The sequence below is a fragment of the Eptesicus fuscus genome, chromosome 4, assembly GCF_027574615.1.
Source record: "Eptesicus fuscus isolate TK198812 chromosome 4, DD_ASM_mEF_20220401, whole genome shotgun sequence".
In the NCBI taxonomy this organism is placed as follows: Eukaryota; Metazoa; Chordata; class Mammalia; order Chiroptera; family Vespertilionidae; genus Eptesicus; species Eptesicus fuscus.
Genome location: NC_072476.1, coordinates 53539771 through 53611859, shown reverse-complemented (window position 1 = coordinate 53611859; position 72089 = coordinate 53539771). Strand labels below are relative to the sequence as shown.

Genomic DNA, 72089 nt, shown 5'->3' with positions numbered 1-72089 from the left:
TGGGTCACCTGCCTCCTGCCCCTGAGGGCTCCTGGACTGTGAGAGGGGGCAAGCCAGGCTGGGGGACCCCCCCCTCCTGTGCATGAATTTTCATGCACCGGGCCTCTAGTTGTATTATAAAACTTGGAAGAATAAGCACAATGTAATTTTTAGCTCTTATTATTAGAAATTAAAGTTCTTTTGCCTGCCTTCCTTTCCTTCTCTGTCTCCCCACCCTACACTCCTGCTTTCTTTTTTCTATGCAAACTAATATTTGAAAATACATTTCCATAATAATTTTTACAGCTGAAATAAGAAAAATGCTCTCAAGTAGCCTCACACAATTAAACCCAAATCCTTACCACAGCTGTTGGTGACACTGGAGTCATTTGAGAATCTAAAAATCAGAGCCTGCAGGCCCTTCTGACTTCAGTTTGCAGCCTTCAGGTTATTGACCTGGTGAGCCTTAGTCAGCACTCGCCACAGCCTAGATGGATTGATCAGCTGTGCCCACATACGTAAATATGTCATTCCTAATGTCTTTTCCAGTTATCATGGAGCAAGTCAGAGCTGAGTAAGATTAACAGACTGAACAGCACCAGCTGTAATGATGCTCGATAAAGCTGTCAGGTTCCAAGTCACGGATTAGTAGCATATCCTGACTCTATAAATGAGACACAATGTAAACCACACATTAAACAGTGCCAGCTCCAGCGGCTCTCGGCAAAGTGCAGTCTCTCCTAAAAAGCTGCTGAGGAAATGCAGCATGCCTCTTGTGTCTGGGGCTTAGATAAACTGCAAAATAAAATAGCAGATGGTTCCATTCCCTTAAGTCCAACGTAAAACAAATCGTTAGTATAAATTTTCATTAAAAACAGAAGTCATCCCAAAGAAAACACAATCATTGTTTTAATCAACATGGTTGTGTTATTTTGGCCTGAAATTTGAATTGGTGCAAGTTATCCAGCTGATTCCAGGGGTTGTTTCAAGTGGGCACTGGCCAATGTTTAACATTAGAGTTCCCAAAAGGAAGATACCAAAGCCCTGATGTGTAGTGCTTTGCCAGTTTCTGTGGCACATACTCCCACCATGGCCCATTTCAAGCTACCAACCCGATGCTACTGAATTGTAGTGTCGGAAAAAAAAAAAAAAAAACCGTGCACAGTTGGCTACCGTGAACCACTGTGGGCTGATTCTTGCACACCTACACTTGTGTCAAGAAATTCAGAACAGTCCTAACTGGTTTGGCTCAGTGGATAGAGCATCGGCCTGCGGACTCAAGGGTCTCGGGTTCGATTCTGGTCAGGGGCATGTACTTTGGTTGCGGGCACATCCCCAGTAGGGGGTGTGCAGGAGGCAGCTGATTAATGTTTCTCTCTCATCAATGTTCCTAACTCCCTCTCCCTTCCTCTCTGTAAAAAAATCAGTAAAATATATTTTTTAAAAAAAGAAATGCAGAACAGACATGAATGTCTAAGAGCACTAGTAGTGGCAGACTTGTCCATGAATCAGAGGATGAAATGGACTTAAAGGGTCCAGAAGGCTGACAGACTCTGTGAACTAGAAAGAACTGGTCCTGTGGGAGGAAGAGCTGAAAGCATGGGAAAATGGCCCTTTTCTCTGTGCCACAAGAGCATCATCCTAGGTTAATCAGACTAAACAAAGCTTCCGTTCAAATCTAACTTTTTAGTTTAGATCAATCATAAACAGTTCCAGGTAATAATGGAAGCTATTGCCATATGCAATAAAAATGTTTACTACATGTAAAATTGTGCTTCTGTTTTTCTTATTTATCATCAAACTGTACTTTCCTCAGATCCTTCCTTCTTAGTTTTTAAGATAGCTTAATTCTGGTTACTATAGGGTTGATTAATTGTTGAACACTTTGATAATTTTGTTTACTTGTGTTTGGAGGTGTGAACTGCGGTTGAATTGTCTGCAGTATACAGGAGAGGAATTTCAAGGGTCCAGGGAAAAACCCAGAAAGGAGAAAATAGAACTCAAGGAACACGGGTATCGTATGAGGAAAGCAGGGCTATGAAAGGGCCCCCTTGGGTGCCTGAAGCGCTGCACAGGGACCTTTGAAGTGTGTGGCATCTAAAGAAGGTTTCAAAGTTGTTTGCTGTGGGGTATGTGATGTATGTCCTCCGGAACCTCTCCTTTGATGTCTTCAGGAGATCTCTGTCTTTCTGACTATTGCTTTTGTGTAACTACATTCTTCAGGGAGGACCCGGAATAGTAGGGCTAGTGGCTATTGTATCTGACTTTCATGCATAACACAAGATTTGTATTCTTCGGTGAAAAGACAGATAATTTCCAGACTGCAAGTTTATCAAACAAAAAGGTCAAGAAACACTCGAATGGCACTTCAAGAATATTGCTGTCTAGGAAATCCAGTTTGGGGAATCCATCTTAGAGAAATTTCCACTGCTTATTCACCTCATGACTGAGGAAGGTTTGAGTACACTGAGAACAAAACCTCTAATTCTCAATAAAATAGACTTTGCCTCCCTCCCTCCGCCCCCCCCTCCCCCACCCCCCGGAGACATTACCAATACTCTGTGGAGGGGGAGTCCTCCCTTATCTCTGAAAGCAATGAACCATTCTGTCTGCACACTGGTGCAGTGTTGGTGATGTCTGGTCATTGCTGTAATATGAAAACAGAGCGCTGGGGTGGCATAGGCTGTGGCACAAAATAGATGGCCCCCTCAAATGAGTAATTTACAGACAATTTAATAAAAATACTGAAGTGTGGAGAAGATGGAAGGAAATCAGGTGTGATATAGTAAAATTAACCTTTTGCACTCGGATGTCGAGTGTGACGGTTATTGAATGTATCAATAATTTGAAATATAAAAAAAATCCAAATAAATAAGTTTGTATGAAAAGAAACTCCAGTTTTTTATTCTACTGCCTTGCTTTGTAAAATCTGGGGTATTTAAAAAATTAAATCCCGAGTAGAATAAAGGAATCAAGAAAAAAGCAAGCGAGTGCAAAGGGTTAAGACTAGTCCATTTAACACCGAAAAGGTACGGGGAGGGAGCAGGTACCAATGAGCAGGACCAGAACCACAGAAGGCAGTGTGGAGGGGGCATCTTACAGCCGTGCGGCTTTAGGGACACAAACAGCCCTTGGCACACCACAGGGAGAGGTCTGAGGCCAAGTCCGGTTTTATTGAGGGTTAGAAATTGGGTTTAAGGCAGTTCTTTCAAAGTGAGACCTTGATTAGGACTGAGTCAGAATCACGAGTTACAGACATGGCTTTTGAGGGTTTCAAAGAGACTACGGAAATAAACTATCTGTTGGTGTTTTCTGTTGCAAATCTGATGGTTGTGGGGGAGGGTGAGTTTCTGTAATGAACAATACAAATATCTGCCTGGTCCAGAGCCTCCTGGAAAGTCAAGTTGTGTTGATAAAAGCTTTGGGATAAGGTCATGCGATGTAGCCTAAGACGTGTGGAAATAGGTGGTTCTGGGCCTCAGTGTCCCAGTCCTCACTCTCCCCGCTCCCTCCAGCTCCTGCTGATCTTCCCTACTGATTAAGCCCAACAGGAAGCCAGAGGACAAATTATCCCCTTGAAATAGTCCATAGAGGTAAGACTCCTGGGGCAGGAAGTGGAAAAGCAAGTTACGTTACAGGGGCAAAGGGAAGCTGTTTGCTAGTGTGGGTTGGAGAGAGTGGAATAAGTACCAACGTCCATTGTGATAGGAATGCTAGACATATATGTGGATAGGTCCTAAGTCCTATAGGTTCAGTAAGTCGTTGCGTTTCTTCTGGTTTTGGAAAAGAAAGTAATTGTCTACTCACTGGATCCTTCCGTGATGTTGCTGGCGAATGAACGTCCCCCTGCTGAGCTGCTTCTTTTGCCATCTTTGAATCGCTGCCTCCTCCTGGCCCACTGGTCTATTGCTTCCTCCTGGGAACCATCACTGGCCCTTGTTCCTCTTGGAGGCAATTCCTGGGGTAACTTGAGGAGGCTATTTATTTGCAAATTCCAATCTAGATTAAACCACATTATATATGAAAAGGTAGAATTTAAAATATTCTAATATTTAAAACAGAATCACTGGAGACTACTAGGATTAGAATAATTTCATTTACCTTCTTCGTGATTCACTTTCTAAACTTGTATTGCTTAAAAAAGAAGAATCACATAATTGAAAAATCGAGTTATATAGAAAGGGGGATCACCACACATTGCCTCAGTTGGATTCAATTCAACAGATATTTCTTGGGTAGCAGGAGTACACACAATACTATATTAATTAGTTACTCCAGAGGAGCAAAGTGCAAATACATTGTTAATTATGTCCTCTGAATTCTCAATAAGAAGACAAGATATTATTACCTGAATTAGTTATATTATAGTCTATGATAAGTTTACTATTGAACTCCAGTCCTTTATGGTTTGACTTCCATGAATCACATGAATAAAAATTTCATGATACTTTTCTTGCTACATGTGTTGGTTCAAAATGAGAAAAAGAGGGAAAAAAGCCAGAGTGCATGAAAGTCTTGACAATTTTATATTTGAATAAATAACTTAATAACTTCTAAATAAATATCAATTATAACTTTAAAACTTTTGCCTTCTGTCCTCAGAAGCTGAGAGGCTGTGTATTAATTAAAAGAAAGAAAATTACAAATAAACTAATTGTAATACAAGCAAATTTTAAGAAAATAACTAAAAGAGTGAAATAAAAGTACTCAAATAGTGGAGCGTGTAATACCTAGAAAGTAATTTGATAGGTTAGGATTGGTTAAGATTTTACTTGCTTTAAGTTTTTGGTACTATATGAAAAGGTAAACTTCAATTAAAAAAAAAAAAGACCAACTCTTAACCTTTACTTTTATTCTATTCCCAGGAGCAGAGGAGTTTTTAAAGCTGGATCTTTATAAATTAAGCTCTAACTTAGCAGTATCAAAGTTTGTTCCCAGAACTATTTAAATAATAAATAGGATATATCCATGAATAAATCATCTTCTTTATTTTAATGTGTAACTATTAGTGATCCATTTGCATAATAATTTAAATTTTACTTGGCAGGGCTAAAGACACAGAAGGGAGGGAAAGTCATTATCCAGTCCTCTAATTTTCCAAAGCTCTGCTGTTGACTCCTACCTCTTCCCTAGAAAGAAATATGGTGACAGAAAAATGACATTCATTCTGTAATAGTTATTACTGTTTCCACTGTAATTGAATACTTCAATCTGATAGTGAATTGAATCTATATCTAGTTTCTACTGTGCTGGTTACTTGGTCTACAGCTATGAACAAGATGACTTTTTATCCTCTGGAACTTTCCAGAGCGGTGGAACTTTAAAAAATGCCACAGAACTGGCCTCTGGCCATTTTTTCCAGTGTCCCTGTAGTTTCGCTATTTGTAGAGATAGAGAGTCCAGGTTGATTCTGAAGGCATCCATGAGAAGAAGAATTTTCTAATGTCAAATATTTTACATTTAAAGTGGATTGTTTTCTGAAATTGCTGGAGAAAAAAGAAGTCTGATGGGCCTAGGAAAGTGTGTGATGGAAATATGACCCTGGGATGTGGTGGAAAAGCTTTTGTTTAGGGTATCTTCTTACCTACTCACTTGCCAAGAAAATATGTGCCCTGCAGTATGTCTCATAGTTTGATTTGAGAACCACTTGTAATGCCCACTGAGTGCAAAGCACTCCCATTGTCCTGCTTGTTCGTTGTAGAATCTCAGGTTTGCAAAAATGTAGAAGGTAATTTGGTCCAAACACCCTTTATATGCTTAAAACTTCTACAAGATTTTGAACAATTAGTCATTCAGTCTAAGCTTGAACACTTCCCAGACTCAGATTTGCTACCTGTTTACTACTTGAATTAGCATAACCCTTGAGTACTTCAAGCTGATAGTGAATTGACTCTGTATCTTAGTGACCTACATTCACATGCAACTCTCTCCCTCATTCCACAAATACCCAATAGATGTTTATTTAGCCATTCTAAGAATCAGGCAGTTTGCTTGGGGCTAGAATGAAGACAATCAAGTTTCTTGAAGGACTCCGTTAAAATACACACTGTCACTTTGTAGACATAATATGCTAATTCATTAAAGAACACACTAATATCATCATGAGTGAGAAAGTAGAAAGCTACCACTTTGAAAGCCGGGGGTAGGCCTGGAAAGTGAGTTGGAAGCCAAGGAGAGGAAAATGCTGATCTGGGAGGAGCCTGACTTGGAAAACAGCACAGGCATTGCAGCTGGACCCTGGGCCTTGGACGCTGGCCTTACTCATCAACTGAGAAATGTTGAAATGAGCATGAGTGTGGAAAGTTCTGTTTCACCAGAAGTCAACATAATGAAAATTATCTCAACAGTTGTATTCTGCTACTGAAAAAGAAATCATTTTTAAATTCATCTTTCTATCCCTAGTGCTTGGTGCAGAATTTGGGACCACAAACTTTCTCAGAGCTGCAATGCTCTACACCTTTTTGCCTTGTTGTGGGTTTTTGGAATCTAAGGGGGCACAGGGAAATAGAATATCTTACACAACACATACAAGTTTTGTGCCATGTTACATCATACAAAGGGCTATTTAATTATAAGTATTTCTATGTCATGTAAAATATCATATAATCCTTCTCGTTATCTGTTATTCTCTCAGAGTAGCCTAGTGTTGGTTTTCTCATTAAAAAATTTTTTTATGACAGAGAATTTCTGGGTTTGGGGGGGGGGGAGGGACAGAGATTTTTAAAGATATATTTCAGTCCATTTAAAGTTGAAGAAATGAGTCCCCGAGAAACCTCTTTTCCTCTGGCCTGACAGAGGAAAACCCAGAATTTAGTTTTGAGGGGTCCAGGCTGGTATCCCTTTCCTTTTGCCACTGGCTTTTCTACCTTCCACCACATGCCCCTCTCTTGTTTATCTAGTTCGGATGTCATAGATTTTTTTTTTAGTCTGCACCGTCTTGTAAGTCATATACTGTAGAGATTTATATATATTAAAAATCCAGATCTCCAGCTATCTTGAAAAAGCAAAAAGCTTGGCTGTACTGGACCTGCATTCTTATTCCCTCAGGACAGTGCTCCCTCTAGTTTACCATCACTTCATTATTTCTCACAGGCAGCCTGCTTCACTCATTTACCTTATGTCCCTGGCCCAGTAGACAAATCCAGATTGGGACCTCTAATCTAGTTAATTTCCAAGGGCACACACATGGGTGGAGGGAATTATGTAAATGTTATAATCAGCACTCATGTCAGGGATTCTTAATCTGAGGTACGCAGCTAGACTTTGAGGAGTTGAAGGACCCCTTTGAAAATACAGGCATAAGTTTGTACCTATATCAAATTTATAATTTTCTGGTGAAACAATACAAAGATGTCCCAGTTTCTCAAAGCAATCTACACCCTGAAAAAATTTGAAAATCTTGGCCTGAGGTATCAATAGTATGATGAAAATAGTATTGATAAAGTATAAAAATACTTATAGCTCTAGGAGAGTCAAAGCCATGAAAGTTTATAGATTCAAATATCTTTTAATACAAATATTTAAGTTTCTCTATCATTTTTCATGCTTTTTTAGTTTTGTATGTGAACAGCATTTTGCACTAAGAAGCCTATGCGACTTCCCTGAATCCATTCTTTTATTCAATCAATATCCATTGACTGTCTCCACTACAGGGCAGGCACTGTTCTGGTGCTGTGGATAAAGCAATAATTAAATCAGAAAATTTCATACCTCCATTCTAGTGGGAGAAGATAGAACAACAACCCCCCTCCCCCACAAAACCAGTAAAATATACATAGCATATTAGAAAGTGAAAAGTTCTATATGTGGAAAAGTGCTAAAACATGGGAAAGAGATAGCGTATGCTTGAGTTGAGATGGAGAGAGCTCAGATTGCAGTTTTAAACTGAGTGGGCTGAGAATGCTTCACTGAGAAGGTACCACATGAGCAAAAATTTGGAGCGATGAAAGTGAACCACGTGGGCATATGGGGGAAAGTGATTCAGTTAGAGGGAGCAGCTCAAGCAAAGGACTGATGAGGGATCTTGTCTGGTAGGTTCTAGCAACTCAAGGAAGTCAGTGTTGCTGGAATGGAATAATGGGGGAAGAGGAGTCACAGAAAAAGCCATTAGATGAATCACAGTAACATAGGGAACCTGTAGCTGAAATGGTTCACCAGTTGAGACAATTTCAAAGCCCATTGAAGTGCAATATCAACTTTGGGAGGATTCTGACTTGAATTATTGATTTTCTTAAGGAAATGTGCCTTGCTGGAAGAGGCAGTCCAAGGGGAGGCATATGGGAAGAATATACATCTAGGTGAGCAAGGTGTCTGCTCTAGAAGACACAGGTGCTCTTATTGCAGGTCTGCTTCTTGAAGACCTAAATAATTGTGGAATGAACCCAGTGCTGGGGTTGATTCAATTCACTTGGTATCTGGAGGTATGTTGGCACTGGGAAGCAGTCATGTAACTGATGGATCTTTGCCTTCGGGTGCTCATCTTAAGCTGGTGACTGTATAGGTTTTGTGTTGTTTTAGGGCATCTATTCTCCATGCAATAAACTTCACATTTTATGCCAACATTTATGTAATTGTCCTTTTTATATTTTTACTTTAACTTCTCAAGTTTTTTAATCCTATTTAAAAATTAGGAATAGAACAACAACAAAGAAAAGATGGCTTCTCAAAGTTTCATCATTCCACATTCCATTTTTGGACAAGTTAGGAATGTTACTGGCAGTATAAAATTTTTATTTGTTCAAGATATAATTTAATATACAATGTGTCATAATGCTAACACTAAATATAAAATATTTTGGACTTACTGAGAAAAACAACCAGGGCTCTTAATGAAGTGACCAAGATGGTATAGCATGGACCCAAGATTGAAAGCAGACAGGCGGGATTATGTACTTAGGAAAGAGCTTCCATCTTAGTCCTCTTGAGGCCTGGAGAGTTTCTGGGTTTTATCAATGGTTTGAGCAGGGCCAACCAATGCACAAGGGAGGTCAGAGGTCTGCTTGAGCTCAGAGGCCCTAGGGACAGCTGGGTCAGGATTAGCCATAGCCATTTCTGGTTTGTGTCCTTTGCTTCAATTACTATTCCACATGGCCTCCTGAGACATGTATACCACACTTCTGCAACACCACAGCAAGGCTTAAAAACACATTTTATCACAAACACATTTTTTCCTGTTCTTCTAAACATGCTTAGCTTGCAAGAAGGAAAGAAATGGTAGATTTTTTAAAGAGTGGCAAAAGGCTAATGCCTCCTACAAAATTGATTTGGCAATACATCAACCTTTTAAAGAGAAATTGATTTTTTTCTTTATATTAATCTGTAGCCTTGGTAATTTTGTTATGCACTTTTATGGGTGGGTTGGTTGATATATGCTTGCCCATATTCATTTAACTCTAAAATGCTCAATATATCTTCAGCAATAAAGAAAAAAAAATATTCAAAGCAATAAAAAAGCCCTCACGTTAAGACGTTCCAAAGCTCAAACATGTAAAAACGAAGGACTCTGTGTAGCACTGTACCTTTCCGAGCCTTCCGCCTCCGAGGGGAGAGCAGTATGCCCATTTGGTGAGAGTAAGTTTCCTTTTTATCTCCTTCAGCATTTGGCCTCACGGATGCAATGCTTTGGCACTCCGCTGCCTCCTGTGTAAAGCTGGTTCGTCCCAGGTTTATTTCATCTTGCGTCCTGTACTGGTCTGCATCACTGGTCAGTGGTTTCTCAATAAGAAACAGATTATCGGCAGCACACACTGCAGAGTTGAACTCAGCAGGGTTCGGTGGAAATTTCATTTGAAAACAGGCTTCATCATGATTCTCATTGGATAGGTCTTCAAATTCTCTGTGGCATGTATTCTTTACCGCTGGCCTTATGAGGAACTTGTCTTTTTCAACATTTCCCCAAAAGCTGGGTGACTCTTTAAGGTGTTTTATTCCCATGGGACAATTAAAATCAACCATGCTTTCTTTATCATTTTGGATAATTAATCTTTGCTCTAACGCATCAGTTATTGAGGTCACGGCTGACATTTCTGTATCGCCGGGGGCTGCCATCTCTGCATGACTAGCCTGGGACCCTGTTTGACTCCATTCCACAGAGCTGTGGCTACTACTGTGGAGTGGGCTCCCAGCAGCAAGCCCGCCAGAGGACGCAGGGCTGAGACTTGGACACTGAGTCCTCTTCATTTCCAGTAGTTGCTGCATGTTTGTATGAGAGTCGCTATGTAAAGTGGCTTTTTTGAAGTCTCTGCCGGTCCCATCAGCGTGCTCTTCCTCATGGTCTATCACACTTTCAGCGCAGTGACCAAAGGGAAATGCATCCCCAGGGGTTTCTGTATGTTGTGAATGTCTGCTGGCCCCATATGATGGACAGAATGGAATGGAAGACATCACAGTATTTTGACTGGGAGGGAGAGATTTGCAACTTGAGTTCTCACCGTAGTCTGCGGGCAGAATTTTGCTGCCTTTGCCATAAATGCTGGCTACCTTTGCTCCTGTGTGCTTCGCATTTAGAGAAGAGGAGGAATAAAAGTCAGAGTCTTGGCCACGTTGGACTGGAGAGATGTTAGTAATGGTACTTGGCAAATAATTTCTTCCTCCTGTGCTTTGCTGCACGTATGAGTCTGCTGCGATATTTTCTGGGATATTGAAGTTGACTTTTCTATCTCCAGCTACATCTTTAGGAACCTCAAAAGGCATTTTCCTTAAGTCTGTGTTACTTAAACTTGGGGTCTTTAGGGCATCATGTGAAGTAGGAAAAATACTTTTGAGAAGAGCCTCAGCTTCAAAGAAATGTTTCTTTTGTGAGGTGTTCCGACTAATTTTAGAGTCCTTCTGCTGAGAGATGGCAGATTCTAACTCGCAGTCATCTAAGACTGAAAATAGCCTGTCAGGCTTATTCTTCCTCTCGGGGGTTGAGCACAGAGAAACCACAACTGTGTCAGGATTCTCCTCCTTTTGGACAGCAGACAGAACAGGAGGAGAGACGTGCAAAGGATCCGGACTCCGATGCCTGTTTCCAAGCCGCCCCTTTTCAGGCAGCCTGACAGCAGGCTGTGCAGAAGACCTGGAAGGTTCTTTAGTGGTGTGATTGGAGGAAACGTTTCTGTATTTAGCTGTCTTCCCCCTTCTTTTAGGATGACAGATATTAATTATTACATTCTGTTTCTTACTCATGTATTTAACTTTTGTTCCTTTCCCTACAATGCTAACTTCCAGGGAGGGGCTCTCAGTTCTGGCGGTTTCTCCTTCATATTTAGATGGAGCCTCCGGTTTTATTTCTTCTATCAATATATTCCTGTACTTATAAGAGCAGCTTCGAGAAGAGTAATATCTTGGAATATGTCTGACAGAGTAACACTGGTGACATTTGGGACATCTCTTTTTTGTTGGGAACTGTATTTCTGTTTTAGAGAAAAATCTGTTGTTTGCAACTTGAACAATGAAACCCCCATATTTTACTTCTGTAGTAATTTTGCCTTTTTCTTTAGAGCCTCCCACTGTGTTTGGGAAATCCTGTAGAGTAATTTTTCCTGATAATGATCCTTCACAGTCATTAAACATGATCACTGGTAAGACTTTCTTTAGTTGATGAGAAATGGATGGAGAAGAATCATCATTTTCCTTTTCCCTACTTCTTTTGCTGTCTGAGGGAGGTTGCTTCTTAGCTTTAGGGGGAAAAGAGGAATTCTGCTTTCCATTCATAGAAGCAGATGTATGTTCATCTCCGTTTCCCTTAGATTTCCCTGATGTCCTAGTTTGATGAGACACAGCCTCTGCGGTGTCTCCTTTGACCTTTTCAAGACATTTTACATTTTTTTGGCATGCTTGATTAGCAGGCTGAGGTTCACCTAAAAATGAAGCAGGGGAAAAAGTTTCTATTCAATGCATATCTTTTGTAAATATTTTGAATAACATTTCATGGTATTCCCCACAACATGCATTTCTAATAAACATCTTATTTTAAATCAATTATCTTAGAACGCAAAATATCACTTGGTAGTTTTAGGAAGTAAGAATCTAACTAAGCTTAACATTAAAGAGACTTCCAAAATGAGTGAAATAAAAAATTCAGAGCACATTTATGCAAATAAATTTTAAAAAGACTTCTTGATAAACAGGAAGTTGTCATGATCAGGTATTTGAATGTACCATTATAATACCAATTATAATCAAGCTGGATCTAATTTGAGATGGTACAACAAACAAACATGTGGGTAAACTGAATGGAAGATACCTAACAATGGTTTCTAGACAGCCTGTTAAACAGGTTTGGTAGCTTCCTTTGCCCAGGTTAGGGGCTTTTTTATAACAGAGTAGGTGTTCGGGTGTTATCAGATCCTCTCATTTTCCAGAAGTAAGCTAGAGTCTGGATTTATTATATGAAACCTCCAATTTCTGGGGATTGGCACACATTTTTTAAAAACGCTCCATAGATGGAGACCAATATATTTAGGCACCAGCTTTGGTACAAGAACTTCCAATTTGCAGCCTTTACTTCTCTGCCTTATAATGTAAAAATATTTTGCTATGAGAAATTAGTGAACTTGAGCATGAACTATCAGACCTTGTGTAAAAAACAGTGGATAAAACATGAAGTCCTCAAATTATATTTTAAAATACATCTGGAAGAGAGTATTTGTGAAGGATGACAAGTAGATAATGATGTCAGCTAAATCTATAAACCAGGTGTCCATAAGGATCTATATATATAAAAGCCTAAGTGATCATTACGACCGAACGACCGGTTGACCGGTCGCTATGACACGCACTGACCACCAGGGGGAAGATGCTCAATGCAGGAGCTGCCCCTTGGTGGTCAGTGTGCTCCCACAGCAGCTGGTGAGTGCAGCTGCAGAGGCAGGAACCTCTCCCACCTCTGTGGCAGTGCTACCCAGTGGTGGCAGCAGGCACAGCAGGGTTGGGATGAGTGGCAGGGGAGCTGTGTCTGGCCCCAGCTGGGGCTCCTCCCTGGCCGCCTGCAGCTTCAGCATTGCTACATCCCTCAGGGGGATGTCTGTCTGCCGGGTTTTGGCCTGATCCCTGTAGGGCCGAAACCTGGCAGTCCAACATCCCCTGAGGGGGTCCCAGATTGCGAGAAGGCGCAGGCCAGGCTGAGGGACCTCATCTGTGCATGAATTCGTGCACTGGGCCTCTAGTAGTCTTAATAAATTGATTAAGCTAAAAATTATAAAGGATTACTTATAAATTTACTTGAAATGTTCTTAATTTAAATGTGATTTTACATATATATATATATACACACACACACATATATTTTAATATAAAATATAAAAACAAACATATAAACACTTCTATAAAGAGTAAATACATAAATTCTCTTCAACAGAAAGAAAAATATTCTACTAAAATTTGACTAGAGGTGACATAGAAGTATGGGCTACAAAAAAATTGCTGTTTCAGAATCAAATGAAGAATCATAGGTTTAGAAATCATAACTTCCCAACTTCAGGAGAGGTATACAGACTTCTGATTTGACATATGTGCTCTCCAAGCATACTGAACTTCCGTGAAGAGTCTAACCGTTCCCATCTGCCGCTCTTCTAGTCTGAGGGAATGGCCTTTTTCACCACAAATACTGAAAGTTTCCAGCAGGTCTGGCTATAACCTGGAGCTATTATGTGGAAGTTCTGGGAGAAAAGACATGGAAACGTATTTCTCTAAAACCCATTTACAATACAGCATGTACATGAGAGCAGTTTATAGACTGATAGAACTGCCTTCCAGACTGTAGATTACAATATATTCTTAAAAAGCACTCTCATGCCAAGAACAGTTCACTTTGTAGTCCTTTACAGTTTTATAATTTACTAGAGGCCTGGTGCACAAAATTTGTGCATGGGGGTGTTGGGGGAGTGTCTCTCAGCCTGGCCTGCACCCTCTCCAATCTGGGACCCCTTGGGGGATGTCCAATTGCTGGTTTAGGCCTGATCCCACAGTCAGACATCCCTCTCACAATCCGGGACCACTGGCTCCTAACGGCTTGCCTGCCTGCCTGCCTGATTGCCCCTAACCATTCTGCCTGCCTGCCTGATCGCCCCTAACCACCTCTGCCTGCTTGCCTGATTGCCCCTAACCACTTCTGCCTCAGCCCCCACCACCGCAGCTTTGTCTAGAAGACACCTGGTCTATCGGGTCTAATTAGCATATTACCCTCTTATTAGTATAGATAGCCTTTTTCAATTGATGACATGTCAATTTTTGCAAGTAAGAAGATAGATAGTTACATAGCAATGTATTAAACACAGATTCTAAGAATAGAGGTCTTAATAGCCTTTGTCTCAAATATTTTATTTACATTTTATTCACAATACTAATAACATTAATAATCAATGCAGAAGTATATACATAATAACAATTGACCAAACTTCTAAATAGTTTTATAACATTTAAAATAGTTTTATAACATTTATATGCATTTATCTTCCTACTTTTATAAACATTCCTGTGATAAAGAAGAAAGTACATAAGTTGGGTAATTCATATTTACATATAAAACCAATGAATTGGACATACATATTGTGGGATTCAAGAGTTTCCATTTTCTATAGGCTTTTCTTCTTTTTCTCCTCATTTTTGGGAGCTGAGGGTCTTCAGCTTTCACTGTCCTTTGAAAGCATAAAATTTGAAATTATTTTCCACTCAAAATTTAGGTTTAGTAAAATTACTAGTTCAACTCATTGCAGCTTGACAGCATTGTCCCTTTCTCTGGTACCCTACAGTGTTCTCCTTTGAATACATTTTATCATAATTATACTTTCCATTTTTGTATCATTCCCCCCAAACTATTTAGTACATTATTTTATACCACATGAACAGTCAAACATGTATTTTCATATGCGTAGACATGTAGGATGCAGATTATAAAATGATATTCTGTTCAATTAATTATTTATATTGCAATTTTTCTTGGCCTAATAGAAATACCTAATTTTTTTATGAAGTTGAACCAAATTTAATATCAAATTTGTGGCCCTGCTAAATTAAGTAAAGCAGGGAGATAGGTTGCCTTAATTACATTATTACCATATACTGTATACTATGTTTAAATATAGGATTAAATGCACATGATTTATTATTTGTAGAAGATCAAATTAATTCTTTATTTTTATTGCAAAATAAAGGATTATTTTCTCTGTTGATGATGTCTTAGCCAACAGAAAGTATTTTGGGGGAGATACTTAGGGGAAAGGCATAACTTTCCAGGTATCACATCAAGTAGGGACCTGCCCACACTTAGAGCTAAGACTGATTCCATTGCTTTACTTTTAGACGATTGAACTGTCTGCAAAGATGCAAAGAATGCTTTCCAGTGAAATAGTTTGTTGTAAGTGCATTTTGGCAGTCTGTGCCTTTACATGCCTCAGCAGAGAAGCTCAACTTTTATCTGTTTTACTATAAATCAAATAAAATGGACTGGTTTGTGGCCAGTTTTTGCAAAAAATATATGTAAATTCTTAACTCATCTCTCCTACATTATAGTAAGTGTTGATTTCACAACCTTTTTCATCCATAAATTCTCATTCTCATAACTTTCTGAAAATTGGTTTTTTTTTCTTTAGGCTACCTTTCTTATTGAGAGCAATTACCACTCTTCTGGCATCTTCCAATTATCCTTTCTATTCACTCCTCCAAAGGCACCATTAAGTTCCTATGGCTGATTAAGCAAGCAATAATCCATTTTCTTAGAAGGCCAACTTGGGGGTTGGGTTGGGGAGAGGATTACAAACATATAATTAATATTTTACTTTTTCTTAAATCCCTGTCTTACACATATTGGATTTTCTAATTTGACATATGGTTCAAAGGCACTTGACTAGGTTATCAATTGCTTCTCCATGGCCCCATATAGTTTGAATAGCAAAATGCAGCCTCTGGCTGTGCTGTGTTTAATGGAGAGTACCCTGGAATTCGACTCAAAAGCTCTGGGTTGTTGTCTGGCTCTGCTGCTTACTGGGCAAGTATTGTAGTTTCTGGTAGGCTGAATTGCCTTTGCCTCTGAGATGGCAATTATGAATTCCACCTTACAGATTCACCTTGAAGAAACACAACTGACAATCCTATATAATAAAAGGCTAATATGAAAATCGACCTGACAGTGGAACAACCGTTTGCTATGATGTGCACTGACCACCAGGGGGAAGATGCTCAATGCAGGAGCTGCCCCCTGGTGGTCAGTGCGCTCCCACAGGGGGAGTACTGTTCAGTCAGAAGCCCAGCTCACGGCTGGTGAGCACAGTGGAGGTGGCGGAGCCTCTCCTGCATCTGCAGCAGCGCTAAGGATGTCTGATGGCACTAAGCTGTTAGTCAGACATCCCCTGAGGGCTTCCGGACTGTGAGAGGGTGCAGGCTGAGCTGAGGGGACCCCTCCCCGGGCACGAATTTCATGCATGGGGCCTCTAGTATATTATAAATGACTCCAGTCAATGACATCTGTTCCTCTTACTTTGGGTTAGAATATAATGTATCTATTAGCATACATGCAAACATAGAGTTGAGCAATGCCTGACTTTGGGAGAATATCCATCATATCAGAGCTGCGAGTGAGTGCTTAGATAAAACTAATCAAACCATAACCTTTTTGACACCCCCTTCCCCCCCCCAAAAAAAAATCTAGACATTTTCAAGATCAGCTCATCCAAAGTTCTCTTTTTTAGAAAAACGGATACTCAGAGAGTCCTAGCTTCCCATATTGCACTAATATTGGCAAATTCGGGGCTAGAATCCATGCTGTTAGGAATTAAGCATACTTACGCTTTGAACCAGCACATCTGATATTGATGCCTCGGGACTGTTTCTGACCACACAGAACAAATTTAAATCAGTTTGCACTTTAGCTACAAAACAGCACTACAGTTTTGTTTTAGGAAATAGAAGGTAGTATGGAATATGTACCTGGTATCTAGCACAGTGTCTGACACCTAGTAGGCATCTCAACTAATAAATATGCACGAATAAATGGCTGGAAGCGCCAATCTCTATCTAATTATGTTTTCAAAAATGTGCCCTCTTGTATTTCTAAATGCATTTTCCCTTTTACTGTGTATTAATTGGTTTATAGTTAATAAGGGCATATAAATATTTCTTGACCCCTCCATCTATTTTCACACGCCTACGATCACCTTTTCAGCAACACATCTTGAAGGAGTTGTCTGTGCATATTGACTCCACCTTCTCTCCTCACATCCTTTTCCCAAACCCACTCCACGGAGTCTGTTATCCTCACCACTCCACTCAGAGCACTCTTGCCCCCAGTCAACAGTGACATCTGTATTGCCAAAGCCAACAGTCACTTCTCTGTGGTCAACTTAGTCACACTTTCAGCAGAATTTGATGCAAGTGATCACTCCATTCCTGCTGACTCTGTTCCTACCTTTAGATTCCCTGATGCTACACTCCCCTGGTCTCTGTCTTGCTCCACTGGCCTTTCCCTCTTAAACGCTTTTGCTGGATCTTCTCTTGCTCAATCTCTAATCTTTGGCATCTTCAGGGTTCCTTTTGCTTCTTGATCAAAACTCTCCAGGAAATCCTAATCATTTCCATGGTTTTAAAATCTATACAAATGATTCTAAATTCATAATTCTATCCCAGACTTCTTCCCCAAAGTCTAGGCTTAAACATCCAACTGCTAAGTTGACATGTCTAATTGTAATTAGATGTCTAATTGTAATTTCCTATTATCATGTCACAGACAGAGCTCTTGAGGTTCCTTGCCTTCTCCAATTCTTTACTCCCCAGAATCTTTCCAATCTCAGTTGACAGTTTCACCATCTATCTCACTCAAATCAAACACCTAGATTTCATTCTTGATGCTTCTCTTTAACCTACTTTCCTCATCAAACCCATCAGCAATTTTTCCGTGTTCTGTTTTTAAATATCTATCCTTAGTATGTGTACTTTTCCCCCCTCCATTACTAATACCCCATTGTAAGCCTCTCCCTCTACATATGTACATATGTGTGTGTACAGGTACATGTACATAGGTAGTCCAGACTTTAAAAATATATATTCATAATATATTTAAATGTTTAAATATATATTAATTTATATTTTAAATCTGGACAACTGCAATGGCTTTCTAACTGACTTTCTACTTTTATATTTACATCCTTTGATTATTTAAAAAGGGGCCAGATTTAAAAATATATAAATTAAATCATGCCATCCCCTTTTTATAACCTTCTCTCTAATGGACTCTCATTACACTTTGACAAACTTCTAAGCACTTTAGCTTTTTTTACACATATGTATAAAGTATAATTTTATCCACCAGTAAAATACATCACCACTAGGCCTTACAATATACATTAAGGTACCAATTTCACCACAGATTCCCTGGATTTATATTTTTCATAAATGTTTATTTGTTCTGTGCAAAATTGGCAATAAAGCTCAGGAGAGTTACCATGATTGCAGTTATATATCAGCCAGATTCTATCACATTTGAGACCTTTATATTGGATTTTATGGATTTTTTTTGTCTAACTGAGCTTTGACTCATTACTATAATTCACAGAAGAATGAGAAAAAAATGTAAACAGGAAATAGTAACAATATCCTTCCACTGCAGAATTACATATTGATAGCATTATTCTGAGAAAATTGTTAGAATGTAAAGGTGTGTTTTTTTTAAGGTATTAGGAAATTTTACTAGTGCCACTTTTTTTTGACAAATTACTTAAAAATGCTCTATTATATTGCTAAGCTGAAATGTTTTTCTTGGAACATTCAAAGGGACTATTCTGTTATCAATAAAAAAAGAAAGACTCATAAAAGTGTAAATAATGATCACTATTAAAATTCTAGAGGAGACCAAATACAAAATTAATTCAGAAGGTTACATGCTTAACTTCCAGGGTAGCATTTAATGCCCATTGGCTCCAGTTTTCTGTAGAATTTGAAAACAACTTTTGCCTATTTTTTATAATTTCACTTTCATGATTTTATCACAAAGCCCTTGTTCTTTGCACTAAATGTTTAAAAGAAATTTGTACACATAAAACAAATTATGAAAAGTTCAAGTTTAAAAAAATTTGAAGAGAAGAAAATTGTAAATTTTCTATTTACTTTTGAAAGTATGTTTTAACTGTACAAACTTATCTATTGTCATTCCTGATTTTGAATAGCATGTATTTTTAAACTACTACTCTTTTTTGTCTAAACATTTTTAAAAGTATGTATAAGCCTAAGAAGAGTTACGTTGAAAAACAGCTGTTTCAATAATACCCATACATCACTTTAGACTTGCACTAAGGGGATGCCAGGATCAAACTTAATGAACTTGGCTGTTAGGTAGTAGTTATTAATAAAAATTTCCCAGTGTCTGGAAACTGAACAGCTTTAGTTAAGATCATTTAAGCAAGTTGTTCCTCACACCTTTACTTCCTTCTGTCTGTTGAAAACATTGAAGACTGTTTTTATATCTATATTTATATACTTTCATACTGGTAAAATATTAGAATCTATTAGGTTAAAATTTTAAAATAGAAACATCCAAATCTCATATCCAATGAAACCAACTTTTCCTCTCCCTGAGCATACAATGGGTAGTTGTTAAATCTCACAGAGAATATTCATGTCTACCTGCAAAAGAGATTCTTGGTAATCACTGTAGCATTAATCTGTTAATGTATAGAGTTCATAAGAATAAATATAAAAGTACTTTATAACAATAATAATATATATCACCTGAGGATATTTTTTTTCCATTGCTTTTCAGAGAGTGGAAGGGAGGGAGGGAGGTGGGGGGGAGAGAGAGAGAGATCATTGTGAGACACATCGACTGGTTGTCTCCCACACCTGCCCTGACTGGGGGCAGGGAGTGAACCTGCAACCCAGGTAAGTGCCCTTGACTGGGAATCTAACCCAACACCTTTTGGTGCACAGGCCTGATGCTCTAACCACTTAGAAACACTGGCCAGGGCCAAAAGAATTATCTTTAAACATAAGCTTTGGTGGAATGCCATCACCCCATTTGACCTATCCTGGATCAAATAGAATTTAGTAGATGAGGGTAATCCTTGAAGAACAAGAAGCCCACCTTATACAAGTTAAACCAGAATCCCTGCAGAAGTAAAATGCAGACAGAAAAGAGCATTGTGCAGTGGGGATTTATTACTGTTATTATTAACATTTTAAACGCTAGGTGAAAGTTTACATTTGTAAACCAGAAAAAAATTAAATTCAGTATTTAATAAAGTTTGATACATTAAGTAATACCAGCAAAGGAAGGGAAGGATGAACTAAAAATGAAAATCTCTTCCACTTCCAAAAGTGTCTACCCTTTGCTGGACAGGATAGGTAGGTGTGAAGTCATCTACCCAACCTCTCACTTCTCATCAGAGGAAGCTGAGAGTGATGTATGGTAGCGACTTGCCCAAGGAAACATACTGCTGAGATATGGCTTCACTTCTTTCTCCATCACAGCAAGCCTCTGAAAGTGAGGAATGTTTTTTTGCTGATGGTTTTTGCAAGGTTTTTATTGCTTTACTGTGTTAAATGCAGAGGCTCTTCCTGACATGCTTCCAGAACTCTCCCTTTCCTCTCTCACTTTCTTATAGAATGAGTCAAGGGAAAGGAGCAAAATTCTAATGGGGAAACCCCCTCACAGAGGGAGCCTTAAGAATTTGCCGCTGTGCTTGCTATGGGCTCAAGATTCTGAGCTGGACTTAACATAAAAATGTAAATATAATACAACCTGAAAGGAATTTACAGGTTAGCACAGGGATTTACTCAAACGTGAGAGTGCTTAAGCGTCACTGAGCAACTTGCTAAAAATGTAGATTCAGATTCTGAGGGGGAGCCCAGGAGTAGGCATTTTAAATAAGCACCCAGCCTCCCGCCCCATGTGATTCTGATTTCAGAAACCTCCAGCCCCGTGTGATTCTGATTCAGAAACACTGTTGAAACAGACACAATTTTGAATAGGTGGAATGAAACCTCACTCAGAACATAATTTAATGGCCTAGGGCAGTGGTCGGCAAACTGCGGCTCGCGAGCCACATGCGGCTCTTTGGCCCCTTGAGTGTGGCTCTTCCTGGGCGAGTCTATTTTGAAGAAGTGGCGTTAGAAGAAGTTTAAGTTTAAAAAAGTTGGCTCTCAAAAGAAATTTCAATCATTGTACTGTTGATATTTGGCTCTGTTGACTAATGAGTTTGCCGACCACTGGCCTAGGGCAGTCTTGAGGAGACCCGCAATGAATTCAGTTTCACTTCTCTCCACTTCATATTCTTCCCCTCCCAGACGGTACCTCTAAGGTTTACATTTTTTACCTTCTTTTTTAAAATTTTATTATTATTATTTTGGTTTAAGCACAAAAGATTCTCTTTCTATATCAGCAAACTTACAGGGAAAAAGCCTTCTTGAGAGATACTCTTTTATTTTTTCTCAGCCCAGTGTAAAAGCTCTACCCAAATTGTGTCCTAAATCAATCTTAGGTGTTAATTCCTCACTATCTTTCTTTCATCTGTCCTAAACATGACTTACTAGTAGGTAAAACCTTAGCAAGCCAGATTAGTAGGCCAGGGCCAATAGAGTAAGAAGATATCATGTCGTATTTTCTTTGCTTGTCTCCCTGTGCTCACTTTGGGCTTCTCAGAGTGAAAAGGTTCCTATGCTGTATTTTGGGTTTGACTTTGTCTGTAAGCTAAAATGGTTGGCAAGTACATGGAGGATTAGTGTAGTGGAAGTGTTCAGAAGGAGGATGTCTGGAGGGGTGAGTGAGGCACCTAAACCATGACCTTCCTATTCATGATGGGGCATCCATCATCTTCTTAGAGCTCCAGTGTTTATAGGGCATTGTTCTTTATGAAGCACCCCCAGTGAGACTATCTTCCTGGGGTTAAACCAGATCCCTGGCTGCTCCTTTGCTAACCTGATTTGAGCCAACAGAACTCCAGAGGAAATTTACTTTGAGGCCCAGCAAAGGAAGAGAAAACACCCCAGTGTATACATCCTCAGACTGGCCTACTCTTCTGAGGAAGCACTAGAGATGTGGACCAAAGTGTAGGATCCACAAGGACGAAGATCTTGTCTTATACTTTGATGTGTTCCTGCTCCATATATGTGGAAGAACACAGTGGTTAATAAACATTTGTTGGATGAAGGAGTGAATGACTGAATGCAACTTGCACTGTTTGTTTCCCAACTTCAGTCATATTTGTACTACTTTCATGAGACTTACTACTCCCATGAAATAGCTGTAATTTGCTTAATAGTTTATTGATTCATTACAATTTTTAGATTAGCTTCATACTAGACAGTACTACATGTGAAAATCTGGGGTGTAGCAAATGCTCATGAAAACAAAAACAAATAAATAAAAAATAACAAAAATATCTTCATTGTGCACCATCCAAAACCATTTTGCAGACCAGCAGTGGTATGTGTCACTCACGTTAGAAGGTACAGTCATACTTTATGTATTATTATCATGACATTGTTGGACTAGGAAACCCTGAAGAAGTGTATTTTGTTTTGCTTAATTTCCTCTTTGGTTTTAGAAGGAGTATTAGAGTGCAATTTTAGCTAATCCCACATGCAGAATGATGCATGAATTAAGTATCAGTATAGAAAGAGAAGTCACCCTATTCAACTGCAATTAGAACGCTAGCTACTCTGAATTTTTTTCAATTTCTATGTCTGAGAAATCTGTAATTATGGTTTTCTCCTACTCTGACCTGACCAGCACAGGGACTTTCAGAAGCGATCTTGGGAAGACCATTTCTAGTCACTCAAATTCCATAGGACACTTTACATTATTCTATTCTTGATATTTTCTGGATTTCCTTTTACATGGTTTGAACTACTGTGCTATATTTTTGTCCATTATCATAAAAAAGTGTGTAAATTGCAGTCTGGCTAATGATGAGAATTATGCTTAGAATGAGAAATTATGCTTAGATTTAATCTGCCAGGTTAATTTAATCACATTAGGATTGGGTTTATATTAGACAGATAATCAGTGCTAACATTTCATCCCATCTCTCAAATTCACTGAGGCCTGGGCAGTCCCATGAAATAAGAGTAACATACCATTGTATTTTGTGTAATTACTGTATGCCTTCACAAGTCAGATCATATTGAGAATTTTTAAAAATATATTTTTATTGATTTTCGAGAGGAAGGCAGAGAGAGAGAGAGAGAGAGAGAGAGAGAGAGAGAGAGAGAGAGAGAGAGAGAGAGAGAGATCAATGATGGGGATTGAGACGGCAACCCAGGCATGTGCCCTTGACCGGAATTGAACCCAGGACCCTTCAGTCCGCGTGCCGACGCTCTATCCTCTGAGCCAAACCAGCTAGGGCCATATTGAGAATTTTTATTGCTATTGCAAAAATAATCTGGAGCCAGTCTATGAAAGAGGTTTCATGGCTGTAGAGAGGGTTGAGAATTTGACCCATTACATCTAAGTTCCTGGTATGTCATTTTAAAGACCTATTTGAAAATTTGGTTATTGGATGATTTTCCTCTTGAAAAGAACACACCAAGACTATTTTATGAGCATGCTGATTTCCTCATTGTAATTTACTCACATGGTTACTACAGATTTGTTTGAGAAGTTAAATGCCTTCATATAAGAAATTGTAAAAAGCGAATAGTTAGTAACTGGGGGAATATGTAAAATAATAAGTAGACAATAAAGATTTATTTTTGTTTTCTTTATAAATAAATAATTTGAGGATACTTATTAACATTAGAGTAATCTGACACTAGAATAAAAAACAACTAATGCTTAAATCCTGGAAGAAGAAAAGGGAGACTAATATCCATCTAATATTTAAATTCTGAGTGAGAATGAGGAAGGCAAGGACTGTCTGAATTCCTGATCATTTTGCAAAGTTTGATTTGAGATTATTTACACAAAAATATTAGCCAGAATATTTGCCTATGAAATTGGTTTAAATCTCAGAGTAATTGCAATTATTGTTATAGGAAAAAGTAATCTTTTATGTCTTCTTTCTTGAGATCAGATTACAATGTTTTGGGTGATTAATATATTTTAAAAATTAAGTAAAAACATTTATATAAGTAAAATTAACGTAAAGTTAATGAAGAAAAATTCTCCTAACTCAACCAGATGAGAAAATCATTTGGTGATTTATTAAAATCAAATTTACATTTGGTAGTAAATTAATGCTGCAATGGAAACAAAGCAGAATATAGGAATTCAAAACAAACATTACTGCTTTGAAATGAAACTGACCGTCCTTGAATTCAGAATGAATTTCAATTATGCTTAGAAGCCTAGCTTGTCAATTGCATTTTCCTTGCTTTCCAAATGCACAATTTATTTCAAATAACCGAATTAGGATATGGCTGGTAGCTATTCAACTGTGCATATGATGTCTTTCTTAGCCTAAATAAAAGAGGCCTAAACACATTGACTATTGAGAACTTTTTAGGATGCATCCATCCTCTCTGATGACAGAGTCAGTTACAAACAGCTGTTGGACTTTCTATGACTGTAAGAAATACATTGTTAAAGTGTCCTCACATATAACATTCAAGTAAGTTTCCCTTTGCTAAGCAACTAATTTAGGAAAACAAGGATTAAAATAGAGACTACTTCATTCAAAACAGAAAAGAAGAAAAAAGTAAAAAGAACATATAATCAGCTCACCTGGGTAAAGCCTTCATAAATTCCTCAGCTCTGAAGGAGACATGAATTAAATGCAAATATGTATTTTGAAAGGCAAGAAAATGAAGTAGAGATTTGAAGACCTCATCTTGTTCTACTTTGGATTTATCTGGGGTTGTCTAAATCCAAAATCTGATTACCATATTTAATCTTATGCAGTGTCAGGAATGATCTAGCATCCTTTAATCAGTCTATTATTATCTGTCTTAACCATTCCTAAAGTCTGTTTATTTTCAAATATATTTTTGGTGCACAATGGTGCTCTTGTGTCTTAGGAGCTTGGATATAGGAGCGTTTATGAAACATAGCTATGATGTTCACGTGGTGCAGATGAAGAGGAAGAAACAAGAAAAAAATGAAAACTTAAATGGTCTAGTTTGGCTCTTCATCAGCTAATTCACTTATCTTTGTGTAGTACATACAGGGGTAGAAGCAGTATGGTGTATGGTATGGTGGAGGTTGTAGGCTTTCATTAGAAAGATTTAAATTTGAGTTCTATTTCCATATCCTAGGTTGTTTGGTGAAGTCATTTGACTTATTAGACTCAAGTGCTTATTTGTTAAAACTGGGATAAATAATAAAGACCTTGACCTAGAATTTTTGAAATACTTTGAAATATGCAAATGAAAATATAGTTTGGAAATTCAGTTTAGAATTTTTTTTTAGTTTTTTTTTATTAATATATTTCATTGATTTTTTTACAGAGAGGAAGGGAGAGGGATAGAGAGTTAGAAACATTGATGAGAGAGAATCATCGATCAGCTGCCTCCTGTACACCCCCAACTGGGGATGTGCCTGCAACCAAGGTACATGCCCTTGACTGCAATCAAACCTGGGACCCTTCAGTCCGCAGGCGCTTGCTCTATCCATTGAGCCAAACCAGTTAGGGCCATTTTAGAATTTTTAAATTAATGAAACACTTCTTTTTTTTTTTTTTTTAACATTTTATCACCACAAATGGAATTCCTATATCCATCAGCAGTAGCTCCCTATTTTTTTAAAATATATTTTATTGATTTTTTACAGAGAGGAAGGGAGAGGGAGAGAGAGTTAGAAACATCGATGAGAGAGAAACATCAATCAGCTGCCTCCCGCACACCCCCCACTGGGGATGCGCCCGCAACCAAGGCACATGCCCCTGACCGGAATCGAACCCTGGGACCCTTCAGTCCGCAGGCCGACACTCTATCCACTGAGCCAAACCGGCTTCAGCAAATTAATGAAACATTTCTATTTAACCTAGTAGCTTATGAAATTGATTATAATTACTCAGATGATCCTTAGTGAATGTTATTAATGCATTATAAAATTTTAGAAGGTTTGTCTGTGGCTTTTCCCCCAAAAAAACACAAATATAAGGGGTTGGAAGAAAGAGAGTTAGAGGTAAATTGCTATGCTAAGGAAATTGGACGTGATCCTTTGTCCACAGAGGAGTTTTTCTGAATAAGAGTAAGTAAAAGACTAGATAAGATTGCCCTTTAGCAAGATCTCCTTGGCTGCAGTGTGAAGATTGGATTGGGAGTAAAGCTTTGAAGTAGGGAGATTCATTTAGGAAGCTGAGCTGAGCTAGAAATCAGGTGAGTAGCCTTGAGTAGGATAGTGACAATGGAGAGAGAGAGAGGGAGAGGGAGAGGCAGAGGGAGAGAGAGGGAGAGAGAGAGAGAGAACATAAAAGGGTTGGCTATAGGGTAGGGTGAGAGACAAAGATTTCAATATCCAAAGTTCCATGATGAACTTGCAAGACCACTGAGATAGGGATGTAGAAACAGGAACATGCTTGGGAGAAAAGATAATTTTACACATGTAGTATATGGGAGGCTCTGAATGTCCAAACAAATATGTCTAACAGACAGTTGGAGATAGAAATTTGGGAACCAAATAAGTAGTTGAAGGTTGTGAAAAACAAACAACAAACAAACAAACAAAAAAAAACACAAAACAAGTCTAATAATAATAGAAGACCCAATCTGAAAAATGACCAGAATTTAAGGAATTGAAAGAGGATATCATGACTGGATGTGCTTTTGCCAATGCAGCATTATTAAGGAACTTCTCTAAAATAGCTGGTAAAGTGTAAGGATTTGGAGTGAAAGACTTGGGTTTAAGTTTTGGCTCTCCTATTTATTAACAATCTGACTTTAAGAAAGTTAATTCCTCTGTGCCAATTGTAAAATGGAGATAATGATACAGTATTAGTAAGTATTTCATAGGACTGTTTAAGGATTAAAAAAGCAATAATGGTCAACATTCTATATATAAAGTCCTGTGTAAATAGTATTAATATTATGCGAATAAGCTAACCAGAATTCTATTTTCTTAGGAGCTTACTCTAAGTAGAGATCTATTAGTTCTTAGAAATACATTGGAAAGAACAAGCAAAAAGTAACTTTAACAAGGTTCAGAAATCTGAAGTTGAATTAAATTTACAATTTATTGTAAATGGCCTATCTCCCACACCACGTTCCCACTGGCTTCCCACTCATGGCTACAATCCTACTGAAGCCCTAAGACGCAGGGCAGATAGGACCACGGCAGCCCCTGGGGTTTGGATTGGCACCCACTGTTAGGGCATCTTATTTGGAGTTCCGAACCATACAGCCTGTTTGGCACTAGAGTTTTCAAACTTCTTTCATAACAAGTAAGCCCAGCAACAAAAGCAAAATAACTCTTAGCAGCAAAGCTGTTGGCTCAATGGCATTTTAAATCGTTTTTACCCCTACTGATAGAGATGACTTTAGCTTGCTGCTATCTGAAAGCAGTAATAAATATTTATGAGGTATTTTATTGAGGTGTTCAAAACCTCACACTGCTCCAATTGACTACAAGTTGGGGCTAGAGTAAAATGGGCTGAGTGAAAAGTAACCAAAAATAAACTTCAGACTGGATCACTTGTCCACTTACTCTGTTCTAAAATAGATATACATTTTCAATTTCTACTCTGGGCTGGAACTTCCACATTACTAAGTAGGAAGCCACCTCGAAAGTGATTAGAGGAATGTTTTTAATCCATCAGGGGTGAGACAGGGAGATGGTCTGGTATAGTTCCCATGAGCCCAGGAATGGAAAGCCAGGATATGCTTTCATTCTTCATGCTGTAGCTTGTTTCTTATCAGACTTTGTTAGAAAGAAAAAATGTTTCCATTAGCAGAAAGGTTTATTTTTTTTTAAACTTAAAATGTGTTTTAAAATTTCATAGCCGCCCCCACTGTTCTGTACAGCATCATTATAATGGGAGTTGTGAAAAGAGACATATCCATTGTCCAATGCTGTGGTGCTGTCTGCCTCACAAGGAAAGAGAAACGTAGTATTCCTGAAGGAATAAAGAAAAGTTAAGTGCACTTCCACCGAGTACAATTATATGTGCATATCCTTTAGTGAAAACAGAATGAGGAGCTTGCCTGCCCCATTAATAGATGCAAATATTCACTTTATAGTTAAATTTTTATTTTCTCGAACAATAACTCAGGCTTCTAATTACCCATTTCCCCCCATGCCATCTTTACTACTTGACTAACTTTCCTTTGACCATTTCTACTTTGGGCAAATAAATTGAATTATTTGAAAATCTAATGTAGGTTATAATAAGCTATACTTCCTCTTTCAGAAGCTATTAGAATTCTGAGTGGGGGGGGGGGGAGGAGACAAGATACAGTATAGGAAAAAAAATCATTTTCAGAATTGAGTTTATTTTCACAAACATTTCCTTTCCAGTTCTCTCCTGACCAGTGAGACCCTTTTTGAAGATGGAGGCTCTTGGCAACATTATTTGTCTCCTCAAAAGAGTTCTCAAAATAAACTGTGTGTCTGTCTCTCATCTACCATTGTGGTGCCAAAGCTCCCAAGCATTTGGCCCCCTCATTGAGCACCCTTTCCCATCCGCACTGAAGTCAAAACTCTCCAACCCCTTTGTCAATGCCTCACAACCTAGACCTTTTACATTTGTAGATAGATACTCTTCATTTTGGACTGTGAATTACTTTGTCCTAGTTTTCTACTTAAGAAAATTGGCCCTTTTAAGTGTAGCACACACACAAATTTCACTCAATGCCCACCCCACTTATGCCTCACATACATGCACATGTATCTATAACTAGAGGCCTGCGCCCTCTCACAGTCCGGGAGCCCTCAGGGGATGCCGTAGGGAGCGTGCCTAAGCTGCAGTCTGGCCTCCCTCTGCGGGAGGCGACAGGGTGACCAGGAGCCCCATCAGAGGACAGTGCCGGCCTGGTGTGCGCCCCCCCCCCCCACTGCCTCTCCACAGCAGCTGGTTACCACCACTTCCTCCCCCACCCCCTCCCGCCACATCACCATCCCCTCCCTCTGCCCGCTGGCACTCGCCTTGGTTGGCCTGATGCTGCCTGCTTGCTGGCCCCACCCTCCGCTGACTGGTCGCCCGCCCCTTCAGTCGATTTGTATATATAGGATAATAAAAGTGTAATATGCTAATTAGACCGGATGACCTCCTGAATGAAGCCAGGGGTTCGAGGGAAGCCTGGGTCCTGGGTGCCAGAGGGAAGCCAGTGCCGGCAGCCAGGGGAGGGAAGGCCTACTCTTGCACAACTTTCATGCATTGGGCCTCTAGTATATATATATATATATATATATATATATATATATATATATATATATATATATCATCTATCTATCTATGTATATATATATATATAATACTCAGAACTTAATAACTGTTTCTCATCCCTAATAAAATTTGCATTGTGGAAATTTTATTCTAAATAATGGATTTATTTTATAGAACATTTCCCCTTAATGTTTTGCTATATACACATTAACAACACAGTTCAAGGATCAGTTCTATCTACTATTTTCATATGATATTTAATTTAGTTTATTAAGAAGTTTATACTTTTTCCTTCCATATCATGGTCTCACCTTGGTTGTTTCATTCTTTTCTGTCTTTACCGATATTCTTTACCTGATCTTTAAAAGAGTTAGTCATTTTTCCAACTAAATAAAATATGTAGGCTTCTAATTCTAGTCCTTCTCTGAACAGTAAACAAATGAGAAATTCAAAATGCAAAGATTGGTAATATTGGACAAGTAATAAAAACAGACATTAGACTGGATACATAACTTTAAATATGAAATAAATTATTGACATGTATATGTAGGTCAGAGTGTGTATATATATACACACACACACAGTATATATATATATATATATATATATATATATATATATACACATATATATATAATACATGTAGACATACATACATATATATGACCCAAAATTATGCAATTAAAAAGACTTAAACAAAAAATTTAAGTCTTCCAACACAATAACTTTTTAAAAGGCTTTTGTGCTTTTTATTTACATATTAAACAGATAATGACTAAAATTTGTTTTATTCCATTTTTTTAGAAGACATTTATCAAAACATTAAAGAACACACATAACACAAAACAGAAAATAGATAAAATTTTTAATGTATTGTTACATTCATTTCCATTAGAATACATTCATGGCACTTGAATCGCTACCATTTTTTGGCTATTCCTTCTACTTAATGTAGCTATTCACCTCTCAGAGGTTAGCAATTTAAGAATAATTCTTAAAACAATAATTTACTTAGATACTGATTTTCCCTGAGTACAGGATTAAATATCAAAACTAAATTTATAACTACATTTTGTTGATACTTTGTATTTTACTTTGCTATCCTAACATTACGGAAACCTGAAATTTTTTATGTAATCTTGGGGTCTATAAGTATTAAAAGTACATTTGAAATAAAACTGAACCTTAAGTCATTATACTTCATAATGATCAAGGCAAGTCATTTTCTAAATATGAACGTAGTTCAGATTTTATTATGTATCTAAATGTCCTGTGTCTTAATTTTGTCTAAAGTCCTGCTATCAGTAAGTCTTCATCAATTACTAAGAAAACCATTGTTCATCAGTAAAATAAAGTTTTATCTAATAAAATTATTTAAGTTAATAAATTTTAGTATCTAAAATGTTAATTAACAATATTTGGTAAACTAAATTTATTGTTATCATCTATTACTTTGATTTATCCTGCAAATACTTTTAGTAATAGTTTCAACTTCCTATTAGAGAATCCTGCACTAGATTACACAGTACAGACTGTTGTAATTAAGTTACTTAATTGTAATTACAATTAATTGTATTAAAAATTATAAAGTGTAATTGTGTAACTTTCATCATAAATTATTTAAATTTACCTTTAATGAATTAAATTCACTTTTTAGGATTTCCTTTACCTTAACTAATCCATAAAAGAAGGGCAATGAACTATATATATTATCCTTAAATGCTCTTCCAGCTCTAACATACTATAGTATAGAGCCAAATTATATAAATTTATATATTTAACCATTAGCTTTTAAGGCAATTTCAAAACAGCCTTGTAAAATATGATAGTTCTTTGTTGCAAAATTGTGAATTACTACAATTTACTTTCTCTAGAATCTTACTGATTCATTTCTAAGATATATTTATTTTACAAAGACTTCTTAGAATGTGATGATTTAAGGCCAAAATCAAATGTTATATTTGAGTTTAATAAAGTGAGTAATGGTTATACAATTTTTTGTTAATGCAAATACAACCTATATCAGAAAATGCCATAAAGCCAGTGTTTTTTAAAAATATGTAAAGCTATCTGGGATTTATATAACATCTGACCTTTGAGGAAAATTCCTTTAAAATATGTTTAATTTCAGTGAAAAAGCATAGAATCCCGATTTGTCTTAAGACTTTGAGTAGAACTAACAGATTGATAGATTAATTTTAGGTTTAAGGAGTAGGTCCTAGATAAAATAGTATGCTCCCACTTATTCTGATCACTAGTAGAGTTATCAAAATAGAAAATTCTTAACACTGATGAAATAGACTAGTAGCAGCACTGTAACTGTACCACTGCTAGGACAATGGAACCAGGAGAAAAAAGTTTATTACAATGGGAAGATGAGAAAAAAAATCAGCTACTGATAACTGAAACTTTATGGTAATGGAAAGATTAAAAAAGCAAGCTCAAAATTCATTAAAATTATTTTGTCTAATTTCTCAAAAAAGATATGACATAGTCATGGTTTTTATTAAATACTAGAGGCCTGGTGCACAAAATTCGTGCACTTGGGGGGGGTCCCCTCAGCCCGGATTGCGAGAGGGCACAGGCCAGGCTGAGGGACCCCACCGGTGCACGATTGGGGCTGGGGAGGGATGTGGGAGGTTGGCCAGCCAGGGAGGGACCACAGGAGGGTTCCAGGGCGTGTCTAGCCTGTCTTGCTCAGTCCTGATAGGCCGGACCCCAGCAGCAAGCTAACCTACCAGTCAGAGTGTCTGCCCCCTGGTGGTCAGTGCACGTCATAGCAAGCAGTTGAGTGGCTTTAGCACATCATTAGCATATTATGCTTTGATTGGTTGAATGGCTGACCAGACACTTAGCATATTAGGCTTTTATTATATAGATTAGGGGCCCAGTGTACAAATTCGTGCATATTGAAAGGAACTGTGGGCCGTGAGGTTGCGGTGGGCACAGGGGCGGGTCTCAGCCCATTCTCTGCACTCCCACCCACCCCTCCCACTGTTGCCCCTGGTCCCATCTACCGGCAGGCCCGCTCCTGCAACCGCCATTCCCATGCACTGAAGGCGCCGGCCTTGCTTGCACCCATTGACAGCGTGGAGCGACTAGGGCCGGTGCCAGCAGCGGGTGCGAGTGGGACTGGTGCCATCAGTGGGTGTGAGTGGCAGCTGCTGTCCTGATCGCCCCTCAGGAGCAGGGGAAGGTGGAGAAGCCCTCAGGGGCAATCGGGGCTGGCAGCTGCCACTTGCATCCACTGACGGCACTGAGTGATCGGGGCTGGTGCCGGGTGCCGGCAGCGGGTGCAAGCAGGACTGGTGCCAGCAGCAAGTGCAAGCACCGGGCAGGACCGCAGTGCATGGGAACAAAGAATTTTCAGTAACCACCATAGGCTCACTCCAATGACAGTGACCAGTGCCCCGCCTTGGTCTGGCGCCCCCGCTCACCTGCTTCACCATCCCACCATGGCCAGGTTCTGCGCTCTGCCACTTGCTGCTGATGCCCACCATGTTCTATGCGCGCCCCCTGCGGGTCAGCTCACTTCATAGCCACCGGTTATTCGGTTGTTCCACCGTTCAGTCTATTTGCATATTAGAGTTTTATATATATAGATGTAAATCTTCTTGAGATTTAAATCTGACATTTGAGAATTCCTTTTGAATATGTTTAATTTCAGTATTGGGTCTTTAATGTCTGGTCTAATGCTTACAAGAGGTGCTGGAATTTAGGTTACTTACATTTTTAAAATATACTTCTTTACAACATGGTTTCTCTTATTAGAAATACTAGTAGCCCGTTTGCACGAAGATTCGTGCAATAGACCTTCATTCACCTGGCTGCCTGCACCAGTTTTCTGCCGGCACCGGGGACCCAGGCCTTGGCTGTGGCCACCGCCTTATACCTTCTTTGAGGGTCCCCGTGCCGGCAGAAAACTGGTGCAGGTGAAAACTGCACCCCAGCCGAAACCGGTTTGGCTCAGTGGATAGAGCGTCGGCCTGCGGACTCAAAGGTCCCAGGTTCGATTCCGGTCAAGGGCATGTACCTTGGTTGCGGGCACATCCCCAGTAGGGGGTGTGCAGGAGGCAGCTGATCGATGTTTCTCTCTCATCAATGTTTCTAACTCTCTATCCCTCTCTATTTCTCTCTGTAAAAAATCAATAAAATATATTAAAAAAAAAAGAAAGAAAGAAAACTGCACCCCAGTGTCCCTGCGATCTGAGCAGGCACCCGGCTGGCGCCCAAGGCCAGGAAAGCCCCGGGGGGCTTCCCGGGCCTTGGGCTCCGCCGCACCCCAGCGTCCCTGCGACCCAATCGCAGGAGCGAGCCGGCTCCTGTGATCGGAGCAGGCACCCTGCTGGCGCCCAAGGCCCGGAAAGCCCCGGGCGGCTTTCCGGGCCTTGGGCTCCGCCCGCACCCCAGCTTCCCTGCGACCCAATCGCAGGAGCGGGTTCGGCTCGCTCCTGTGATCAGAGCAGGCTCTTCCCTGCAACGGTTTCCTGGTGGGCATGGTTGATGGGCGTGACTTGGTTGGTGGGCGTGGCTTGGGCGTAGCGAAGGTGCGGTCAATTTGCATATTTGTCTATTATAAGGTAATATGGTTTTGTGAGATAAAATTATGGAGCACAACCAAAAAAACCCAAAAGACTGTTTACAGAAGGCTGATCCAGACTTAACAAAATCTGAGGCAATGTTGTAATTTATAAAGTTAAGAATTCTGTGGTTAAGATGAAAAGTATACTTGAAAATATTTTAAACACCCAATATTTTGTGTTGTGACATTCTAAAGAGCAGTGAACATTTCTAATATCATGTGAGGAAATAAGTAGTATTAGAAATCAATTAGTACTCAGTCAAAGTCTAGTTATTGATTTAGAGATTGGGGTTCATTCCAATCCAGTGTTTGATTAACTGATGTGCAATCGCTCGGCTTGGTGGCACGAAGAATGCCTGCTGCTTCCCTTTGGTCAGAACATCCACAACCTAAAATACACATAATAAAATGTATTAGGATTTCAACACTCTCATACTTAAATATTATTTCTATGCTTATACAATTCAACTTAAATGTGAGAACTTTTATAGTGAATGACAACAGTAAAAAGTGATTAACATCCATATTCAACATGCAAAATTTAGTACAGCATCTTTAGTTGCTTCAATGAGTTTGTGATTCAATTTTTAAAATATTTGAGAAAATAAGGTCATGAAAAAGCTAAGTATATGCTCCACACTTATTTTCTTTTCTTTTTTTTTTTTAAATATATTTTATTGATTTTTTTACAGAGAGGAAGAGAGAGGGATAGAGAGTTAGAAACATCGATGAGAGAGAAACATCGATCAGCTGCCTCTTGCACACCCCCTACTGGGGATGTGCTCGCAACTAAGGTACATGCCCTTGACCGGAATCGAACCTGGGACCCTTCAGTCCGCAGGCCGACGCTCTATCCACTGAGCCAAACCGGTTTCGGCCACACTTATTTTCAAAGTAAAGTCAACTTCTGGGATAGGTTCCATTTTAAAAAATTCTGGAAAAAAATCTAATTTCTACTTTTGGAGGTTGAGCATAAAATAAAATTAATTTTATTTAGACATAGAAGGATTTCAGGTGTTCAATACTGCAGTATATCCATTTGTTTTCTACATAAATACTCTGGGTTATACAAAACACAAGTAATTTATCTCTCATTATAATACTTAATGATGTTTCAAAAAGTTCTTGTGAGTTTTGTCTTCTTATCCTTAAATATATTTTAAATTGAATAAGAACTTTTCACAAATTTTAAGCTTTTTATACTGATACTAGAGACCCTATGCACAAAATTCATGCACGGGCCTTGGTCCCGGCCCCTTCTCTCTGCCGCTGCGGCCAGGGTCCTCTGCCGCCTCTGCCTCAGCCCCTGCCTGCTGTGGCTTTGTCTGGAAGGAAGGTCGTCCAGAAGGACGTCTGGTCTAATTAGCATATTACACTTTTATTATTATAGATTTTTTTTAGAGAAAACTGTTTTAAAGCTATAAATTAAAATACAAAATGTCTAAAAACAATATTCCTGTTTTTCATCTCTGATATAATGGTTACCTATTTTAAGTCCATTAAAAGGTATTAATCTAAAGGAATGGCATTTGATATTAGAAAATTGCATAGAATCAGCATTATTAGAAGAATCTCAGAGGATGACTTAACACATCAATTACACTGTAATCCATGCATGATGAGAGGCCATAGCTATTCATTCAACTTGCTGAAAACAAGTATCTTTGCTGCATGCTTAAACCGATACAGTCAGAGAACAATCAATAGAAGAAGGAAATTAAATTGAACTTTACCTGTTCTCTAGTGAACCAGCGGGCATCCTCTATTTCATTCTTGTCAACTTTAATTTCTGTAGACACTGCCACAGCTAAGCAACCAATCATTAAGGAAGAGGGCATTGGCCATGGTTGACAAGAGACATACTGAACATGGCCAACTTTGACACCACTTTCCTCTTCTACTTCTCTCCGAACAGCATCTTCTATTGTCTCCCCTAATCAAATGGGGCAAAAGAACAAGGAGCTGATGAACATGCCCTGTACATATTGTGCTAGGAATGGTGCAAACATTGGCAATCACTTTGGACAGAAACCCAGTTCAAAGAATCAGAAAGCAGAAGCCTAAAACTAGATTGGAATTCAAGAAAACATTATTTCTTAAAGTTTATGACCACATACAAAATCAAAATAGCAACAAACTTTTCATTTCTTAAAGGTCCAAATTTTTAGTTACATCAAAAAAAATAACATATACAACTATCTAGCACCTACCTTTGGCTAAACACTGTAAACACTTTATATATTATTTCATTAATATATTATCACTAAATAGTTATAAATTATAACTATTTTTTAATGGCTAGTCTTTTACTCACTAAAATCTTCAAACTTTTTTCTTATGTTGTCAATTATTACAGATAACTGTTTTCAAAATAGTTAGAAAGCATATAACAGTTTAAAAACCATAGTAAGTGAAATTCAGCATTTTTCTTTTAACATTATTATTTTCCTCTGGATCAGCAATTTTCAACCGGTGTGCTGCAAGAATTTTTAAAACATGCAATACATGACTATTTAGTTAGGGGCACTGACCTCTTTTCCCTTAGGCTGTCAAGTGAAACACGACAACAGCCAACACAACAATAACTGACCGATGTGAATGCCCTGTCTTGAACAATAAATATATGTCATATAACAGAGGTGCATCTTATTGGTCATGCTGCATAATAAGGTTCAGTCTGATTGGTTAATTCTTTGTACCAGAAATACTTATATACAAGTATAAGGCACCTGATTTTTTAAAAAGTCACTTAGGAGCAAAATGGAGAGGTAATTACTATTATATTTTTGTAAATCAATCAAGATTATACATATTTTATTTGTCAGATTGGCAAAAAATATATTTTGTGTGGGCTGCAGAATTTTAGTAATTAGTTTATGTGTGCCATGAGATGAAAAAGGCTGAAAGTGGCTCTAGATGACTGCTGAGTCAGCTTTAATAAAATAAAATGATGTCTATAAATGTACTTTATATTTTGAATTTTTGGAACTGAGAATTAGGATAGAGGGAATGGTTTCTAAGTTAAGTTTATCTGGAAGTTTAGAAATATTGTGCTATTTAAATATAGCTTTCTTTTTCAAATAGATTAATACATTTCCTATATTGAAATTAACAACTTATATTCACAAAAAACAGTGAAAAGATGAGTCATTGACTAGCATAAGATATTTGCAAGACCATAACTAAATAAAGATTAGCATACAATACATACTTTAAAACTCCTAAAATCAATAAGAAAAAGGATAGACAACCAAAAACAAAAAATAGGCAAAGAACAAACATGTACAACTCAGAGGTAAAGAAAACTGGATGCCTATTACACATTTGGAAAAGATACTCCATTAACAGTGAAATAAAAATGAAAAATACAGTGACACTTTCATATCCACCAGAATGACAAATTAAAAATTTGAAAACTCTAACTTGGTGTAGATTTGGAATAACCGAACATTTCATGTACTGCTAGAAGGAATGTAAATTGGCAGGGACACTTTAGAGAGCAACTTGGCAATAACTAAAAAGGTTAAGATGCTCATATCCTATAATTTAACAATGATACTCTCAGGTATATATATTCTAGATAACTCTTGCAAATGTGTACAAGGAGTGTATAAAAATATTCATTGCAGTGTTGCTTGTAATAGCAATAACTTTGAAATAAATGTCCAACAGCAGAATAAATAAATTGCAGGATATTCATAAATGGAATAATATATAGCATTGAAAAAAGTAATCCAGAGCTATGAGAAGCAGCAGAGTGATTAAGATCATGGACTCAGAGACAACTGCCCAGGTTTAAGTCCCTGCCCTATCACTTACTACCTGCTTGATTTGGGGCAAGTTATTCAGTCCCTATGCCTTTGTGCCCCATCTATAAAACTGCTGAGGATCATATGATTTAATACATGTAAAGGCTTGGGAACAGAGTGTGGCTCTAATATATATTTATTACTATTATTATCTAGTAATGCAGATTAATATTGCAAGTTTGAGGTTAAACATGTATTAATTAGATATATTCATTAATTTATTCTGCAAATATTTATTGAACTCCTACTATGTAAGAGGCACTGCTTTAAGGGTTTGGGACACACCAATGAATAAAACTTACTTTCTGATAAAAGCAGACAAATAGATACATACAAAAATACATACATACATACCATGTTAGGTGGTGATGACTGCTATAGCAAAAGAAAACTGGCAGGATAACAGGGATTGTGAATGCAGGCTCTGGGGCTAACGGATGTATTTGGGGCTATCAGAGAAGTTCTATTTGAAAAGATGACAGCTGAGTCTAGCACAGAAGGAAGTGAGGTGTAAATCATGCTGATATCTTGGATAACAGCAATATATGAAAGATACGTGAGAGAGCAAGTATTGAATCTTTAAAGCACAAAATTATTCCATTAGTAAAAACAAAAGTTGTATCATTTAAAATACACAGAAAATATGTAAAAGTAACGGTTTTATTTAATAATTTATCAAAGATTATTTCTCAAATGCTGCCTAAAATATTTATTTGGAAATTATACGTTAAATAAAAATTATTAGAAACATTATTTTTAAAAAGCTTACCAGGTTCAATAAATCCAGCAAGGCAAGTAAACATGCCTGGAGGAAATCTTTTCTGCCTGCCTAAAAGACATCTGGTCCCATCTGGATGAATAACTTGCATGATTACTACTGGATCTATTAAAAAAAAAATCAGATGTATGAATAACAGGAAAAATAATTTCCACTCATTCTGTATATACAGTCACTGTCTAGTAGGATAATTAAAAGGTATATCTATTGTAAGAACAAGACTTGTCTAGTTACAAGAGATTATTTCTTTCTGCCTAATGACAGTATTTTAGGGAAGTTATATAGAATACTGTCAGTAAGCTACAAGATCATTTTTGTCCTCATTTTAATAACATTTATTGTGTACTTATGGTATGCTAGGCATATTCTTTTTTAAAAAATGTATTTTTATTGATTTCAGAGAGGAAGGGAGAGGGAGAGAGAGATAGAAACATCAATGATGAGAGAGAATCATTGATTGGCTGCCTCCTGTACGCCTCCTACTAGGGATTGAGCCCACAACCCAGGCATGTGCCCTTGACGGGAATCGAACCTGGGACCCTTCAGTCCATAGGCTGACACTCTATCCACTGAGCCAAACCAGGTAGGGCTCTTATTTTTTTTATAAGGAAGAAGTGTGAGTAGATAATACATGGCATGAATAAAATTCAAATTTTACCATAGTAAATGTAGTGAATTTTTCTCTCCCTTCCATCCTAATCCGTAATAAAATGTTTTTAAAAGCTAAGGTGGCTTTGTGATTATGTTTAAGCTATTAAAAAATATATATACATATAAATTAAATACAGTTCATGTCTCCAGACGTCACTAATCTAGTGAATTATCCTCTCTATATCATGACTGAGATCCAGGAATCAGATGTAAAAGGTTCCTGAGCAGTAAAAATAGATGTCACTAAGCCATGCACTTTACTTACTCTTAGGAGACCTCTTCAAGTGTTGCTTACTGAGTCTGTCTATTCTTTTTCACAGTTTGAAAGGGCTGGGTTATCAGATTTCTAAACCAACAGCAGTCTCAAAGCAATTAGGAGCAGAGAAAGTATAGGCAGATACCAGCAGTTATGAGAAGCTAGCTCCAGGCTGTACTGCTTGGGTGATGCCTCAAACAGGCACTAAATTGTTGGGGCTTCTTTTTTGGTGTCTCTGAACTAAGTGGACCCAGATTGGTGGGCTTTTGAAATCATATTTCTCAACACATCAAATTCATATTGATTAACCCAGAGTTAAGAAATGGCTAATTATGTACAATGTCCTTTATTTAAAATTCATGAAGTATGTAATAACTTAATACTTATAGACTTAACGGTTAAAGTAAACATGCTCTTAACGAAAAGGTCAACCCCTCAGCAACTGAAAATCTTGTCTTTCTAGAATGTCTTATTCCTCAGGATTCCAGATGGCTGAGATTTCACTGTAAAAGAAAAGGCTTACCAACTCTTGGATATGATGTATTGTGAACGCCATGGAGGCTAGGGCAGTCTTCTTTTAAGCATACTCTTTTATAGCCACCTTCTTCAATTTTAGTCGCACTTCCACAGGTTGGGCAGAACTTATATCGACTGTGCCAGGCAAGAACAGATCTTGCTTGAGCTACAACTCCTTTTTGAGAAAAACAAGAAGTTTTAATTCTGTGACAATTTATAAACAAATTAATATATAAGTAAAATATTCTTGAATCATAATAAAGACATATGGTATAAATGTTCTTAAGTCATAATAAAGAATATACTTCTGAATAGTGGTGTGATCAAGAGTTTAGTATTCCTATTTTTATGATGTGTACATTTTTTTAAAGTAAAAGATTTAATTCTACATATGACAAATGAAATTAGATTTAACTTTAATTTGAACTAAGAAAATATAACTCATCTAAGACAGATGTACTAACATCCATCTTACACACTGTATTAGCTCAGACTTTTACTGCAGGTGATTTTGAAATTTTGGACATACAAGGTGTATAGTGACTCTACAAATAGTGACTTTATAATGGAAACTTTTCTAAAAATACATTACAAAGGCTGTTCCTAACTTGGACTTGAACTAAAAAAGGCAATATTACAAACTGTTGGTACCCATCTCTACCTTGGTGACTGGCTAAGCCACTACTGGTCCATGTCACTGTGGAACCTATCCTGTTTACAACTGGAAACTGCATATAATATTTAAAAAATACTGCTGTTTACAACATTCATATTCTTGGAAGGGCCTTCCCCATTACCTAAGGGAAGGGGAACACTGACAAGTGACCCCTTCATCACCTCCCATTAACTCCTCAATCTATCATAATCGAGCTTCTTTTCTTCCACTCCACTGGTACTCCTCTTGTCAAATTCACCAAAACCTTTATACTCTCCAAACCAAAGAGCTTTAAAAAACACACAAAACTTTGTCTTTGTCTTACTCATATTCTCAACGGCATTCAATGCATTTGACCAGTACCTCCAAAAAATACTCTGCTCTCATGGTTTCCATGTCTCCTGTGTTCCTCCTTACTTTTGGCCACACTGTCAACATCACTTTTGATGGCTCCTCTCTTTCCACCTGACCTTTAAATTGAGAGGGATTGAGGTATGATTCTGAGATCTCTTTCTTACTTGCTCTCAACTTGAAATAATCTCAGCAGTTTCCTGGGATTCAAAAACCATCTTTGTGTTGATGACTCCCATATGGGTATCACCAGTTCAGACCTCCCCTCTCCTCTCTCCAGATTCTAATATCCTCTGAAATTTAGCATGCCCAAAACTAATATCTTGATTTACTTACTTTAACTCTTTCCTGCTTCCCTTGCTCTACTCATCACCCTATATTATTTTATTTAAAAAATAGTATCACTACCTACCAAATTACTAAAGTCTCAAGCCTAGTAGTCGTTCCTTTTCCTTCATTGTTATATACTCTATCCTCATTCCATCAAGTACTGTCAATTTTCTCTCAAAAATATATCTTGAATGTACCTCCTTTTCACCATTTCTAGTATTATCACCTTAGTTTAGGTTTTAGTCCAGGTTATTCTCATCTCCCTCTCACTTATAATAGTCTCAACATACTGATCAAGCCCTATCAGTCCTACCTCCATAATATCTCAAACTCTCTCTTTCCTGCAACTCCACCACTAATCTAAGCCAATAAAATATCTTACCTGGGATGCAGTAATTTCTAATCACCTCACAACAAGACTCCTAACTTCCATACTTAATTGCCTACAATTCATGATCTACAAAACAGCCAAAGTGACGTTATTTTTTTGTTTTTTTTTTCTTAAACATAGGTCAGGTTATAATATTTAAATGGAATTTAGACTAACACCCCTAGTTTCTTATTATGACTTGAAAGGCCCCACATGAACTGGCATATCCAGCAACAGAAAAAAACGAAGCAGTCCAAGAAGTCTTTGCCATCATGCTCATTGTACAGCAGGCGCTCAATCATTATTCACTGAAGAATCAAATGAAACCATCATGCTTTAGGGTTAATTCTGGGGAAATTTGTCTTAGCTGATTAAGATTGCTGTAACTGCCCAGGAGAGTAGTCCCCTAGGGTGAGAGCTTTATAAAGTTTCTAATGAAGATATAGCTTCATTTCATTGCTTACTGAAAAAAGCATGCCCCTAACAGGGGTCCTCAAACTTTTTAAACAGGGGGCCAGTTCACTGTCCCTCAGACCGTTGGAGGGCTGGACTGTAGTTTAAAAAAAACTATGAACAAATTCCTATGCACACTGCACATATCTTATTTTGAAGTAAAAAAACAAAACGGCAAAAACACCCGCATGTGGCCCGCGGGCTGTAGTTTGAGGACGCCTGCCCTAGAAACTGTAGATACATACAACTCCAATGGAGTTCCAAAGACCAGAATATTATCAATACAAGTATAGAGTGTTCACGTCTTACCAGCTTCATTTTCTTTCAGTTGCAGAAGAGCTGGCATTGGAGGATGAAGAAAATAACAATTTTCATGTCTTTGCTTAAATTCTTCAGCAGCAACAGGATCTATACCTAGAGCAAACCAGGCAACCAGCCCATCTTCTTCTTCTCTTGGGACTTCCCCAGTATAATTAAGTAACTCTTTTTTCATTTCAAGTTCTACTCCAAGGAAAATCAAGGTGATCTTTTCAGGCTGAGCCAAATAATCCTTTATATCTGTGTAGTTCAGCTGACAAAGCCTGACTTCTGGCTGTTGGGAACTTTCTTTGTTGCCACCCAGAGTAACCAAGGGATTTAAATCTGAGAAAAGTATATAAACTGTGGCTGGGTGGCTTTCTTTAGCTAGTAGCCAGTCCGAATTATTTCTTTTTTCACTTTTCCGGTCCAACAGCGTTTTGCCAAAATAATTTTCACATTCTTCTACTTCATTGGTTAGGAACCAAGGCTTCTTCCCACCTTTATTATTAGCTAGTAAGTTAGCTATATGCTTGTAACCCCAAAATTTAGCAATATCCAGTGCAGTCTGCCTTGATTTGTTGACAATGGATCTGTCACACCTATAGATAAAAGGAAAAATATAATAGGAAACAAACATTTTCTCCAGTAGTTACTTAATACTTTCAGATGCATATTATAGTTCCTTTAGTTAATGCTTACATAGACTTTTCTTCATTTAGTACATAATTTACAAGTGGGAAGATTAAAATAAATAATCATAAATCATTAAAAGTTATAGATAGTGGATATTTCAATTTTCTGGAGAATTATAAAATTAAAAAGCAGTTTTACTATGCGATATTAAAATTCTACAAGGGATTCATGGTAGCCACAGTGGGTAAACTTAATTTTCTGTTTTGGAAAAAAATATTAGATTAACTCCTAATTTTGCTTTGTTATTAAGAATGAAAAATTAATTCCTGAGTAAAAAAAGTTACAAGCTTTTAGTTAGAAATTATGCTACATTTTTTTTTATCACAAAACTGGTCAATGAGTTATTTACAAGTCCAATGATATAAATATGGCTATAAGAAAAAATATGAAAAGAAAAGATGTAACCCAGAAATTAAACCGTATAATCCTTCAGGTGGTATAGCCTCAAATGTTTACCCTTTCTCAAGTAGAAATTGGACAACATCTGGATGCCCATTCCTTGCAGCATACATTAAAGCAGTCCAGCCATTTTCAGAAGTTTCATTGAGGAGCGATGGAGAATGACTGAGTATTACTGTTAACCTAGCAATATCTCCTTCTGCAGCTGAAGAGTGAAATTGGGAAACTATTTCTTGCTTTGGATTTCTTTTTATAGAAGACATTTCGTCCTTAAAAAAAAGAAAATAGAAAAAAACTCATTTGCAATTGCTCCTCATATCAATGATTGAACATTATCTGAGTGCTGATATAATTAGAATAATTATGGTTTCTAAAACATAATTAGCAAAAGGTAATTAGCAGTCAACTGTCATCACAGCATACATCTCAAAATTGTCATCAGTTGGGAATTTTAAATATAATTCAACATGAGGGATATATACATAACATACAGATATTTGGTAATACAGATGAGGGGGCCGTATCCTTGGGAGAGGGACCAGGTAACAGCTTTACAAAGAGAAGCAGGTATTTGAAGTAGACAAGACATACTTCAATGGGAGGAGGGTTTAAAGCAGATAGAAGTAAAGGCAGAAGTTTTTAGCAGATGACAAGTAGTATTTCCCTTAGGTTTGCAGTACCAGAAACAGGTCCCTGTCCTCAGAGAAATTAAGAACCTTTAACCTTTAATAAATTATTAAAAAGCTAAGTTTCTCATGAAAACCATGTATTGCTTTTCCTTGCACAACTCTGCAATCTATCTGGAATTGATTTTTGTTCAAGGTGTGAGGTAAGGGTCAACATACATTTTTATCTCATAGAGTAATCCATATGACTTGGCATCATTCTTGAAATTACTATCTTGTCCTTTTGCACTGTAGCATTATCTTTGTCATAAATCAGATGACCATATTTTTTTTTTATCTATTAGACACTGTTCTAATGGTCACTTTGTCTACCCTTGAATCATAGAAACTTTTTAAACCCTTAACTTGGTCTGCTTTGCCATACTGTGCTGTTTCAGTAAGAAAAAAAATACAGAAAATAATTGTTTCGTATCTCTTAATAAATGTTGCCTAAACATGGGTTAAATGCGGTAGGGCAAAAACTGAACTATTTTTGGTGGAAATGGTTCGTTTCAGTTGTCTATGAATTCCTCAAAGTACCTTTTTTTAATGTATAATTTTTTTCTATGAATGCAGTTAAGAAAATATTTGGGTTTCTACTATTCTAAGCAATAGATATTTATACTAAAAAGAAGGAAAGGTTACAATCCATATATTTTGAAAGCAGTTGTCTTTAGTGTTCTGACACTACAAATTTGGCTGATTAATTTTATAGTATGAGTAGGGGGAAAATGGATGAGAGAGTAACTTTATTTTTGTTTACCTTTCCTGTTTGTATCTTTCTACTACTTACAAGTAAGTAGGTAAAAACTATAAATAGGTGAACTATATTCACAGGAATGTAAACATTTGAATAAAACCTAATAATGAAGATCTGTTTATAACTTAATTAAAAGTGACTTCTGTATTAGAAAACGATTTTTTTCTTTAGATTTACTTTAAAATTTACCTGATCATCGTCTTCATATTGAGCTTCCTAAATGCTTTAAAAATATTATAATACACAACTTTTAAGGACTTTGTTTTGAAGCACTGCTATATACAGACTCATGCGTAGTCTCCCTTCTAAATTGCCTTTCTCTTAAATTTATTTGCTATAAAAATCTCAGCCTATAGGTCCTTTAGTTAGGTTTATTGTAAGCAATACTTCACTGCCTCATTTATGAAGTCATGGCCTCTTCCTCCCCCTCCCCACAGGCCACTCCAGGTGGCTGCAAAAGTGTCCTCCCAAACACAGGGCCATTCAGCAGCCCCCGTGCGATGCTCCTGACAGCACAGTATTTTCAGGAGAAAGGTTTTTAAAATGCTCACTTCCCCCCTCGGCTTTCTCAGCAGAAAAGCTATCTAGAGGTAGAGCCATTATTCATTCCAGAGAAGCAGGGCCAACTCTGAGTCCAGCTCTAGGGCTCCATTTCCTTTCCCGCCTCTCACTGACAGGTCCTCCCTGGGGTAAGGACTGGAGGGCGGGATGGGGTGGTTCAGTTCCCCAAATGCTGCCCTCGCTCTCCAAGAGAGGCATGGGCTACTCTGAGAGGCCATTTAACAGAATCTTAGGTTTCACCGGCCTTACATTTTCTCCGAACCAACATCCACTGTTACTGATGTTGTAACTCGGGGGAGGCAGGGCAGACCTCGAATGGGGGCTCCATCCCCAAAGTCACCCACCGTTACCTAAGGAACCCCCTCCCCTGGGCACTCAGGCTGGTCCTTTAACCAATCAGGCGCCACCCACGCCGGTCTCTTCAAAGGGTCAAATGCCCGAAACAGTTTATTTTCTTGCCGCTACTGTGAGTCCTTCTTTTAATGTGAAACCAAATCCGAGGCAGCATTTCCTTTCACCCCTTCAGAGACCGGGCTGGGGGGCCCCCGCGGCGCTGCGCTCCCTCCCGGGCCAGGTGGCGGGGTCACCGCTCCTTCGCCCGCTCCCAGGGCGAGGCTGCGCCCCAGGACCCGCAGGCCCGGCGATGGCGCGGGGGAAGGGGCAGAAGGCGTGGAGACGGGTCCCCGGCCCCCGACCGGGCCGACGACTGACTCACTCGCCGCTGCCGCTACTAACCAAGTGAAGACCAGAACAGCGGAAACCGGGATGTGGTCAGGGGATGGGGAAACCCCGACACTTACTCTTTTCGGAGCCGGATAGAACCTTCCTGACTTCCGGTAAAGGGCCGGTGACCTCGCACAGCTTTATGGGAGATGTAGTTTGAAGGTCCAAGGCTGTGCGCCACCCTAGAAGGGGTGGGGTTTGGGGGGAAGACAGCCCTATCGCACCAGAGTTCCAGGCTAGGACCAGAGGCTTCCTGCAGGTGAGTGAAGGGTTGGTGCTTCTTCCAGGTGAGATGTGTAGAGTGTGGTGCTGGCTTGGAAAACTCGAGGTCTGTGGAATGGACTTCAGTTTTCCAGTAATTTGCACCAGTCGATAAGAGTCCAATGCAATGGAGTGCTCAAAGTGTTCTTTTTTTTTCATGTTAAAGAAAATTGGAATATGACTTGGACCAAGACTTTCCAGTACATGACCTTAAATAAGTTGCTGGCCTCTGAACCTCAACCTCCTCATGTGAAAAATGGTGCCATGTGTCGATGCCCCCCTCAGTCAGTAGAAAGTCCATACCAAGTGCCCACAACACACCTTCTTGGGTTGCTGTGAGGTTTAAATTGGATAATGCATGCAGTGCTAAGTCTACAGCTAGTACCCTCGACACAGTTATTATTGCCACCGTTGTTTATTATGCTCCAAAACCTACAGAAGTTATGTGAGTCCGAGATTTCAAAGGTAGGTGGTGGCAGTCTTCTAACTTCCAGATTTTTTCTTTACTAAATTGTCTCTTGGGCAATCAGCTACAATTAAGGAGTCAGGAGTTCTAAACCACGTGGCCAGCGATAGTCAAGGAGAGGAAAGGTCACCCTGGAGGCAAGGTCCCACCCTACAATACCGTGCTTCCGGTTTTGTCTGTTGCTAGGCACCCAGAGCTTAGGCCCTGGTGACCTGCTGTACCTGGCCTATCCTTTCTACTCTGCTCTTGTCTCACTACCCAATATCTCAATTAGAAGCTTATCACAGTGAAGTTTTATGTTCCCGTCAACATTGTCCTTTCATCATAACTGCTCTTTTTAGCTTTATTTATGCTTCTGTCCGTCAGTAGTTGTCTTCAGTCCTTAATGATTTCAGTGATTAGGCAAGAGGTTAGGAATACTAAGTTTTAGTTATTCACTTGGAATATCCAATCTTGCTATTCCAACATATGTTAAAGTAAATATATTAGTAATGTAGCATAAATAATTATTAATATATAATCGTCCAGTCCTTTAAATTCTTTTGAAGTAAATTCTAGATACCATGTTATTTTACTAATAAATATTTAAGAAAAAAAACTTTTGGAATTATGAATATACTAGACGCCTGATGCATGAAATTCGTGCAAGGGGCCCTTGCAACCCCGGCTTCGTCCCAGAAGGTTGTCCTGAAGGTCGTTCCGCTGTCTGGTCTAATTAGTATATTACGCTTTTATTATTATAGATATCTATAATATAAAAGGTATTTAAAAACATTACCACAATATCATTAATGCAACTTAAATTTTACAATAATTCTGTAATATGAGACATTCAGTATCAAGTTTTATCATCTCATAAATTTTATTTTACATGTTTTACTCAAATCAGAACCTACACAAAATCTCCATATTACATTTGATGATTTGATCATCTTTTGCTTTATAGAATTTCCCACATTCTGAATTTTGAAAATTATATACCTTTATATATATATGTCCTTTTTCTGTATTTCTTGTAAATTGATAGTTAAATCTACAGGACTATCCAGATTAAACCTTTTTTTTCCAAAAACATTTCATAGATGTTATTATTTCCTTCCTGTTGTATTACATTAAGAGGCAAATACTGCCGAAACCGGTTTGGCTTAGTGGATAGAGCGTAGGCCTGAGGACTGGAAGGTCCCGGGTTCGATTCCGGTCAAGGGCATATACCTTGGTTGCGGGCACATCCCCAGTGAGGGGTGTGCAGGAGGCAGCTGGTCGATGTTTCTCTCTCATCGACGTTTCTAGCTCTCTATCCCTTCCTCCCTGTAAAAATCAATAAAATATATTTAAAAAAAAAAAAGAGGCAAATACTGTCTGGTTGTCTCTTTTTTTGTCATGTTATAATTGGTTATTGAGTTCAGATGTTATCAACCTGATAAAAGTTGGTGATAATTTTTTTTCATGGATTTTTCAGCTAATGGTTTTAGCAGCCATTGATGATTATCATATAGGTCCATTATTTCATTTAGAGTTTCAAAATGGTGATATTCTAATTTGATTATTCATTCTACATTTACTAATATAAATTCTTTTATAATAACATTGCCTCATTAAATATATGTACAAGAAGATTAGGGTAAATGTGTAGTTTTCTCCTTTATTTCCTAGTTTTCAGAATAATGAGTTAGTGTTCTGATACCCTTCAAGTTTTTAAGTATGTTTATGAACTCATGGATGTTAAAATTTTAAGTATATCTTATGGCATTGAAGATATTATTTAAAAAGTCTTTTAATAATATTTATTATTTTGATGTTCAAATTGTTACTTCTTTGGCTAGTGGGAATCCCTCAAGTGGGCTAAGTCCTTATGACCACACCACTATAGTGTTTGATAGCTTACTTCCTTTCTGGCATGAAAACATATTTTACACTCATCTTGTAAATATTCTGGACAGACGATGCCTGGCCATTGTGGCTCTTTGAACATTGTCCCATGCATGAAGAGGTCGTGGGTTTGATTTCTGTACAGGGCACATGCCCAGGTTTTGGGCTCAATCTCCAATAGGAGGGGGGAGGGTACAGGAGAGAGTGATGAATGTTTCTTATTGAAGTTTTTATCTCTCTTTCCCTTTCACTCCCTCTCTCTCAAAAATCATTAAAAACATATTTTTTAAAATATTCTGGCCCTAGCCAGTTTTGCTCAGTGGTTAGAATGTCAGCCCTCAGCCTGAAGGGTCTTGGGTTCAATTCAGGTCAAGGGCACATACCTTGGTTGCAGGCTTGATCCCTACACCTCTCTCTCTCTCCCTCTTTCCCCTTTCTCTCCCTTCCTCCCTTCTAGTCTTTCCAAAAATCAATGGAAAAAATATTCTTGGGTAAGGCTAAAAAATTTTTTTTTTCAATTTTATGGAATTTATTGGGGTGACATCTATCTATAATAATAAAAGGGTAATATGCTAATTAGACCAGACATCTTCCTGAAGTCATTCCGGACGTTCTTCCTGACCAAGCCAGGGTCTGAGGGAAGCCAGCTTGGGTCCCGGGTTCCTGTGGGCAGCTGGAGGAGGGCAGCAGCCAGGGTCCTGGGTGCCAGAGGGAAGCCGGTGCCGGCAGCCAGGGGAAGCAAGGCCTACTCTTGCATGAATTTTCATGCATTGGGCCTCTAGTTGGTTAATAAAATTATATAGTTTTCAAATGTGCACTTATATAATACATCATCTATATATTGTATTGTGTGTTCACCACCCAACGCAAGTCCATTTATCCCACCTTTACCCTCTTCTACCTCCCCCCACTTTCCTTTCCCTCTGGTAATCGCCATGCTATTTTCTGTGTCTATGAGTTTTTTTGTTTTGTTTTGTTTTCTTTTTGTTAATCCCTTTACCTTTTTCTTCTAGCCCCCCAACTTCCCTCCCCTCTGAAAGCTATCAGTCTGTTTTCTGTATCTATGAGTGTGTTTCTATTTTGTTTGTATATTTTGTTCATTAGATTTTACAGATAAGTGAAGTCATATGGCATTTGTCTTTTCTGACTGGCTTATTTCACTTATAAGAATAGTCTTCAGATCCATCCATACTGTAGCAAAAGGTATAATTTTCTTCTCCTCCTCCTTCTTCTTCTTCTTCTTCTTCTTCTTCTTCTTCTTCTTCTTCTTCTTCTTCTTCTTCTCCTCCTCCTCCTCCTCCTCCTCCTCCTCCTCCTCCTCCTCCTCCTCCTCCTCCTCTTCCTCCTCCTCCTCCTCCTCCTCCTCCTCCTTCATTTCTGACTGGCTTATTTCACTTATAAGAATAGTCTTCAGATCCATCCATACTGTAGCAAAAGGTATAATTTTCTTCTCCTCCTCCTCCTCCTTCTCCTCCTCCTCCTCCTCCCCCTCCTCCTCCTCCTCCTCCTCCTCCTCCCCCTCCTCCTCCTCCTCCTCCTCCTCCCCCTCCTCCTCCCCCTCCTCCTCCTCCTCCTCCTCCTCCTCCTCCTCCTCCTCCTCCTCCTCCTCCTCCTGCTGCTGCTGCTGCTGCTGCTGCTGCTTCTTCTTCTTCTTCTTCTTCTTCTTCTTCCTCTTCTTCTTCCAGTCTAGTAATGTTCCATAATGTAAATAAATATACCATTTTATCCTGCAAATATAGTGAAAATCCATTATCACTTTCCCTTAACCAGAAAGAAACTTGATTTTATGGCAATATATAAATAAAAGTTTATGTAGATAATTTTACTTGGTAATTAATCTTATACTGTTTTGAGGTATGTCTTATTCTTGCCACACATTTCTTTTAAATTTTTGTATTAACACTTTATATATTTTTGCCTTTTTCTCTAATAAATTATAAAATTTAAAATTAAGAGTGTCAGATATTTTAAAAACCTACAGTAATAGCTGCTTTTCTTTCACATTTAAGGCATTTAACAGTTGGTGGTTGATAAGGTGAGGTATGCTGGGAACTATGCTTTAACTCTACACAATGTAGAGGTGAGTTCAATAAAAGTGAGGGGATCTTGAGCTCCACATACGGTCTTTGATAGAAGATAATTTCACATGTAACTAGAGATAGGGGCATTCATAATTTACAGATACCATACAAAAATTCTACATTTTTGAATACACCAAGTTTGCTCTGGACTTTGGACTATCTATTCCCTCCTTTTAAAATACTCTTCTGGCAGATTTCCCGGGCCCCTTTCAAGAGTACCCCCCTCCCTAGATAACTGCTCTTCTGATTTCTATATCCATAAATTAGCTTTGTCAGTTATCTTTTTTAAATTTAGGTATAATTGACATACAACATTTTATTACTTTCAGGTGCATACATAATGATTTGATAGTTGTATATATTGTGAAATCATCACTACAGTAAGTTTAGTTAACATCTGCTACCATACCTAGTTATAGAATTTTATTTTTTTGTAATGACAACTTTTAAGATCTATTCTCTTAGTAATTTTCTATTATGCAATACAGTATTATTAACTATCATCATGCTGTACATTACACCCCCATGACTTACTTTATAGCTAGAAATTTGTACCTTTTTATTCCCTTCACTGATTTTGCCCACCCCTCACCTCTGGCAACCACCAATATGTTCTCTGTATCTATGAACTTGGATTTTTTATTTTAGATGTTAACTGTAGGCTTGTCATATATGGACTTTATTATGTTGAGGTACATTCCCTCTATACCCACTTTGTTGAGAGCACTAGAAAAATTCCATATTTTGACCTGAATGGTTTAATCCAGCTATAGATATATGTAATTTTTGTGTGTAGTACACTCAAAGATTTATGTGTTATAAATTTAGATTTATGCACTTTATGTAAGTGATAAAAAAGTAAATAAAATGGAGATATCTAAAAAAAATACTCTTCCCTTAGATTTTCTAATTTCAGTCTCCTTCTTGCTATTCATATATCACTCAAATATTTTTAGAGGACTTCTCTGATCACCCAGTTCTGATATTCTCTTGTTTTTGGCATTATTCTTTTTGATAATTCTTGTTTCTGATGCTTATTGTTTTTCCCTATTAGAATGTGAACTACTACATGAGAAGGCCCGAGTTTATCTCAGTTACTGCTGTTTTCTCAGTATCTGGAATTTTGATTGGTATATGGGAAACATTAAGTGAATATTTGTTGATGTTGAATAAATGGTGGCTTTCATATAAAGTTAAATATATTTTTGAGGTTGCTGCCATACCTGGGAGTTAGGATTTCTCCCTAACATTGAGCAGGCATGCATCTAACTTTCTGTGCTCATGTTTATTTGTGTGTTTATGGAATTTAGTCAGGAAAATAATTGATCTAGTTGTTCCCTTGCCTCATTGTCTAGTGAAGTAAAATAGATGATAAACAATTACATCCTCTATAAGAGAGTGAAGACCAATGAAGAAACATTTACAGGCCAGGGTTAGAAAAAAGGTGTAGTGGAGACTTAGTCAAGTGCTTACCAATGTGTTATTCCCTCTCTTTCCAGAGCTTCTTTACAGCTAGGCAGTGCACTGTGGACACACGGGGTGCTCTTCTGGGCCAAAGCAGTCAGGAGAGAGTAAATTGCTCTCTAGATCTTTATTCCCTGTATGGCAGTCTAGGTATGGAATGGGAAGATGACCAGGTCACCAGGAGATAGGACTGGCATTCATTCTTGGGAGGGAGCTGCCAGGGTCACAATGGACTTGCATGAGCAAGAAATAAACCTTTTGGTGTATACCACTGAGATTTCAGGGTTAGGTTGCTACCTTGCATGACTTAATCCATTCAGAGTGACACAAGGAACAACAATAACCTCTGAAATGAGTTTTGAAAAGCCAGGAACAATGACAGGACAATATCTGTTTTTTTGGGGGAGCATTTCCTTTTCTTTTTGCCAGGGTAGGACCAAGGTAGAGCTAAAAGTAGATTAGTAGATCAGGAGGTTGTAGATGCTACTAAGTTACAGATATGTCAGAAAAATAGACCATAAATCCTGATATTCTAGGGGCCTGGTAGGCAGGGCGTGGACAGCGCTCTGTCAGTTGTCCCCACCTTGTCTGATTTAAGGCCTGTTGTGCCCACTCTTTTGCAAATTCAGTTCCCCTTGCTGAAAATGACAGCATGTAATAGCAGTTGGCAGAGACGACCAAAATAAAACACTTTACCCTTTGCATTGTGTACATCCAGAAATGCCTATAACCTTTAAATACGCTCCTTTATGATTTTTATGGGGCCCAAGCCACTTTTGTTGAGTTGAATGGTAATTTCATCTGTCTTAGGATTTTCAAAAACAATTTTTGGAGTTTTTCACTTTTAGAAGTATAGGAAATGACTGTGTTTTTCACACAAACATCAATTTAGTTTATGTATTTTATAAAGAGTTCCCAAATAGCAGTTTATCCCTATTTACAAATGATCTTCCCCCTTGGCTCTGTGTAGTGTTTTGTGAAGCAGCAGCCATGATGTGAGGGGGAGTCTGTCTGATCAGAGGCAGAAGGAGTGATGCTTAAAAGAGCAGCCTTCTTTCTGTGTACTCAGGTTAACCGACTCAGTAATTTAATCACGAGCTGCTGCTCATGTTCCGTGTTTAAGTCACTTAAACTTGATTTTTTTGTTGTTCTTTTGTAGAATGTCTAGGCTGATGAGGATATAAATGGATTTGTAGCATTTAAAAATGTTCTCGAAACTGATTGCAGCGTGACATCTGTCACGTTCTGTATTCAGTTTTAGTTCAGTTATTTTGAAGCTATCTGATGAAAATAAAATCTAAATTTAATATTCTGCAACAGGTTTTTTTTTCATCACCATGCTGAAGCCCAGAGGAGCACAATATCTATTTTTTTTAGCCTTAGTCTTGTATTTTTCCTTAGGATATTTTTGACCCCAGATACTTTTTCCTTTAAATTTGACTGAGCTGTGATCATGGCTCTGACCTCTAGCCTTGAAAGAAGAGGAGTTATGCCTCTCAGGAGCGATGCCTCAGGCACTTTGCAAGGCGGTTGGCAGGGATTATTTCCAAGGCTGTGAAGCGATGACCTTCTACCGAGAGTGGATGTCTGCAGTGCACGTAAATTCCTTCAGCCGTGATTGAGAGCCTTAGGTTTGTTACCTGCTCTACGAATCAGAGTCCATTCTATTTCTATGGAGGACGGATAATTTAGTACTGTATTTAAAGCCCCATGTTATGGGCTCACATGTCAGTTAATTTACTGTTGGAGGTGAATGTAGTCTGTATTTGAGCCCCGTAGAGGATCAGTTCAGAAGTAAATCTAAATTTTTGGAATGAAAAACAGATGACTTTACTATGATTAGAGGGCACCTTAGCTGTTATTTCCAAACATAATGCCCCAAAAGTGCGCTATCAGCTGTCCCCAACTTGTCTGATTTCAGTATCCCACAGAGGATTTCTGTTGCCTCCAAAGCTATCATTGCAACAATAATATATTGCTGATTGCTACGATATTCTCAGAATACATTAAAATGAGGAATGAAATTTAGAATGATTAATAAACACTTTTTGAAACTGGGCTGGCATTTTGTTTTTATTCTTTAAACTGAACTGTCAGTCTGAATCCAGTAATTTTTTAGTTTTGAAACATTACAAGACACTTTATTCCAAAAGGAATTTATATATTTTTAAGATTAAAAAAACTGATTTTTAATATTATATATATGATACTTGTTAACGTTGATGTTAAAAATGCTGTATGTATTTTAAGTTCTTGTGAAGTATCCTTGAGAATCCACTTATTGCCACTATGCTCTTTAGCCAGTTTCAATATAAATCTGGCCAACACAATTGTGGGAAAACTAGAGTAGTTTAAGAGAGGAGCTATGCCACTGAAGGCCATGGGAAATACTTAAAAAACCAAGATGAGGAACTATTACAAAATGCCATTAGGGATACCTTATGTAATAGTCCATTTTGTCCTAGTTAAAAAGTTACCTGCTATGGATGAAAACATTTGAAATTTAAATTAGCTAGAGCTTTTCTGGCAACAAGACCATAAATGGGATATTTCTTATGTAGGATCAAGTACTTTGATATGAAATAAAATTTGAACATTCACTCATTCATTCCTTCAAAAACAGGTAAAGAGTTCTTAAAATGCTAATGGAGAATAGTACTTGAATTAGTCAAATTCTATTATCAAATCTTTTCCTTCTCCTGAATTTAAGCTTAGTGGAGGTCAGTTATACAAAATGTACATATTTGATTTTGTTAAATCCAATTGTTGAAGTTCCAGGGGATAAAGCATAACTTATATCTAAATATGAAGCAAAGTTATATCTTAATATTCATTCTCTTTTGCTTGGTTTCTGTTTTTCTTAGCAAAGGCAATCTATGCTATATTGGATGCAAATTTATATTAAAAAGTCCCTGGCCTATGGAATCTTATAAAATAGAGAGGGAAGGCAGAAACAATACTATCTTTGTTCCATCACCATTATGATGGCATGGAATAATTAGATATTCATCCTAGCATCTTAGCTATATATCAGCCAGTAACTTTTACCCTCACCTGTGATCAAGATTTTAATTTAGCTTACATAAGAAAAACTAGATTGATGTAACTGGGACAGTGATTGCCTTGTTTTTCAAATATTGGTCATAGTCATGAAATCAGAATATAATTTTATCTTTGAGTTTTAATGATCTCAAATAGGATAATAATACATTAGATCTTGATTTGTAAACCTACTTTTGGAAGGATGTATAAATTATCTTTGTGGAATTGGGTAGTATCGAAATGTAATGAATCTCCGTCAGGGCACATACAAGAATCAACCAGTGAATGCATAAATAAATGAAACAACAAATTTCCCTCTCTCCCTCTCTCCCTCCCTCCCTTCCCTCCTTCTTTTCCTCCCTCCCTCCCTCCTTCCTTCCCTCCTTCTTTTCCTCCCTCCCTCCCTCCCTCCCTCCCTAAAATCAACAAAATCAATCAATCAATCAACCAATAAAAGAAAACTTTAAAGGAATGTAATGAATGCTCTAAGTCAATCTGATTTATAGTTTATAATCTTTTAAAAAAATACATTTTTATTGATCTCAGAAAGGAAGGAAGAGGGAGAGATAGAAGCATCAATGATGAGAGAGAACCATTGATTGGCCCTCTCCTGCATGCCCCCTACTAGGGATCGAGCCCACAACCCGGGCATGTGCCCTTGACTGGAATTGAACCTGGGATCCTTCAGTCCACAGGCCAATGCTCTCTCCTCTGAGCCAAACTGGCTAGGGCTATAATCTTATTTTCTTACAGACTGCCTCTGCTCCTCCTTGGCATTCCCACTGTGCCACTATCATTGCTTAGGATCTTCTCACTACAATTACTACAGTGGCTTCACAATTGCTTTACTAGTCTCAAATCGCATTTTCTAATTTTCCTCCTAGAATATAGCCAGAGTGTTAAAATCCAATTGTTCTTCATTTGCTTAAAATGTTTTATTACTATGCATCACCTTTAGGATAATATAGAATATGTGGTTCTTTCTTTTTTTGTAAAGTTATAATACCGTTAATTAAAAATTTTGGAGGAAATATACCCAGTACATATTTATTTGTTTATAAATTATACACATGTACAAGGCTTACAATACTAAAATATTATGTACATTATGTAATAGGTATAGAATAGAATTTTTAAAAATGAGGTTGTAAGAATAATTGTAAAAAAGTTTTAATATTTTCTTCCTGTTCTCTTGTAATTGTCTTCTGTACCCTTGGGTATATGAACCCAACTTTGGAAAATGCTATCATTTCTCTATTTGCTATGTACCCTAGACCTGTAACTAAATAATTGCAGAGCCTGTGGCATGTGAACTCCTATTTCTTCTGGTAGAAATACCTGCCTCGCTTTGCCCCCTTACCCACAGAACTTCTTGACTAATTCCTATTTTTCAAAACTATGTTCATGTACCACCATCTCAGAGAAACTGGATTATATTCCCCTTTCTGCTCCCAGAGCACTCTAACTAAACCTTTCTCATAATATTTTATAGTATATATTTTACATATATATTTCTATTACTCAAAAGATTAAGAGTTCCTTTGGGAAACAACTATCTTGTTCATCTTTAGAGACAACCATAATGCCCAGCACATGTTATAAAAGTTAAATGAATTCGTGAGTGAATTAGGAAGGAAGGAAAGAAGGGAGGTGGAGAGGGAGAGAGAAATTAACAAATGCGTTCAAGATAAAACAATCTGTTACTGGTATAAGTAGAATTTTAATTCACATATCCATGGTTCCCCAATGGCCAATTGGTAAATAGTCAGAGAAAGTAATGTTGCATTATTTTTAGGTGAAAAATTCTGTTTATTATATGTCAGTATCAAATATAAATACTGCTATGTAAATGTTCTCTGTTTTATTTTCTTCCAGATCCTAAATACTCACCTAGTAACCTTTTCTTATTGAGAGCTTAATTTTTGTACTTTAGAAAATATATTGTTTTATGTATTGCCATAGGGCCAGCACAAATACCTAAAATATTTAAATGCTTAAAGTTCCTTTTGTAATGTGTATGAGGATACAGTGAATCATAGAAAGCAGGTTATATATAAGGATAATGTATTTTGATGATATTCAAATTCATTCAGCAAAGACCGAGTAAGTCAGAGCAGATTTGCTGGTTCATCAGTTGTGCTTCTTCTTCGTCCTTATTAGTAAACTGTAACACATTTTACAAAGACTCTGCATTTCCCACAGGACTCAGCTGCTCTAGGTTAAGCCTAAAATACAACTTTCATTATAGATCGTTCATTGAAAATAGAGTGAAACAATTACAGTATCTCTCTGAAGATATTGGCCAAACACTGTATTTTGAATAGTGCATTATATTGGATTAGTTATTTAATACTTTGGCTGTTATTGGAACTTGGAAATGTGTGTAGATGAGCTCTTGGGCTTATTGATATCCTTAGAAAAGCAACAGGTACATTCTGGGAAAAAATATGATCCTCACCAAACCTCTTAAAAGCTAAAATGTAGTAATTTCCCAGTAGTTTTAGTTTTATGTGGTTTATTGTGCTCCCCAAAAAGTTGAGAATTTATAGAAACTGGTATTTATCTATTTGACTCACTATAGTAATCATTATTCTGTGACACTATGATATAACCAAATTTCTGTTCTAATGATATCTTGTCTTTGTGCAAATTTAGATGTAAAAATGTAGGGTTCTTCTTTTGAATTCAATCTATTGGAATTTTCTTATTTGAAAAATTGGAATAAAGGACCTAAGATCTACTTTTTCATAATGGACCAATTATAAAAGCTTGGCTCACTATAGCAAATTAGTTATTTTAAGGAGTTAAATAGCCTCTTCTTTCCTGAAAGTAATGACCTTTTTTGACACCTTTCCTTGATATTGGAGCTAGGATTTTTAAAAATTTCTTTAAAGTTAAAAGCTCTAAGTTATTTGAACATGTCAAATTTAAGTTATTTAAATTAAACTGAATCTTGTGATTCTTTCTTGATGATTCTGAATACAATTTAAGTTTGGAAAAATATTTTTCAGGTATTCAGTGATTTCTCAAATCAAGTTGAAATTTCTCAATGGCATCTATCTATATATAATAAAAGGCTAATATGCAAAGTGCCCCTGCAGGAGTTCGAACTGGAGACTGGGAGTTCTATCGCTCACTATGACATGCGCTGACCACCAGGGGGTGACATGGAATGAAGGAAGGCCCTGGCTAGCAGCCGGCGAAGGGAGGCCCCAACTGGCAGCTGGAAGGCCCCAATTGGCCCTGATCACCAGCCAGGCCTAGGGACCCTACCTGTACACGAATTTCATGCACCAGGCTTCTGGTATCTTTATAAAAGTGATAGCTCACAAAAAATTGTCCTTAACATTCAAATATCAATCTAAGATGTGTGTGTGTAGTGTGTGTGTGTGTGTGTGTGTGTGTGTGTTTTACACTAATATTTGCAGAGAGTTATACATTTACACAGGACATTGCTAGGGACTTTTTTTACATTGTCATCTTTACGTAGCTTTTTCCAACTTTACCTTTTCATTACCAAGGACACAATCTAGCTTACAGAGTAAAATTTCTCAACCCTGTTGAAATAAAAATCTGCTTTTCAAAGTTGATTCATCAATAAATAGTGAAAGAAAGAAATTGCTGCAATGGAAGTAATACATTTAGACCAACATTTATATTAGTAGTGAAAGAAATTGCTGCAATGGAAGTAATACATTTAGACCAACATTTATATTAGTAGATGCATTCACATAATTTCTATCCATTTGAAACTTCAATAATTTAAGTAAATGGAATTTTTGAAAGACATTTTTGAGGTATATATATGTGTGCAATAATAGTTTATTATTTTCTTGCCATATCATTTCTTCCCCAAGTTCTGGTTGCTTCACTTGTATCAGTATGGTAACATTTGGTTGATACGGAGTTTTAATACTGCCTGCCTGGATTCAAAACCTGACTGCTAATTATGAGCTGTGGACTTTGGACCAGTTCCTTAATCTATGTCAGTTTTCTTATCTGAATAATGGACTCATTAATATGTAGTAACTTTCTCATAGAATTGTTAAAGGATTAAATGAGTAAATACAAGTAAAAAGCTTAGAAAAACAGTTTAATATATAACTTAAAACAATTGAGGTTAATTCTTAATCTCTTTATTGTTAAAGCCATTAAACTAAGGTATTTTCTTCTTGGAATGGAGACTTTCAGCCAATGACCTAGAATAAAAAAGTGAATCGAATGAAAAAATTCTGTCATTAATACAGTTTATTGTGGTTATAATGGTGGGATTAGTAAAGAAATAGAAGTAATCTCCAACACTACTTGATTCTTCAACAATTTAATCTTCATACTAAAGTTTATGGAAACTATATGTAACCACCTATTCTGCTTTTTCTGTTGTGACCATGTAGCCCATATTTTTATGTTAGGGAAAGAGTCATAGTGTTAGTTGGTTTGTACTCCATGCGATAGGCATTGACTATTACCCTCATTTTTCTAAGCCTCTCTACCAGCTTAGAGAAATTGAATGACTTCTCTAAGGTCACACATCTATTCTTAGTGGCAGATAGTATACATTTAGCCTCATACTTAATCATATTATCTAGTTATCAAAACTCTCTATGAAGTATGACATATTGTTCTCAGGAAAAGAGACTTAAAAGCAAAATTTGTATCTGGATCATATAAGACTTAAAACAGTTGGTGTCATAAAATGACCAAGAAAATAGGAGTGGTGTTAACAGTTACTTTTCGTTTGTACTATTTGAAAGAATACTTGGTACCAGGTTGTTTTTGTAGTATAGAAGGAGAATTTAAGATTTGTTATGAACCTTTTCTCAATTGAGTTATTGTTTAAAAAAGTCTTAATATAGTCACAGTTTTCCAGTAAAGTACAGATGCTAACATTAGAATGTCTTAAAAATATTTAAAAAAGAAATATGTCTTTTAGATGAATCTGTTGGCAATTCTTAGAAACATGGAAGAAGTAGTAAATCCATCCTTTGGTAAGTATTATGTTTAAAGATCCTTAAAATAATCAACAGTGGGATAACTTTAAAAATGAGAAGGATTTATTTAAGATATAAGCTTATTAGCAATAGTTAAATGAACTCCAGAATTAAATATTGACTTTTTTCCCCACTGGCCTTATTTATTATGAGAACCTATATGAGACATGCACCAGTTTTGGTCAGGTTATATATGGTACCAACCAACTTCTAAATTTCAGTGACTCTCAAGAATATGGATTTATTTTTCATTTATGTTATAAGTCTATTGCAGGTTGACATTTAACACATCCTCACATTATAGAAACAACCTCACCTTGTTGTTCTTTCTCTGTAGTCACAAAGGAAAACCTCTGTGAAATGACAAGATGGCCTTTAAGCTCGTGTTTGGCAATAGCACAAGTGACTTGGGCTTACTGTGGTAGGGTAAGGGTTAGCATTAGGGTTAAGGTTAGGCCAAAGTCATGTGGCCAAGCCTCAGACTGTGGTGGTAGAAAATATAATTCTTTCATAGGGAGAGTCACTAGAGAGGAAATTTATAAGGAGGAAGAATGAATGTTTTGAATAAATAATACAATCTACCATAGGTGCCATGAAAAGTCCCAGGTATGGACGCTGCTCAGGATAAAATATGGCAGTTTTCTGTGGAGGGTGCTTATCTCTAAAATTGTATTTCATGGGCAATATCTACATCTTTCAGTGTTTTTGTTATTAGATGGGAGTTCTACTCTTTTTGTTGTATCTCCTGTGTCAGTAGATTGTTGGAGTTATGGCTTTTAGCTTCAAGAAACAGAATTCCACAGCAAACTAGTGTGACTACAATGGGTGATGGGGGCTACATGGATCCAGTGGAATGTCATGGAACCCGTGGGCAGGAGGCACTGCTGGGCTCGTGTGGGACTGGAAGGCTGTCAGGCATTATTCCATCTCTGTGTTTTCTTCTCTCCTTTTTCTCCTGGGCATATTTTTCCTTGTTTTCTCTTTGTATAGGGGCATTTCTCTCTTTTTCTATGCCTTTTGTTCTCAATGGCAACCCCATAATGCTTGAGTTTACCTGTCACCACTTCAAAACACTGAGACTGAACTATCCTTTTTGAATCCCAGTTCTGAACTCCCAGAAGAGAGAAGTGTTGTCTGGTAGGTTGTGACTGGCTAGTGTCATGGACTTTAAATCTTCGTGGACAGGGGAGGTGGGAGGGAAAATCCACAGAAAGAGGGTTAGACAGACAATTCCAAAACTACTATGCTTTACTTCTTGATAAAAAATAAGCAGCTTTAAAATACATTTTCTTTATAACAATAGCAGTAATAAAATGCTCATTAATATGTTTTAAAGAAGTTCTCAGATGTTTGATAGATAGGCAAATGAAAGCACACCAATCAAGCTTTCAAGGCAGCTAACAGGTCAGTTTTAAAAAATTGAGGTAACATTGGTTAATAACATTTATATAGTATATAAATATTAGTATAATTTGTAATAATTTATAATTTAATATTAATATAATAAAATGATTTCTACATTACATTTCAGGTATATAACATTATAATTTGATATCTGTATACACTATAACATGCTCTCCACCAAAAGTTGAGTTTTCCCCCATCATTGTATATTCGACCCCCCTTTACCTATTTGCCTTCCCTTCACCTCCCTTCTCCTCCACCAATCTGTGGTATGTATCTGTGTTTGTTTTGTTTTATGTTCCACATATGAGTGAAATCATATGGTTTTGTTTTTTTCTGTCTTACTTATTTCATTTAGCATAATACCTTCAAGGTTTATCCATGTTGTCATATATGGCAAACGTTCATCTTTTTAAGGCTGAGTAGTATTCCATTGTCTATGTACTCATGTTCTTTATCTACTCATTTATTAATGGACACTTAGGTCATTTTCATACCGTGGCTTTGTAAATATTGTTGTAGTGAACATAGGGGTGAATATAACTTTCTGAATTAGTGTTTTTATATTATTAGAATTCATTACCCAGAATATGAATTGCTGGATCATCTGGTGGTTTTATTCTTAATTTTTTGAGGAATCTTCATACTGTTTTTTGTGGTAGCTGCACCAATTTATAATCCCACCAACAGTGTACAAATGTTTCCTTTTCTCCACAGTCTTTCCAACACATATTTCTTGTCTTTTGGATAATAGCCATTCTAACAGCTGTGAAGTGATACCTCATTGTGGTTTTGATTTGCATTTCCCTAATAATCAGTGATGTTGAACATCTTTTCATGTGTCTGTTGGCCATCTGTATATTTTCCTTTGGAAAAATGACTAGATTACCCATTTTTTAATCAGGTTGTTTTTTTGATGTTGTTGTTGAGTTGTATGACTTCTGTATATATTTTGGTTATTAACCCCTTATTGGAAGTATCATTTTCAAAATATCTTCTCCCATTTGGTTGATTGTTTTTGTTTGTTTGTTTTGTTGATGGTTTCCTTTGCTGTGCAGAAGACTTTTAGTTTGATGTAGTCCCATTTGTTTGTTTCTATTTCCCTTGCCATTGGAATAAAATTCACAAAAACATCACTAAGACCAATGTCCAGAAACTTACTGCCTATGTTTTCTTCTATGTACCTTATAGTTTCAGGTCTTACACACAAGTCTTTAATCCCATTTTGAGCTAATTTTTTGTAGGCTGTAAGATAATGGTCTAGTCTGTCATTGTTTTGCATGTGGCCTAACATGTCAGCTTTGAGGTGTTAAATTGTAAAAGAAAAAAGTATTGGGTATACTCATGTTCTTTTATACACTTTGTTCTTGCCTTACCCTAGAAGCAGTGTTAGGTCTGTGCTTCAACTATGTGACTAGCCATCTCCCATAAGACTTACAGCTGCTGTAAATCATGTTCCAATAGAATTGGGAGAGGGGAGGCGGGGAAGGGCAGAGAGGGGGAAAAAGCCTCAATATTGTTTAAATAAAAGTATTTCATATTTTGGGGTCAGAATTTAAATTACATATTAAATTGATGTCATATAATTTCAGTGTTATCTTAAATTCTGTGAAGTTTAGCTTTGCTGGTAAAGTAGATTAAAATATCAGTGCATTAAAATTTCCTTCCAACATTTTATTTAGAAAATTTGTAAATCTAAGGAAGATTGAGAGGATAGAAAAATTATTGCCCATATATCCTTCAGATGGATTTACATATTTTTCCACATTTGCTTATTATCTTTGTACATATATGCTTATATCTTCCCTCACTTACTAGACATGATTTATCAATTAAAAGGAAATTACTTAATTCCTCTTAGAAGAACTTTAATACTTCCAATTTTTTTGGGGGGGGTGAGGTGGGGTATTGGAACCACTTCTTTTTTTGTCACATAAATAATACTCTTGTAAAAAATATGCCTCAATCAAATGTGAATAACCAAAAAGTCTCAAGGGCCTTCTCAGTGACCCATTATATCCTCTTTTATAGTCAGAGGCTTATTATGATGTAGATATAACTTTCTCTGTTGCCATAAAGAGCCCACATAACTTTATCATGGCTTGCACACAAATTCTCTTTAAAATCTGTGTCACTGCTTCTTTTCCAGACCAGTTTGCTCATGCTATTCTGTTAATTTTTATTTCTATTTCTATGTGCAGGAAAATGAATTAGAGTCAACAGCAGGTGGCAGTGCTAGCAAAGGTTGTGACTTTTGGTATCTAATCAGCTTGGAAAGGAATACATCTTTCAAATCTACACAAATAATGCAATTAGTAAGGAATCTTTAAATAGAGACTTACACTTTTGCCGATTAATTTTATCAAGAATTATTTGAGGAATCAGTTTGAAATTGTAAGATTATTATTTTTTTTAATTTTTTAAAAACTTTTAAAAAATATACATTTTATTGATTTTTCACAGAGAGGAAGGGAGAGGGATAGAGAGTTAGAAACATCGATGAGAGAGAAACAGCCATCAGCTGCCTCCTGCACACCCCCTACTGGGGATGTGACTGCAACCAAGGTACATGCCCTTGACCGGAATCGAACCTGGGACCCTTGAGTCCACAGGCTGACGCTCTATCCACTGAGCCAAACTGGTTAGGACTGCAAGATTGTTTTTTAAATAAAAATACTGGTTTGACTGAATTTTGTCTTAACTGAGGGAAGCCAGCTTTTTTTACCCTTAGTTTTTGCTTATTCTATAACTGAATACTTATAATAGAAAGATTAGGTAGTTTGAATCCTGTTAAAATTTGCAGGAATTCCCTGTCAGGGCACATGCCTGGGCTTGCGAGTTCCATCAATCCCCAGTAGGGTGTGTGTAGGAGGCAGCCAATCAATGTTTCTATGTCTTCCTCTCCCTTCCTCTCTCTCTAAAAAAAAAAAATAAAAAAAAAAATCAATAAAAACATTTTAAAAAACAAAACAATAAATAAAACTGTCTAATGTTTCTTGGATTTTAATAATCTATACATGTGTTTGAATTACTTACATATTGCTTATTTAAACATTCATATATTAATATGTCGATGTGTCATCTAGACATTAGCTAACAGCAGAATAGTTGATATCTGTTATTAATTTAATTTAAGTTATTAAGAGCTCAGAGCACTTAAAATTACAGTAGAATTGAGAATTCATGTGGTCATTGCTCAGATGAAGAAACTGAGGCCCAGGAGAGATTTCATTGAAGGACACTTAATGTTATGACAAGACCTTGCTACACTGGATCTTGCTTCTCAGGTAGACTCAGGAATGACTCAGTTGCAATTTATTATTTTATTTACTTATATTCTCTGGACTCCTGCACATTTTGGGGTGAGGGGGGCATGACAGCAGGGTTGTGTGGAGAATGGGGAATGTCAACCCACTAGGTCCGATATTTTATTACGAAGAAAATTATTTTAACAGATATTCTATTTTCTCCAAGAAGCATGTGTTGTAGCACTTAATGAACTGAATAGTTGACTTCATGACCCCATTTGTTTGATGTGTAATTAAAATTAGACGAGTCTTTCTGAATCCCTAGTTTCTGTGCTTTTTAAGAGCTATCCTATGTAGTGACAGCTCTTAATATTCCCACACTTTAAGATTCATAAGTGATAAAAATGACAAAATATTTAAGTTGCATTAGGATAAAACAGTAAGTGATCAGGAGACTTGTAGTACAAAAGGACTCTTAGGTGTAATTACTGATTCCCCAAGGAGCAGCTTTTTCCATGAAAAACAAACAAAACAGAACCAAACCTTGAAATTTTCTTCCAAGATTACATTAGAACTAGGAAATGAAGTGGAAACATTCTATACATGGTATGTGGGTTAAATCATTTTCAAATAGAAACACATTGCCTGTCCTCAATAAAATATCAGTGATTTATTGAAGCTATTAACTCTAATACACAATTTTTTATACTTTTGAAATTTCATTATGATTAAATGCTTAATCTATTACCACTTTAAAACCTGTTATTTACATACAGTAGCTTTTTTTTTTTTTAAGGTTAGGCAAATCAGTGATTCTTGAAAATTCTCAGGTCAAGTGTATATAGCCAAGTGAAAGTGCCTTAAAAATAGAACTTTATCAAGTTTGGCCTGTGGTAATCTATGTTTTAAATTACAACACAACTCATTCCAAATCAATATAATGAATTGATTTGTAAACGTTTCAGACAGGACTGCTTTCTTTGGATTTTGTCTATTGAATGTGCACTGCAGTTAAAGCATCTTTTCTTTTTCTGCATAATTAGGGCTATGTTCTTGGCCTTTCACTGAGTTTAAACTGGGTTTAAAAGGCAGGAATGTATGGTAAGGCAAAATTATGCACATCCATTATTCTTACTTATAAATATTGAAACATTTTTTTCTCATTTGGTGAGAAATAGAAGAGAAAAATAAAGCTGAATACTCTGAACTTTAGTTCACATTTCTTAGGATATTTTATTTTAGGAAAAAATTGAACTTACTGCCCTCAAATGCCTAAACTGCCTGAATACACAGTAAAATTCTTTATTTTTATAGCTATGGTTATGTTTAAATTATGGTATATGCGTAACAGTAAAAAGGAACAAGACAGTTGTTTAAATTTTGAGAAATCTGGAAAGATTTTGAGTTAATACTCAAATGGAAAGAGCTATATGGAAAGATCAATTTAACTAAAATTTATTGAGCACAGGTAGCAGTGCCTCTGATGTGCCAGGTACTGGGCTAGTCACTTTATAGGAGCCTTCAGGTTTGCAACAATCCTGAAAGGTGTATTATTACTTATTTCCATATAAGGAAACTGGAAAGTTAAGTGATTGAGCCTAGAATTAAAACACAGTTTTTCATAATGATTTTTAAACTTCAAATGCATCATGTTGTTTGTCACCTACTCGTTTTCAGGTATTGGGGATGTAAAATATCAACTCATTTCCTGCCTTCAAGCAATTCATAATTCATATAGTTGTCTACTGGGACAGATAGCCATTCAAACATATAATTTGCATTCCCACATGGTAAGTCCCAATATATAAGGACTAGTGGCCTGGTGCACAAATTTGTGCACATTGAAAGGAAATTAATTAGAAGAAATATTTTAATATCGCTATTCGACCTTTCTCTATAATAGAAGTGTCAACCAAATTCACGATGGACAATGACAGATGGAAATACACATGTGCGATTGGTGCTGGTGAGAGCTTTATCCTATCTAATAAAAGAGTAATATACAAATTGACTGTCACTCCAACACACAAGATGGCTGCCCCCATGTGAACACAAGATGGCCACCACAAGACGGCTGGCAGGGGAGGGCAGTTGGGAGGGACCAGACCTGCAGGAGAGGACAGTTGGGGGAGACCCAGGCCTGTAGGGGAGGGCAGAAGGGGGGGGGGAACCAGGCCTGCAGGGGAGGGCAGTTGGGGGCAACCAGGCCAGCAGGGGAGGGCAGGTGGGGGTGACCAGGCTGGCAAGGGAGGGCAGTGAGGCATTACCGGGCCAGCAGGGGAGGGCAGTTAGGGGCGACCAGGCTGGCAGGGGAGGGCAGTTAGGGGTGACCATGCCAGCAGGGGAGGGCAGTTAGGGGCAATTGGGCCGGCAGGGGAGCAGTTAGATCAGGCTAGCAGGGGAGTGGTTAGGGGGTAATCAGGCTGGCAGGCAGAAGCGGTTAGGAGCAATCAGGCAGGCAGGCAGGCGAGTGGTTGGGAGCCAGCAATCCTGGATTGTGAGAGAGGTTCCAGATTGGAGAAGGTGCAGGGTGGGCTGAGGGACATTCCCCCCCCCCCCATGCACGAATTTTGTGCACCAGGCCTAGAGTCTATATAGATAAACTTGCTTAATTAGAACTGTTTTCTGATTTAGCTAAACTTTTTCCAGCCCAGTGAAGCACCCCAACTTCTCTTTCAGGTAATTGTCAGCAACACAGCAGTAAATATCAACACAAAGCAGATTATTATTGTAGATCACTCAGGGAGAACAAAGGGTAAAATATTAAACTGCAGCAGTGTTTGACTATATTCTGTACAGTGAGAAAACCTGAAGTCATTTTCAAGTTCCACCATTTCTTCTTTTCAGTCAGGTCAAGTTTATAAACTTTCTAAATCTGTTTTCTGGCTAATGAAAAGAAAACAGGATTCTACCAAGTCTCCTATGTACCTACTCCAGGACTTCTGTGAGGATCAAATGAGATGAGGCACATGAAAACACTTCACAGAAATTTGGGTAAAGTGTAAAATGTTTGCACTTGGCTATAAAACAAGTCATGTTCCTGGGCTGAAGAACCTGTAAGGAGGCTAGTTGCTAGGGAGAGGAAGCCGGGCATTGCTACGTTATGTCATTACCCGGTGCCCATAGCCACCATTTCTGGGCTGGGCTGGGCTGTGGGCCGCATTTTACGCCATGGGGTCTTGGCAGTATTGGCTCCAATTTGGTGGGCTGTCACTCCAGGGTAGTGGTGGGGCCTGTGTCCCACTTGGGGAAGCCAAGTGTTGCTTTGTCGGCGCCAGGTCTGTGGTGATGTTTCTTTGTAAATGGCCAGTATGCATCACAGCAGCTCTTGCGTTGAGCGTCTGCCCCCTGGTGGTCAGTGAGCATCATAGCGACCGGTTGGAGGGACACTTAGCATATTAGCCATATATATAGATGTACTCTAGTAGGGGAGGGAATTATTTCTGGTGGAGCTAGCAAAATGTATAATCAGTGAGATGTGAAAATGTATAGTGGTAAAGAAATAAAAAGTATTATCTTGTGGCTGATTTTGAAGGGCCTGGAATTTTATGCTAAGTACTTTACAACCCCTAGGTCACACTGCTTTCAAACAACCCTCATTACTATTTCCTAAATGGTTGTTGGTGCTAGTAGACTTAATTGCTTTATATTTTGAATAAAATTTAAGTTATCAGACACATCAGGCTTTTGTAGAACAGGATACATTTGATTGCAAGCATTTGCAATGCTCATTCACAAAGCATACCTAGTTTTTGTTTTTTTAAAGATACACTTACTTATAAAGGAGATCCCAGTTGTCAATGATTGTTACGGTGAAAGAGCACATACAAGAGGAGGTACTGGTAGTTGTTCACCTGGCAACTCCCTATCAGATTTTTAAGTTTTTATGAAATATGAACAAGGTATTTTAGACAATATATGTTTGGAATTTAAAATCCAATATTGTGAGAGAGATGACTTGTAGAATTTTAGATTTCTTGAGAGTATAATTATAGATAAAGAATTTTTTGGACTGGCAATAACTGTAATGTTCTGAATATGTATTTGCTGTCAGCACATCTGACACACTGACTTATGCACAGGAAACCTATGAATTTGGTACATTGCAGGCACTGGGGACCTTTGTAAGTGCTGTTAACTACTGTGAGAGATAATTACATTTTTCAGATGGATCTCTCGAAACTTTATTTTTAAATTTTAGTTGTAATTGGAAGATGGATAGATATTTTAAAAATTTGAATCATCATTCTATATGCTAAATGGCACCAGGTTGGTGAAATTGTATATTCCTTCTCCTCAAATGTTATTCAGTGTGGGATTTCTTGCACTTTTTGTTTTCTCTTGTGCTTTTGATTAGTGCTTTTTTGTGTGTGTGCCATTAAAACGTAGTTGTATTTTGAAACTGTTATTGATTTATAGATATATGTATAGGTTCTGAAGTACTTTTCTAACAAAAATATAGAATGTAATGTAAGTTTGGAATTTATAATCAGTAGTATGCTCAAGTTATACTTCTCTTAAAGATATCTTAAAATGTATAGCTGTCAGCCTGGAAAGAAAAGAAATTATATGGAAATGTAACAGTTCCTCTCATAAACACTTTAAACAGTTCTTTTGCCAAATATACAGTTTAAATGTTATTTCTCTTCACCACAAAGTATTCTTATCACTGGCCGCAGCACAAACTCAGAAATAAAGCTTATCATTAAAACCTTTCACATATTTCTAAATGTTTTCTAAATATGTAACTAATACAAAGAGATTTTAAGTCAAGAAAGGAATGAGCAGTCTTTTTATTATGCGTGTCAAATTGCATATAATAGAAAGATAACAATTGACCATTAGTTTTTTTTTTTTTTTTTTTTAAAGATTTCTAATTTTAAATGAATTTAATGGTTCTGGGATAGTGTGAGACAATTAAGCTATAAAGTGTGTGTGTGTGTGTGTGTGTGTGTGTGTGTGTGTGTGTGTGTGTGTATTTAGTCTTGGTATTGCTACACAGTAACAAAGGGCAGCCACATCTCTGCTCTCTTTTTTAGGATAGTCCTAATCATTTCCATGTTTTGTATAAACAGGCCCAAACAGATCCTAAGTTGACTTTATCATCTCAATATAAGGAAATAAGAACTGTGATACCTAGTGATGGCCTTACTGTTGAATTGCTTTGTGCCTAGAAGGCAGAATCTTAAATTCTTATTAGCTTATTAATATGTCAGACATAATTAGAAAGTATGGATTATTTCCTAATTATTGTCCTGGTAACCTCAACTCTATATACTTCTGTTTTCTCAACAGTGTGAAGAAGTGTGATCTTCAATTAATATTTGGGATTATAAAATTGTGGATTTAAAGTTGTAGAGTGTGTAAATGTCATCCTAATAAAAATTCAAATTTACAAGATGAAACATTTGAATAACCTTGAATAAATTGCTCCCAATAAAACAGATCCTGAAATGGCCATAAGAGGGTGCAAAGGCATTGTAGAAATGAACAAACCCTATTCCTAGAATGAGAAGTGACTGAGAGAAGTCTATTATGAAATATTTGACATTTCAGAAAACATTCAAAACTTCCAGTGCATTTTCGTTGAACATGACGTGAGTGTATGCTCATCTGGGTATAATCCTACTTTTTTTTGATATCTTCTGAATGAGCCAGTTGTCACTATGTTGGATTCTTAAGAAGTTTAAATGGGATCAAGTCAGTAAAGCACTATTTGAAAGGGGATATAATTATAGTTGCTGCTATTCAAACAATTGATTCTAGGGTTTTTTTGAGGCATAAATTACCATTTCAGAGAAATCTAGATCCTAAATTGTACACTTTAAGTATGAAGAGGGACTTTTGACTAGGAGAGGAAATTAATTCTTAGAATAAGAAACTTTGGGAAAATTTGAGAAAAAAGACATAAATTTCATAAAATCTCTTTTAAATACAAAAAAAGTTTCTATCTGTTTATTAATTTGGGCCTTAAAGTTACTTCCTACTTTAAGTGATATAAATATGTGAGGCTATCTCTAATAGATTATTTGCTCCTTCACAAATTTTAAGAAACAAACCCAACCTAAACAAAACAATGAACCTAAAATTAATTTAAAGTTAATTAACGGAACAAGTGAGGTGCCTCTTCCAGAACAGTTGTTGTAATAAATTTTTGTTGGCTGGTCTTAGCTGGACAATTAGATGAGATTAAATTTTCACAAAATAACATCTTTTGTTTGTTTGTTTTGTGATAACCTTAGGAAAAAAAATTAAGAACTGTATGTCCTATTATTAATTGTGAGAGAAAATAAAAATATGTGATTTTTGGACATTTAGTTTAAAGGCTATGTCTGAAAGAACTGCTTTAGAAATAATCTCTTTGGTGAGTTCATGTTAGCTTTTCAAAATAAAATAAACTTTTGAAGTGAAATCTCACAGGAGATGTTAAGTCAGTTGTTTGTTGTAGGATGTCACATACCGAGAGATGCCCCAAAGCTCATAGCAATCCTCATTTTTTTTCATCATCAGGATCTTAGAACCACAGGATGCCCCTAAAAATCACCATCTTTCTATCTGGAATATATCTTTAGACATCTGATAGCGGCAATATCTCTACTATTCTTCACAGTAGTGCATTTTTTTGTTATATATAAACTAGAGGCCAGGTGCACGAAATTCATGCACTTCGGGTTGGGGTGGGGTAGAGGGTCCCTCAGCCCAGCCTGCGCCCTCTCACAGTCCGGGAGCCCTCAGGGGATATCCGACTGATATAAGCCAGCAGTTGGACATTCTTAGTGCTGCCGTGGAGGCGAGAGAGGCTCCCGCCACTGCCACTGTCCTTGCAGGCCTTGAGCCCAGCTTCTGGCTGAGCAGTGCTCCCTCTGTGGGAGTGCACTGACCACCAGGGGGCAGCTCCTGCATTGAGCATCAGCCCCCCTGGTGGTCAGTGAGCATCATAGGGATCGGTCATTCCACTGTTTGGTCAATTTGCATATTAGCTTTTTATTTTATAGGATTATTATAACAAATTTTGGGGCAATAAAATAATAATCACTGGATATCATAGACTTATATATGAAAGTTAGATATTATTATGGACTAGAGGCCTGGTGCATGAAATTCATGCGGGGGGGGGGGCTGTCCCACAGCCCAGCCTGCACCCTCTCCAATCTGGGACCCTTGAGGTTGGACATCCCTCTCACAATCCAGGACTGCTGGCTCC

At 37.5% G+C, this 72089-nt stretch overlaps 1 protein-coding gene across 2 annotated transcripts; it reads right to left on the bottom strand.

The window, feature by feature from the left end:
* Positions 1 to 33795: 33795 nt before the first annotated feature.
* On the bottom strand, positions 33796 to 46183 carry NUDT12 (nudix hydrolase 12). Of its 2 annotated transcripts, none has more exons than XM_028149786.2 (7): positions 46137 to 46183; positions 43408 to 43619; positions 42268 to 42857; positions 39807 to 39974; positions 38368 to 38481; positions 35523 to 35722; positions 33796 to 34178 (listed from the first exon to the last, which is right to left on the bottom strand). In XM_028149786.2, the coding sequence occupies exons 2-7, from the start codon at positions 43611 to 43613 to the stop codon at positions 34068 to 34070; spliced, it is 1389 nt and encodes a 462-aa protein (XP_028005587.2). In that variant the 5' UTR covers positions 43614 to 43619; positions 46137 to 46183; the 3' UTR covers positions 33796 to 34067. The 2 variants fall into 2 exon arrangements, with proteins under 2 accessions (XP_028005587.2, XP_008142719.2); XM_008144497.3 differs by lacking the exon at positions 46137 to 46183 and adding an exon at positions 46072 to 46095.
* Between the last annotated feature and the right edge of the window lie 25906 nt (positions 46184 to 72089).

Excerpts from the sequence above, each read along its gene's own strand:
- NUDT12 (XM_028149786.2), bottom strand. The coding sequence starts at position 43,613 with ATGTCTTCTATAAAAAGAAATCCAAAGCAAGAAATAGTTTCCCAATTT. Across the intron at positions 39,975-42,267 it reads ACTGAAAGAAAATGAAGCTG|GAGTTGTAGCTCAAGCAAGA; the intron begins GTAAGACGTGAA and ends TTTCTCAAAAAG. Across the intron at positions 35,723-38,367 it reads TGCTGGATTTATTGAACCTG|GGGAGACAATAGAAGATGCT; the intron begins GTAAGCTTTTTA and ends CCATTTGATTAG.